Raw genomic sequence first — 72,089 nt, 5'->3', positions numbered from 1 at the left:
CACTTTATTATAATACTCACACATAATTAGTTGGGGCCTTCTCCAAGCCCTGGATCCATTCTGCTCTTTTCTTCTAGGGTCCCCTCGGCCAAATGAACTTATCCACCTCCTCATGTCCCACAACTGTGTGCCCAATTTCTTCCATAGGATGACTGGTCACAATTGAAGAACACCCTCTTTTTTTGAGGAGAATGTTATTTCAGGTTTCCTCAGATTGGAAAGAAAATAGTCCTAATAACATTACCTAACAAGTGAGGGGTTTTGCGAAAGAGGTCTGGGAAGTATTCAGGGATTATCTTTTGCCTAGTTGTTCTTCTGGGCTCTATGGGACACCGGTATACTGTGCTGAAGAGCACTAAGCAGCAATAGCAAAATGAGAAGGAAGAATTCTGGAAGGCTGAAGAGTTGGAGCAGCCAACAGAATATGGGATATAAATCCAAGTCTTTCCTTTGAAAAGCAGCACATATGGAAACTGGGGAAAGTCAGGAAATTCTAGCCCTATTTAATTTTAAATGCCACATTTAGAAATGAACTCATTTTATTTCACTGAAGGTAAAATAGACACTCACCAAGGGATAGTTGTTTACCCAGGGTATAGATTAAAACAACAAGAGAGCACCTGTTCTTTGATCCTAACAACAACAAAAAAAAGACAAGTAGGCAATAAGAAAAAATAGAATCTCAGAATTAATGAATGTTAGAGCTAACAATAACCTTTTTCATCAAATTCTTTAGCCACTTGATTTTTAAGATGAAGAAGGTCAGAAAAGGAGAGGAAATGAGACCCACTAAAGGTTACACAATAAATTAAGGAGTCCCAGAGAGGAAAAGCAACCCAACAAAGTTTACACGATAAGCAAAGGAGGCTCAAAGAAAGCAAGGTTGCATAGTGGCTAGAATTCTAAGCCTGAAGTCAGGAAAACTCATCTTTCTGAGTTCAAATATGGCCTTAGACACTTACTAGCTGTGCGACCCTCAACAAGTCACTTAATCCTATTTGCCTTAATCCAGTGGAGAAGGAAATGGAAAACCACTATAGTATTTTGCAAAAAAACAAAAAAAAACACCAACCCCCCCCCCCACCAAATGGGCAGGGCAGAGCCAATATGATAGAGGAAAGGCAGTGACTCGCATGAATTCTCTCCAAGACCCATCCCAAAACCTTCAAATAATTCCATAAGCCAATTTCTGGAGCACCTGAACCCACAAAAAGACAGGGTGAAATAATTTTCTAGCCAAAGACAACTTAGAAGGTGGTCAAGAAAGGTGTATAGTACCTGGGTGAAAGTGGAGCAAAGCTCAGTGCAGGTGACACTGGCACAGACCCAAACCTAGCACTGACCCAGCCACAGCCAGAGCAAACCAGGAACAGGGATTGGGAGCATTAGAATCATCATCAGCAACAATTGCTTCTGAATTCAGCTAACAGACAACAAGGGGGTCAAAAAATCAACCAGAAGGAGATTACAGGGATCTCTTTGCTAGCACTGAGACAGGGCTCTGTTGTTTTGCCCATACTCATATCCAGGTAACAGTGTTGGGTGGTAGTCCCAGTTGGGGAATGAGCACAAACACATTAGAGCTTGTAGCCATAGTGGAGGGGAATTCTGTTTGTAGTTCCAGGAAAGAAAAGCAGACCTGTAGTTGCTTGCAGACCAGAGCATGGGCCATGAGAGTGGTAAATATACCCTTCCTTAATTCATTCCACCTTGGAAGATTTACAAAGCTCTAGAAGTATCTCTGGGACAGCTGGATGGCGCAATGGATAGAGCACTGGCTCTAGAGTCAGGAGTACCTGAGTTCAAATCCGGCCTCAGACACATAACACTTACTAGCTGTGTGACCCTGGGCAAGTCACTTAACCCCAATTGCCTCACTAAAAAAAAAAAAAAAAGTATCTCTGAGATATTCTTCTTTGTGTGCGTGTGTGTGTGTGCGCGCGCGCACATGTGTGCTTTGTTTTGTTTTGTTTTTGTTGTTTTTGTTGGGGGTTTTTTTTGTTTCCTTGTGGGGCAATGAGGGTTAAGTGACTTGCCCAGGGTCACACAGCTAGTAATTGTCAAGTGTCTGAGGCTGGCTTTGAACTCACATACTCCTGAATCCAGGGCCGATGCTTTATCCATTCTGTCACCTCGCTGCCTTTTGGAAGTATTTCTGAAAACAGCTGCACAAACCCCCTGAAGCTTGGAGCAGTGCATCCTCCACCCTGGAAGCAGTACCCCACTTTAGCAAAAAGTTAGAAGTCAAGAAATAAGCTGGGAAAATGAGCAAAGAGAAAAAAATTCTAACCATAGAAAGTTTCTCTGGTGACAAGGAAGATCAAAATACACCATCAGAAGAAGATAACAAAGTCAAAGCTCCTATATCCAAATATTCCAAGAAAAATATGAATTGATCTTAGGCTATGAAAGGGCTCAAAAAGGACTTTGAATATAAATCAAGAGAGGTAGAGGAAAAAATGGAAAGAGAAATGAAAGTGATGCAAGAAAATCATGAAAAAAAGTCAACAGCTGTGTAAAGTAGACACACACACAAAAAATGCTGAAGAAAATAACACCTTAACAAACAGATTATGCCAAATGGTAAAAGAGGTACAAAGAGCCAGTGAAGAAAAGAATGCCTTGAAAATCTGAATTGGCCAAATGGAAAAGGAGGTGCTAAAGCTCTCTAAAGTAAATAACTCCTTAAAAATTAGGATTGAGCAAATGGAAGCTAATGACTTTATGAGAAATCAAGAAACATTAAAGCAAAGCCAAAAGAACGAAAAAATTAGAAGGTAATGTAAAATGTCTCATTGGAAAAACAACTGTCTTGGAAAATAGGTCCAGGAGAGATAATTTGAGAATTATTGAAAAATCATGTTGAAAGCCACAATCAAAAATATATCATCTTCCAAGATATTGTCAGGTAAAATTGTCCTGATATTCTACAACCAGAAGGTAAAATCAAAATTGAAAGAATCCACTGAAAGAGATCCAAAAATGAAAACTCCCAGGAATATTATAGCCAAATTCCAGAGCTACCAGGTCATGGAGAAAATATTGCATGCATCCAGAAAAAAACAATTCAAGTATTGCAGAACCACAGTCAGAATAACACAAGATTTAGCAGCTTCTATATTAAAGGATCAGAGGGCTTAGAATATGATATTTTGGAGGGAAAAGAGGTAGGATTACAACCAAAAATCACCTATTCAGAAAAACTGAGTAAAATCCTTCAGGGGGAAATGGGAATTCAATGAAAGAGAAAACTTTCAGGCATTCTTAATGAAAAGAACTGAGCTAAATAGAAAATTTGACTTACAAATACAAGACTCTACAGAAGAAATCACAGGGAAAAAGAAATCATAAGGAATATTAAAAGGTTAAACTGTTTACATTCCTACATGGGAAGATATTGTAACTCATAAGAACTTTCTCATTATTAGGGCAGGTAGAAAGAGTATATTTGGGCAGAGGGCCCAGGTGTGAGTTGAATATGAAGGGATGATATCTTTTTTTTGTTTTGTTTTTTGTTTTTTTTGTTTTGCAGGGCAATGGGGTTTAAGTGACTTGCCCAGGGTCACACAGCTCGTAAGTGTCTGAGGCTGGGTTTGAACTCAGGTCCTCCTGAATCCAAGGCTAGTGCCTTATCCATTGTGCCACCTAGCTGCCCCCGGGATGATATCTTTTAAAAAATTAAGAGGTGAGAGAGGAATGCACTGGGAGAAATGGAAAGGGAGAGATGGAATTGGGTAAAGTATCTCACATAAAAGAAGCAAGAAAAAGCTTATACTGTGGAGGGGAAGATGGGGGTGGTCCTAGAGAAGGAATGAAACTTACTCTCATCAGAATTGGCTCAAAAAGGGAATAACATACACACTCAATTGGGTATAGTAATCTATCTTAACCTGCAGGAAAGTAGGAGGGGAAGGGGATGAGGAGAGGTCATAGAAGGGAGGGCACATTGGGGGAAGAGATCAGTCATAAATAAAACACTTTTGAGGAGGGACAGGGTGAAAGGAGATAGAGAATAAAGTAAATGAAATGGGGAGGGAGTAGGAGGGAAGGAAATTAAGTTATCAATAGTAACTGAAATGATGAGCAGGATGCTCTCAGGAAAACCTGGAAAGACTTACATGAGTTGATGCAAAGTGAGATGTACTGTATACAAAGTAACAGTAATTTTGTAAGATGATGAGCTGTGAATGGACTCAGCTATTCTCAGAAATGCAATGAACCAAGACAACTCTGAAGGAAATATGAAAAATGTGATCCATATCCAGAGAAAGAACTGATGATGTCTGAATACAGATTGAAGCATATTTCTTTTTTTTGGTTTCTTTTTTCTTAAGTGTTTTTTGTCTCTTTTCTTTTTCAACCTGACCAATGTGAAAATGTTTTGTATGACTACACATGTATAACTTATATAGATTTGCTTGTGTTCTTAAGGGGGAGAGGGAGGCGGGAAGAGAATCTGGAACACAAAGTCTTAAAAATGGATGTGAAAATTGTTCTTAAATGAAATGAAATTCTAAATGAGAAAAATTTAAAAATAAAGAAATCCCCAAATGGCCAAAACAACTGAATAACAACAAAAGAAGGAGAAAAGACTCACTAAGAGCCACACGATGGGTTATGGATGCCCATATAGGAAAACAGAATCATCTATGATCTCATGATGTATTAGTAACACTGAATATGTATATGTAGCCTGGAGCTATAAAAGCAATTTTGATATAGTTGTAAAGTTCTTTCTGCACATCATTGAATCTATTAAAATGCTTAGGTGGGCAATTGTTCCTTATACTCCTTTCAGTAGCTGTCTCTAGGGGAATGTACCCACTCATTACCACATAATCTTAATAGTTCTACAGCAACCTATAAAATAAGATATCATAATTACTGTTGAGTTTTTGGATTATGAAAGTTGGAGAATGGCTAAGATTACTAAAGAAAAATGTCCTTGAGGAAGAAGGCCTGAAACTTTCTTTCAAACTACCAAACTAATGATGACAGTCTTAAGAATATGGACAAGATTTTCATATATAAGAAGTAGACAGTTTGAGCTTAATGAGTACCTTAGAGATGTTTTTTTTATGTTTTGCTTATATTTCTTTTGAATATAATATATCAAATATCAAATTTAATATTGAGTTCTGGTCTTTTTGTCACAGAAACCTGAATGTGTTTCAGTTCACTAAATGCCTTTTTTAAAATTTCAGGATTATACTCAACTTTGCTAGGCAAGTTATTCTTTTTCTTCAAAATATAATGTTTCAAGACCTATGGTCCTTTACTGTAGAAGCTACCAGGTATTGTGAAATCCTGACTATATATCCATAGTATATACCTTTTTTCCTTGTTGCTTGCAATATTTTCCTTAATATGGGAACTTTGAAACTTGGCTACAACATTCCTGCAAGTTTTCCTCCTGGTATTTCAGGTGGTCAACAATGAACTGCAGGGGAATTTTCCTTAATTATTTCTCATACTATTGTATCAAGATTCTTTTTATAAAATTGTAACTTTCAGGTAGTCCAAGAATTCTTATATGGTCTTTCCTCTATCTGTTCTTCAGATCAGTTTTATTTCTGATGAGATATTTAATATTCTCTTCTATTTTCTAATATTTTGATTTAAAAAAATATTTCTTGGTGTCTTATAACATCATTCATTCTTCTTGCCCAATTTTGGTTTCCATGTAGTTACTTTCTTCTATAAGAAGTAAAGGAAAATCAAGCTTGATAATGAGAACAAACATTTATTCAGGACCAGATCCTATATGCTTGGCACTGTGTTGGGTGTTGAATATAGACAGACAGAAATAAAACAGTTCTTGGCCTCAGAGGGTTTATAGTATAACAAGGAAAAGAACATATACATATATAAACATAATCATAAATAGATTCAAAATAAGCAGGGCAATTTTATTGGGATCAGAGAGGCAATAGCAGCTGGGAGATTTAAAAACTTCATTAAAGATTGTACTTAACCTGAGTCTTGAAGGAAACTGGGTATTATAATAAGTAGAGGTGAGGAAGGAATGCATTTTCATGCACTTGGCACAGATATTGTAAATATAGGGAGATGAGAAATGTACAGTTGTGTATAGGGAACAGTTAGAACGGTAAGGTTAGGTTTATATTAGAGTATGTGAAACAGACTAATATTTAATAAAGGTGGAATGATAGTTTGAGATTATTATGAAGGACTTCAAAAGTCAAATAGAAGAGTATATTTGGTCTTTGAACAAGGTGTCTTAACTCTGTGTGTGTGTGTTTGTGTGTGTGCTTGGCAGTCTCATCAATTCCTTTTCAGAATAATGCTTTTGAATGCGAATAAAACTAAATTGATGAGATTACTAAGGAAATTAAAGGTTAGTGAAAATAAAGATGGGGCATATAAGTGGCACAGTGTTTGGAGCACCAGTGCTAGAGTGAGGAGGACCAGAGTTCAAATTTGGCTTCTGACGCTTAAAGTTGTGTGACCCTGGGAAAGTCACTTCTTCCCATTTGTCTCAGTTTTCTTATATATGTATATTTCTTTTTTCCTTTCAAGTACACAGACTACCCAGAAATTGGAGAGTCCATGAATCCCAGATTAAGAGCTCCTGTTCTAAAGTTAATAGGGCGCTACTTGAATTTGATTTAATAGGATATGACATGATCATGTCTGTGTTTTAGGAAAATTCCTTTTTTATATGTATGGAGTAGGGAGAAAGTTGAGGTAAAGGGAAGGGAGTAGGGGTTAACTAGAATAGTTGCTATTTAAATTGAGAAAAGGGTTTAGAATCAAGAAATATTGCTGAAATTCAATGATTCAAGATAACTCTGAAGGTCTTATGAAAAAATGCAGTCCATCTAAAGAGAGAGAACTGATGGTGTCTGAATACAGATTGAAGCATATTTTTTTTGTTAGTTCCTTTATATGAAGTTTTGTTTTTGTCTGTTTTCTTTCACAACCTGGCTAATGTGGAAATGTTTTGCATGATGCTCATGTAGAGCTTCTATTTAATTGCTTGAATTCTTGGACGGAGGGAGGGAGGAAGAGAATTTGGAACACAAAGTTTAAAAAAAACTTCATGTCAAAATTTTTATTTACATGTAATTTGGGAAAATAAAATTCTTTTTTTTTTTTTTTTGCAGGGCAATGAGGGTTAAGTGACTTGCCCAGGGTCACACAGATAGTAAGTGTCAAGTGTCTGAGGCCAGATTTGAACTCAAGTACTCCTGAATCCAGGGCCGGTGCTTTACCACTGCGCCATCTAGCTGCCCCCAGGGAAAATAAAATTCTAAATAAAAAAAGAAATATTACTGAAGTATAAATGATAAGATTTGGGAAATGATTTTTTATGTGCAATGAGATAAAGAAATGAGAATGGTGCTAAGATTGTGAAGTCAGGTAAGAGTATGATATTTTTTCTTTTTTTTTTCTTTTTTTTTTTTTGTGAGGCAATTGGGGTTAAGTGACTTGACCAGGGTCACATAGCTAGGAAGTGTTAAGCGTCTGAGACCGGATTTGAACTCGGACCCTCCTGAATCCAGGGCTGGTGCTCTATCCTCTGTGCCATCCAGCTGCCCTGGATTATATTTCTTTTGATGGAAATAATGAAGTATGGAAGAATTTCAGAATGAGGGGATGACAATAAGTTCTATTCTATACATTTACTGTTCTAAAGATAACAAAGGAATGTAAATGTAATGTAAAGGATGTAACAATAACATCTCAACAATGTCCTCTGCCCAGCCAAAACACTGACCCATTCCTTAAGAATCAAACAAACTCATTTTTGGCAACTTCATAGTCTTGAAAGAAAAATGCAAACAACTCTTTTTAAAAATAGATTTTTTTTGACCTCCTAAAGTTTTCCTAAACATGTTTTCAAAAATATTTCCATTCCTTCCTGCAATCTAACTTCCTTATGTCCACACAACACTGCATAATTAAAAAGAAAGTTGTTTAGATTTTTCTTTTGAAACTATGAAGTTGCCCATATATATACACATAATTATCTATTTATATATTAATTCATTCATTTATTCACCTATTTATTTTCTCATTCATTCATTTACTTACTCATTTATTTATTTATTCATCCATTTAATTATCTATCTTTTTTTTTTGTAAAACTGATTCTTAAGTAATAAACTGACTTTTCTTGGGGAGGAAGAAATGTATCATAAAGTTCTATCAATTATGCAAATAATTATGACCTTGGTAACAGATTCAACACTGTCAAAACATGTGGTGTTCTTTATTCCCTTAAACTCAAACAACTGAGCAGCACAACCCAGATTTATACAGTACACAATAATTCCTTAGGAGAGGAGCACAGCACAATATATCCCCAGACCACCATAAAATACACACAGAATGTATTTAGCCACCTGAGACAAAGTCCTACTTGTATCTTTCTTCTCTTCCATTTTCAATGCCACAAGTTTTAAACAAGAGGTATCATAATGGCTGGTCTCAAATGCTCAGTGAAAGCTCCATTTCCCTTTTATATATGTTGGCTGAAAAGAGTCCACAGGAGAAGGGCTGGTATAGCCTTTGACTACTGTCACTTGCATTTCCTCCTACCATTTGTGTGCTCTCATTTGCTTTCATTTTTCGTTGCTTTCTTAAATTTACTATTTTCATTACCCATTGGCATTAGACATAAAGAATGAACTCATAAAAAAAGAACATGTTTCTGTCTCTTTCAGAATTATCATGGAATACTAAGTAGAAACCTAACAAGGAATATCTGATTTCAAGTTTCACTTTAAAAAATAGTTAACAGAAGAAGAAATAAATTACTTAACCTAATTTTAGAAAAAGAAATTTAACAAGCCATCAAAGAATTTCCTAAGAAAAAATCCCCAGGACCAGATGAATTCACAGGTGAATTCTATCAAAAATTAACAGAACAATTAATCCTAATACTATATAAATTATTTGAGAAAAATAAGTGAAAAAGAAATGCTACCAAATTCCTTTTATGAGACAAATATGGTGTTGATACCCAAATCAGGAAGAGCCAAAACAGAGAAAGAAAAATATAGACAATCTTGCTAATGAATATAGATGCAAAAATTTAAAATAAAATACTAGCAAAAAGATTACAGCAATACATTACAAGAATCATATACTATGACTAGGTGGAATTTATATCAGGAATGCAGGGTTGGTTCAATATTAGAAAAAACATCAGCATAATTGACAGTATCAGCAACAAGATCAACAGAAATCTTATGATTATCTCAATAGGTGCAGAAAAAGCCTTTCACACAATACAGTACCCATTCCTATTAAAAAACAATAGAGAGCATAGGGATAAGGAAGCTTTCCTTAAAATGATAAGTGACATTTATCTAAAACCATCAGCAAGCATTATCTGTAATGGTGATAAGCTAGAAGCCTTCCCAATCCAATGGGGGCAAAGCAAGTATTCCCATTACTACGTCTATTATTTAATATTATACTAAAAATGCTAGCTATAGCAATAAGCAAAGAAAAAGGAAATTAAAAGACTAGAATAGGTAAGGAGGAAACAAAACTATTACTTGTTAAATAGTAAACATCTTTATCTGTTATTTCCTTATCTGTAAAAAATATGATACCATATTGATCCAAATATAGACCGCCCCCGAATATAATCCAGACCTCTTAAATAAGGTATCCTTGAAAGGAAATTATAGACTGAAAAAGAAATTTTTAAATTGCTGCTATACTCCAATGATCTTATCAATTTTATTCTCTTAGAATTGGTATATGTTTTCCCAGTGCCTAGCCTAGAACCTTGCATGCCCTAAGACCTTACTAAGTATTCACTGATTATTGAAGGAATTAAATGGGTACTCCCTCCAGTGTAGAATACTACCCAAATTGTATTCCTCTCACCTTGCTTATAGCTAAGAGGAACAATAGAAAGGGCCTGGGGCCTGGGATGCAAAAGATGTGGGTTCAAATCTGGAGTCAGACAGTTACTAGCCATGTGATTCTGGGCAAGTCATTTAACCCCTATTTGCCTTAATTTCCTTATCTATGGAATGGGACAAATGGTTGTTGTGAGGTTCAAATGAGATAGTAATTATAAAACATACAGTGTCTGGCACATAGGAAACACCATATAAATGTTCTCTGTTATTATTATTTCCCATAAATTTACCACCAATGGTATACCAATGTGGGCTCCTTCATATTCCTCTTATGTTGTGTGGATTCAGTGATTTACTCTTTACCATCTTACATAACTAACTCTTTCTTCTACTGCCAAGACACATTGTTCTATGATGACATCCTTCACATGACTTCTTCTGAGTGCCTCCTCAATGGAGTAATATGCTGTGCCTTTCTCTGGTCCATCACTATCCAACTCCTATGTAAAAGTATACCTTTGATTTCTCAGATATTTTTTCATCCCTTTCTCTGTATAACATACTGTTTTTATTATCATCTTTCACTTGAAAAGCAGCACAGATTATAAGTCATAGATTAGGGAGCAGCTAGATGGCACAGTGGATAAAGCACAAGCCCTGGATTCAGAAGGACCTGAGTTCAAATCTGGCCTCAGACACTTGACACTTACTAGCTGTGTGACCCTGGGTAAGTCACTTAACCCTCATTGCCCCACATTAAAAAAAAAAAAGAAGTCATAGAGGTACTTGTTCTTACTCAGTTAATGAGCTTTTGTACAATAAGTTCATTGTTATCTTTTTCATTATTTTACTCAGTATTGTCACAATTTCCTCCTAACAGAAGCCAATTAGAATGGTACTTTAAGACCAGAATTTCTTAAACGTTTTCTATATCCAATAGATTGTAACCTTTTTGAGGGCAGAGACTATCTTTTTCCTCTTCTTGTATCTCTAGTGTTTAGCACAGTGCCTGGCACATAATAGTCAGAGCTTGTTAAATATTGATTGACTAAATGGCCATAGACATTTTACAGCCTGGTGAAGTCTGTTTTTAAAAAATCTTTACATAAGATGCATAGGATTATAAAGGAAAACACTTACAATTAAATAGTTACTGTTTTCTAAAAAGTTCACCTTTCTTGGTCTTTAGGAAATGGCTATGATCAGTTGGAATATAATGGTTAGAGGGAAAGTGTGAGGCAAGGATGACAGGTTAAGAACTCTTGCCTCAAAGTCTATCATCCTTAGAGGGGTTATTCCTCAAATACTTCCCGGTATGATGTGATAATAACAGAAGAACTCAACCTAACATTTTATGGGGAGTGCCTATTCTAGGGAGTAAGAATACCTGGTACAATCCAAATTGTCAGGTGTATCTAACCAGAGCTTCTCTTATTGCTTACTCATTTAATTTATGGGAAGTTCTCAAAACAAAACAAAACAAACAACATGTGACAAACCTAGACTAACAGAGACAACTGTAGACAGCACAGTGATGACACAAAGGAAGAAAGACCTCGGGATTGTGGTCGCAGATGCACTGAAGCTCACATTCCAACTTCTGCTTACTTTAACCACATGCTCAGGTCTTATGCTTTTTTGGGGGTGGGGAGAGGACCTTTGTATAATAATTTTACCAAAAATAACCACAGTGTAAAAACAACCAAATTATAACATGCAAATATACTTCTGGTATTCCCATTATTTGTGGTGGGAGAATAGATAGTTATTGAGGTTGGCATATAGATCAGTTTAAAAGTAAGCAGTAAATTGGGCAATTTTTCAGAAAACAATCACCGCCTTCAAGGGGAATCTGCTACAATAGTCATGGGAAAATAGCTTGATATTTCAATCTCTCTTTGAATATATTCCTTTCAATTCCCAACCCCAAAATAAATGAATTTTGCCTAATGAAAACTACCTTTTTGAATAAAAAGAAAGAAACTGACTCAATTAAAACCCTGAAATTAATTTCAGACAAACTGTATAGCCCTGTGTCCTACAGTTGGCTTTGATTGCTAGTTTATCAGATTTTTCCGTTGGATAAAATTTCATGGTTAAATGAACGCAGTTCAACTCCTTAATTTTACAAAAGAGGAAACTGAGGTTAGAGAAATGAAGTGACAATCCAAGATTCAGAGTCAAGTCCTCTGTCATAAATTCACTGCTTTTTGCAAAGGACTATGCTGATAGATCCCAGAGGTTGGGTAGATACCCCAGGGGATTGCACCCAATTGAGTTTCAGTAGACACTTCAGGGTTGACTATTTCAGTGGCAAGAAATAGGTACTATAGCCTAAGATGTGGGGAACTAAGCTAGGCAACAGTTCAAGGCAAAACCTTAATTCCTTAACAAGCATAAAACCATGATTTCTCAGTCTTAGAGATGAAAGAGTATTTCCAGAACTACTCGGGTCTCATGTCAGGTTAATTTACCTGAAAAAAGTGTTTTACAGTTGGTGCACACAGCACCCCTCAAGGTTTCCAAGTGCCTTTCATTGGGGGTAGGTGGAATTAGAATAAAGGAAAGCCCCCAAACAGGAAATCTCTATCAGATTGAATGTCTGGACATAGAGCTGGTAGGGTGCCTAAGAGTTTTATTTTAAAGGGAGCAAATCCAGATGAATTATCTGTTTAAAAAACACTTTTCTCACCAGTGTCAGTGTCTGGAGCTGTTCTCCAAACATAGACGGGTTTGTCAAATGAAGCTGAAATAGAAGGTGCCGTCTCTGGCTGCAGGATGTAATGCCTGGCATAGGATGGCCATCGCAGCAGCTGGTTATTAAATTAACTCAGGAGAAAAGTCTCTGTTTTGTTGACAAATGGTCTAGCTCCTTTCCCAGAGTAAGGCTGTTTGGAGGATAAGAAACATTTGGAGGCACAGTTGGTGTTTGGCCCCTCATCCTGGAGACATGTCAAGAAGTCCCGACACAGAGGTAGCACTCCTTCAAAATGAGGAAAGGTAGGATTTCAGGCTCCTTTTACTCTATTCCCCCCTCCCCCCCACACACACATGCACATTTGCTTTAGTATTGTATTTAAAAGCATAAGTAGTTCATGTATTATTCAAGAAGATCAATCCATTAATCATCACAATTTGTTAAGCAACTACTGTGTGCTATGCCCTGGGAATGCAAAAACAAATCATTGAAACATCACCTACTCTTAATAGCTTACATTCATTAGGATGAACCAACAAAATTTTATAAATATTGTGATTTCATTAAAATCATAACAGGAATCCCCATTCAAATACAGAAAATGACCCCCCCCCCCCAAAAAAATTTCTTATATATATTCACTGAGAAGTCTGAAGTAGAACTCTTAGATTTTAGCACAAAGCTAGGAGAGTTCATCTCTGAAGGAGGCTAGATAATAGGAAATAATTGAGATTCTTTCTGCACAGGTTAAAGCTCCTTTGCTTGGACAATTTATGTAGCAAAAGACTAAGACTGATGCTTAATATTTCAGGGGAAATTTGTAATTTTGACCATTTAATTTTAAGTTGAATTTTTTCTGTTGAAAAGCATTCAGATGATAAATTTTCCCTATCAATCTTTTGGAAATTTTGTTACGATTAATGAGAAAATGTTTGAAGATAGAGTGATAAGAGAGAAATTAAGCAGTGTTTTCTTGAATCCTAAGATATGAAAATACACACAGGTTTACTCTAAATATCAATTTGAAGAACATAAGACTAGAAGAGCCTAGTTTCTACTCTAGGTTCTACCACTCTAAGCAATAACTACTTCTCTGAACCTACTTTTTTGCCATATATAAAATGAAAATGTAAAACTACATGATAATTCCTGAAAAGCCCTGTTGTCTCTAAAATAGTATGATTCTGTCATTCATTCCATAAACATTTTTTTATGAGCCAGCTGTGTGTCAGGTATCATATTTCACTGCTGGAGAGACAGAACAAAAATAAAATATTAAACAATCTTTACTGAAGAAATCATTCTAAGAGGGTCTAAGTAATTATTTCATCTAATAGCTATTTTCTATAAACAAAGAAACTGAAGCACAGAAGACACAAAGGTATGCCCTCTGACTGGGGATCCAACACTTTATCCACTGCATCTTACTTATGATGATCATTTTCTGAACACTGAGAAATGTTCTGTTATTCTATCACTTCATGTTGTGGGGTTGTCTTCTGGGAAAAGTGTTTTGTTAATCTTCAATAATAGTAATAGTGTTTATATGATGTTTTAAGGTTTGCTAAGCACTTTACATATCCTAACTAATTGGATCCTCCTAACAATTCTGGGTAGTAGGTGCTATTATTACCTCCATTTTGCAGAGGAGGAAACAGAAGATGAGGATGACTTGCCCAGAGTCATATGACAAAAAAATGGCTCAGACTACACTTGAACTCAGGTTGTAATGACTCCAGGTTCAGAACTCTATTCATTACACTAATTAGCTGCCTCTAAAGAAATAAACAGATGTGATTTCCTATTGCACAAGTGGCATTATGGTCTTTGCTCCTTTCTTTTGATGAATGCATGTTGTCCTCTGTTCTTCATTCAAGCACCTCCCACAAAAATTAGGCAGTATAATATGGTGAACAGAACACTGAACTTGTCCTTAGGAAGACCTGGGATCAAATCATTCATCAGACATTTGTTAGCTATTTTGGAAAAAAAGAGTTAAGTTTTCTGTGCTTTAGTTCCTTCATTTCTAAAATGAGGGAAGAGAAATTTTATGGTGTCACAGGTTCTCTGCAGCTCTAAATCTATGATCCTATAATCCTAATCAGAATAAACCACCTGCTTTCATTACACTGACTACCACCCAAAGAATGTATTTTTCACCAACACTACCTAGAAATATAAATCAATCACTTATTCATTCATTCATTCATTTACGCATGCAGGTATTTATTTATTTATCTATTTATTTCTTGCCATCCATCCATCCATTCATTTATTTCCATTCATTTGTTCATTTGGTTATTTAGAATTTCCCCCAACCTTACAGTAAAACAAATTTTAACATAGATTTTTAAAATTTTGTGTTCCAAATTTTCATCCTTCCTCCCTATCTCTCCTTAGGAACTCAAACAATTCAATATAAGTTATCCATGTATGGCCATGCAAAACATAGCAGACAAAAAACTTTATAAAAAGGAACCAACAACAACAACAACAACAAAATATACTTCCATCTGTATTCAGGTACCATTAGTTCTTCCTCTGTAGATGGATTGCATTTTTCATAAGTCCTTTAGAGTTGTCTTGGATCATTGTATTTCTGCAAATAACTAAGCCATTCACAGTAGATCTGCTCCAGGAATTGTCTTATGGAATTATTTGGAGGTTTTTGGAGTGACCATGTGGGGATCTCCAAGAGGTTACTCAAATCAATTATTTAATCAATAAATACCTTCTATGTGCCAGGCATTGACTTTCTCTTTTGGGGATAAAAAGACAACAAAAGAAACAATCTCTCCACTCAAAGAGCTTATGTTATATGAGATGGGATCACATGTCCATATATAAACATATACAGAATAAATAGGAACAAACATATACTAATTAGATAAAAGGCAGTTAAGGAGGGAGGACATTTACAATTGGAAAGATGAAGAAATGCTTTTGTACAAGAAAGTCAAAGGAAATAATGGATTCTATGAGAAGCATGAGAAGAGGTAGGGCATTCTAGGTTCAGGGATTGGTCAGCTCAGAGTCTCAGAGATAGAAAATGAAGTGACATTTATATGAAAGTGGAAGAAGACCCGTTTGTCTGGGCCACAGAGTTTGAGAAGAGAGGATACTGTATAATGATGCTGTGAAGGAGTTTGGAGACAGGTTGTAAAAGATTTTAAAAGATGAACCAAGGAGCTTATATTTGTTCAAAGAAGCGATGGGGCATGACTGGAATTTACTAAGTTAGGCGAGTGACATGGTAAGACAAGGACTTAAGGAAAATCATTTTGGCAGTTGTTTGGAGAATAGAGTAGAGAGAGGAGAGACATGAGGAGAGGAAACCCCTTACATGTTCATGATGAGAGTCTAGATGAATGTTGAGGGTGTCTTGAACTAAAGTGGTCTTCCAGCAAGTCCAGAGAAGGAGATAGATACAAAAGGTGCTGGGTTGGTAGAAATGGTACTATTTGGTAACTAATTAGCAATGTAGGGTAAAAGGCAGTAACAAATCAAAAATAATACATTCTAATCCTGAGAGATTAGAATTATGGAGATGACTTCAGCAGAAATAGAGAAGATTATAAGAAGGATGAGTTTGTTGGGAAAAGTTATGAATTCTGTTCTGGATTTATTAAGTTGAATGTGAGTGTTTCAGGGCCCTCCAGTTTGAAATATTCAATAAGCAGGTGTTGACATGAGACTATAGATCAAGGGATAGACTGGGGTTGAATCTCAAACTCCTTCTCTCTCTCTCTCTCTCTCTCTCTCTCTCTCTCTGTCCCTCTCTCTCTCGCTCTCTCCCCCCCACCATATCATTGATAAATCTATCCATAGGCACACATATGCATGTATACTGATATCTAATCTATATCTATATCATCACATATTTCTATATCCTTTTCAATTTCTCTATCTCCTTCTCTATACACACAGAGAGATATATGAATCATCAACAAAGAGGTGATAATTAAACCCATGAGAACTGATAGAGGGTTAGAAGGGGTCACCAAGAAATAAGGTATATATAGAGAAAAGAATAAGTTTCAGGACAGATCCTTAGAAAACATCCAGAATTATGGGTGTGAAAACAGCCTTCCCATGCATAGCAATCACTTGAAACTTGTACTTTAAAATTAATTCCTAGAGGCAGCTAGGTGGCCCAGTGGATAAAGTACCAGCCCTGGATTCAGGAGGACCTAAGTTCAAATCTGGCCTCAGAAACTTGATACTTACTAGCTGTATGACCCTGGGCAAGTCACTTAACCCTCATTGCCCTGAAAAAAACAAGACAAACAAAATTAACTCCTCCCTACTTAGTAACCATTGAACATGTAATTATTTATTTATATGTGGTCTCCACCCCTCAATATGTAAATGCCTCAAGGGCAGAAACTAGGTTTTGCTGGGGTTTATTTTTTGTTGTTTTTTTTTCCTAATTTTTTTTTCTATTTTCACTTTTCCTATTATCCCTATTATGTAGAACAGTACTCAGTAATTTGGTAATCAATTTATAAATGCTTGTTCATTGATTGAATCCTATGGTAGAAAATAGATTAAAGAAGAGAGGGGAGAGGTTCCAAACACCAATGAAATATCATGAGGCACTGGGCAAAGGACCTAAAAAATCATAAGAAAAATTGGTTATAAACACTCAGCAATGAAGCCAAACTGGTCTACTCACTACTCCCTTACTTTGTCATTCAATCTCCATTCTCACTGGCTTTACAGAAGTTGTGCCTCCTGACCAAAATATTGTCCTTCCCTTCCTATTGCCTCTTAGAAGCTTTAACTCCTATAGTTTTGTGTCTTCTTCATTGAGAAGCACTTCCTGATTCAATTAATTATTAGAGGTCATTCCTTCTTCCTCAAATTATCATATTTATACTTATATTTCTATGTGATATAATCCTACAGAAGTATGTAAGTTCTTTAACTACATAAATAAAAGCTTGAGAGATGGAACAGACATTTTGAGTCTAACCTTTGTTGGGGGTAAATGAGTCCCAGAGAAATTAAATGACTTGTCCAAAGTCATGTAGGTAGTATAAGGGCAGAGCCACAATTTGAATACAGGTTCTCTGATATAAAGTCCAACCTGCTATCCGTTGTAGTGTTTTCAGTTTATTGTTGCATCCCCAACTTCTTGCAGAATGTTTCTCTCACCTTCATATCATTTTTCCTCTACTCTTTGTAACATCAATCAAATATTCTCCTTTTTTCTCCTCTGATAATGTTGCTACTCTTGTATAGACCCTCATCTCCTCACACCTGAATTATTGCAACCTGCTGTTGGCTTTGCCTACCTCTGGTCTTTTCCCACTTTACTCCACCCTCCATTTAGCCATTAAAGTGATTTTCTTAAAACACAGGTCTTACTATGTCACCACCTACTCAGTAAATGTAAGTGGCTCCCTATCATTTATAGGATCAAATATAAAACCTACTTGATATTCAAATCCCTTTATCATAACCACTTTCTATCTTTTTTAGTCCTCTTATGCCTTATTCCCCATTACATACTCTTTTATCCAGTGGCCCTGGGCTCTTTGCTGTTTCATGAACAAGACATTTATCTCTTGGTTCTGAGAAATTTCTCTATACCCATGCTTAGAATGCATTTCCTCCTCATTTTTACCTATTGAGTTCCCTGGTTTCCTTTAAGTCTCAGTTGAAATCCCATCTTCTTCAGGAAATCTTTCCTTTTCATTATAATTCCATTCCTCTGCTAATTGTTTCCTATTTTTCGTGTGTGTGTCTGTGTGTGTGTGTGTGTGTGTGTATGGAGAGGGAGAGAAAGTTATTTGTATATATATATATTTTTGTTGTTGTCTCCTCCATTAGATCCTGAGCTCCTTGAGTGCTGGGACTGTCTTTTCCCTCTTTCCATATTCCAAACAGTGCCTGGCACTCAGTAGGAGCTAAATAAATGTTTATTGATTGATGGATTGATTGATTTCCTTCCCCAAATACTAGTGTTTTCCTTCCACAAATATGTTGTATTTAATGACCTTGTACTTATTTTTATTTGTACTGATTTTATTTACTTTTTAATATGATTATATATTTACTCATTGAGGGTTAAGTGACTTGCCCAGGCCCACAGTGCTTTATCCACTGCACCACCTAGCTGCCCCCATCCTAGCACAGTTCTTAATGCCACTATAGGCACTCAATAAATGCTTGTGTCAGGATCCCCAAGACCACCCCTCTCTTTTTACTCTCCTAAGAGACACACTGTTTTTCAGCGCTAAGGCCTAGCAAGTGAGCTGTGCCATGAATTTGGCATAGCAACAGTCTTTCGTGGCTCACTCTCTTGATGATCTCAGCTACAGTAAAAATCTCAGAATTATTTCATAACAACATCAGGTGGTCCCTGAGCTTAGACAAGCACCTGTAGTACTCATGTTCTGGTCATGAAGTTCTGGTATGAATCAAACTTGTCTGATTTTTGTTGTTACCCCACCATTTTCAGGGCTATATCTCCCTGCATAGCCATCGGTTTAAGTATTGATATTTGTCCAAACTAAAGTGGTTCTATTACTGGGGTGGAGGACACATATGTGTCTAGTTCCCCAACTCCATTGGAATAAATAAAACTTTTTGCTTACTGTTTGTTTTTTGCAAACTGTTTGTTTTTCTTTTCTTTGTCTTTTTCCTTTCCTTTCCTTTCCTTTCCTTTCCTTTCCTTTCCTTTCCTTTCCTTTCCTTTCCTTTCCTTTCCTTTCCTTTCCTTTCCTTTCCTTTCCTTTCCTTTCCTTTCCTTTCCTTTCCTTTCCTTTCCTTTCCTTTCCTTTCCTTTCCTTTCCTTTCCTTTCCTTTCCTTTCCTTTCCTTTCCTCACCTCTCCTGTCCACTCCTTCTCTTCTTTTCTTTTCTTTTTGTTTCTTTTTTAATTATTTTTTTTTTTAGAATTAACAGCAGTTGCAGAACTACTGTGGCTCTTTGGTTACTTGGTCAGGGTTGACACTTGTTTGGTTAGACTACATTTAATTATATTATATGATACCATTCCCTTCTTCCCCACTGTTTGCTGCCCCAAGTTCTCACTGTAAAAAGCTCATATATATATATATATATGTGTGTGTGTGTGTGTGTGTGTTTGTGTGTGTATGTATTGTAAGTGAAAACCAGTCTCTGTGAAGCTAGCATTTATATAGCACTTTGTGGTTTGCAAAGCAAACAGAGACTGGTTTTCACTTACAATACATACACACACAAACACACACACACACACACACACACACATATATATATATATCGTTTGAGCCTTACAACAACCCTGGCTGATAAGTGCTATGATTATCCTCCTTTTACAGAAGAAAAGACTTGAGAGTTAGAGAATTTAAGTGAAATGCTCAGGGTCACACAATTGAGTTTCTGAAGCAGAATTTGAACTCATTTTCTTGACCCCCCAAGGCAGAACTCTAGCCACTGTGTCACCAAGTTGCCTATCATGCAGCAGACACACGGATACTGGAAGATTCTTGACATTGGGATAAATGGAACATGGTCTGTTTCGTGCTGTCTAGCTCTATCAACATAAAAAAAAATTCTGCTTTATGCAATAAGAAAGTACATTATATTTGAAGGGTTACAAAATGATTTCCTTATAATAACTCTCCAAGGTTGAGAGAAATTATTATTTTAATATTATATTAATAACCAATTATTAAATTAGGATGCAACCTTTACTCCTTTGTTTCTTTATTTTTTTCTTTCTTTTTTTTTTTTTTTGCGGGGCAATTGGGGTTAAGTGACTTGCCTAGGGTCACACAGCTAGTACATGTTAAGTGTCTGAGGTCGGATTTGAACTCAGGTACTCCTGAATTCAGGGCTGGTGCTCTATCCACTGCGCCATCTAGCTGCCCCTCCTTTGTTTCTTTATTAAGGCCCAGCTCCTGGAGAAGGTCAGCCTGTGAAGGACATGACTAATTGGTATTCCTCCTAGCCTCAGGAGATGTGCTCTTTGATCTTGGGCTGGACTTCACCCCATTGCACCTTATTTCCATACAGAATCCAGTCCAGGTCAGTTCTTACCCTAAAGAAAATATTCCCCTGTTCTTGTTCTCTCTGTTAGACTTTAGGGTGATCCAGCTCATGCAAGAGAAAACCAACCAGAGGGGTCTTGATGGACATAGATTCATTCCCCTGTCCAGATTTCTGAGGGCTGCTGAATCTCATGATCAAGCTATGTTCTCAGCAAAAGGAGCTGAAGACTTCTAGCCCACCTCCTCAATAAATTTCCAGGAATCAAGGTTGATTTTCAGTTGTCAAGGAAATTCCCTTTCCAGGATTATCTCCAGTTTACCATGTCTTTTGTCTTTGATTATCAAGAGAAACCAGTAACCATCAATTTATTGATTACTTGCTAGCCTAATTAATAAACTGATTATTAATTACCTGGAAACTGTCTCAAAATTTTTCACTTGTCATAAGGTAAATGATGTGAGCATTAGTATCTGCATTTTAGATGTGAGGAAACTAAGTCTATAAGAAGTTCAGTGCACTGTCTATGATCATTTCTATGGGATATAATTTAATCCAAAAGTTGGCCCTTTTCATTCCAATTGTACTTTGATTTTTCTCAATCTGGCACAGTTATTAAAAAGGTACATTTTATTAAAGCTCCCTATAAGAGCTAAGTTGGACGAGACATCCTTTGCACCTACCTAAGTGTCTGGGGCCCATGGTACATTCTTAAAGCCTCATCTGGGAGCCAAACCATAGATCAAAATGACTTGTTTAACTTCAAGTCATGAAATATAAATAATCCACCTAGACCCAGCCAAGAGTTTGTCACCATTAAGCATCAAAACTACTGGAAAACTTGGATGGGCTCTCTAAAAGAAAGTGCATGAAATTATGCCTTTCCTGTGGGAGAGTTTAATTTGAGAATCTCAGAAGCTCAAGGAAATCATTGAGGAATTATAATTGGATCTCATTAACTATTTGAAGACAAGTATTACATCTGTGCAGCTTTAATGATTGAAAAACACAAACAAAATTAGCTAATGAGTAATTAGAATCCAAGAAAACTAAAGTTATAAGTAAGAACAGATATTAAACTTGTCTTAGCAGCAGTGCCCTCAATGAGTTTGTCGCAAGATCTATATGAGCAACCTTCTAGGGTTCTGAAAGACATGTCAGATGTAATTGCTGTGCCACCACTGTCTTGAAAGTCTGTAGAAAAAAAGAAAGGGGCCACGGGACTGAAGAAGGAGAAATTATTATTATTGTTTTAAGGAAGGTGAGGTATATTCTCCCCACTAAACACCAGTGAGCTTGATTTTGATTTCTGGGAACATTTTAGAGTATATCATTTAAGGGATAGTGAACATCTAAAAAAAGAAGCAAAGGTCATAGAGGAAGAGTACAATTTCACCAATAACAATCATGTCCAAATAATCTACTTTTTTGTGTATGCAAAGTTACTGTATAAATGATGCAGATTTGGGAAAGGAAATAGATATAATCTACCTTGATTTTAGTAGAGACTTGTAATTATGCAATTTGACAAAGTTTCTCATATTATTCCCTGAGGATAAGATGGAGAGGTGTGGGCTCAGTGATGGTAGAGTTAGGTGGATTTCTAACTGGTTGCATGAAATGATGAATATTGTAGTTATTAAGAAAGCAAGGTAAGCCTGCATAGAAATCTCTAGTAAAAAGCCCCAAGTATTTGCCTTCAGTTCTACAATGGTTAATAATTTTAATAATGACTTCTGTAAAGATATAATGGGCAATATTTACTAACTCTGAAGATGACTTAAAGTTAAGAATAATAGGCAACATGTTGAATAACAGAATGAAGAGCCAAAATTAGGATAGAATAAAATATAATAAGAACATTAATAAGAATAAAAATTGTCACAAAATCATAATGAAACCCAGGCTAAAGCAAGAATCTTCTCTAAAATAATTTCAACAAGTGGTTTTGAAGCCTTTGCTTGAAGGATTCTTGTGAGAGAGGACCTAAAAATTCACAAGGCTATTTCTTCCACTTTTGGATAGCTTAGCTTTTTAGCAAACCAATCTTCAAATTGGGCCTATTTGTTTTTCTTTGTAACTCCCACCCATTGTATTCTGCCCCTAGAGCCACACATCTTTGCACAGTTAATAGTTCATGCCTTGAGAGTGACTGAGATTGCTAAAGGAGAGCCAAAGAGAAGATATGAAAGCTAATATGTAATATTATATATTAACTGGGGAGCAATTTAAAAGAGCTTGAGGAACAATGAATGGAATGGCTCCCAAACAAGTTAATGAGACCTTTGTCTGAGTATTTCGATTTGATACATAACCTCTCTCTGTGTCCAAGGGATAGCATTTAGCAGAGGAGACAGTAACTTTCATTCACTGAGAAGTGACAGCTAACCCTAAGGAGGGATGCCCCAAAAACTAGCAACAACAAGAAAATCACTGTCTGGGGCCATTTAGTATAAGGGGAAAATCTCTTTATATATCCCAACAGCACCTGAAAGCATAATTATACTGCAGTACAGTGTAATAATTAATATTAATGTTCGTTACCTTAATTCATCAATAAACAATAAATTGTTTTCAATAATATCTATTTATTATTTTATTGTCCATTTATTATTTGATCAAGGGAACACTGGTATTTTTTCAAAAGATTTCTAACATATGTAAAAAGAAAACAATAAGGCAGTAATGGCTATCATATGGCTGAGAACTCAATTATTAAGGGCACTTCATCACTGATGTCATATGAATTAAATACTACTGTTTTACAATGAGATTTAGGTAAAATATAACTGTTCTTTATTAGTTCTATCCCTTTGCTCTACATCATTTTAGATTTTACTTAAAGACCTTCAATAATAAGAGGACCCATTAGTCCCCAAAGTAGTTCAGTCTAATTTGGGATAGCTCTCTAATTGTTCAGAAGATAATTTATACTAAAAATAAAAAAGCTTTATTTGCTACTTGTAGCCATTACTCCTAGTTCAACTTTTGGGGCCAACCAGAACAGGTCTAAACTCTTGTCCATATATCACCCTTTTACACACTTGAAGATAGTTGTTACATTGTTAGCCCCACACCAGAGATAGGTACCATTAGACATAAATATATAGCATGTGTGTATATACATATATATATATATATGTTAAATTATTCTATATCTAGAATAATTAATTTATATCTATATCTAATGCAGGGGGAGGGAAGAAAAAAAGAAATTTACATGATAACTTTGTTCTTTATTTGAAATGAATAGCAGGTTGTACATAGTAGACTGGTGATTTCATGTACAATAATCTTTTTTTATTGTGCAGGTGGGTCTCATTAGCCTTAGCAGGTAACCTGCCTAGGGGAAGGAAACCTGATTTTAAACCTCTGCTGCCTTGCGGCTATACCCATATATGGGAAAGTCTTCGGGAGTTAACCCCAAGGAAAAATCAGGAGTTGGAGTTCCTTAGGCAGTTGGATGTTGGACATCACATCCCTCTTTTTTATTGTACTCTGTTATGTAAATGCTTGTCTTATTCCATAAATTAAAAATAAAATTCAAAATAAATAAAAAAGAGAACGCCTAATCTGCCTTGGTGAATTCAAGTCATATGTTTCAGATGTATTACCTTAAACCATACTGAAATACTTAGAAAAGTGGTGATGTTAAGTGAGTGTTAGTGATCTTTGAAAGGTTGAGAATGAGAGAGTTCCTATAGGACTAGAGAAGGACAATTATCCCAACATTCATAGAAAGAGAAAACAAAAGAATTTGTAAACTAAAGGTAAGTGAGCATGACTTCAATTAGTGACCAAATTAGAATATATTATTAGAAGAATGATTAGCAAACACTGAGAAAAGGAAGTACTGATCATGAAGGGCCACCATGGAATCATAAACATGTCATTATGGAAAAGGTTCCATTTCTTTTTTGACAGTTACCATATCAGGGGATGCTATAGTATTAAGATTGTAGGATCACAGATCTAGAACTGGATCATAAAACTAGTGTTATATGTGGGATTTGAAATAAGGTTTTCTGACTCAGAGCCAATTTTCATTACACTAATTTACATAGATTTTATTTGGGGGTGGTGGCGATAGCAACATATCTCCTGCTTTTACTGTGGAAAAATGGAGAGATTTAAGCAGTATAATTAGGGGAGATTTGGAACTACTTGAATGTCATTATTAAATATCCAACATCTACTTGGACGAAGATCTTAAGAGCTTCATCTGCTTATATTTTTATTAGTAACTTGGCTTATAATAACGATGGGATAGTTATCAAATTTCCTGAGGACATAAAGCAAGGAAAAATAACTGGATGATATTGGATGACAAAGTTAGGGTCTAAAACTAACCTGAAAGATGAGGATATTAGCTCAGAATGAAAAGAAAATTTAATAGGGATAAATGTTAAAGGGATCTCACTAAATGGTAATCCTGGACAGTATTTCCTTTTGGAAATCTACATCAACTTCTACTTAGCCCATGAGAGATCAATAGTTATTTATCTTTTCTCTTTCAGTTATAGCGAGGCTGAGTTGTGTACAGATCTTCTTTTATAACACAGTGGGTATCAATCAATCAATCAACCAGCATGTATTAAGGACTCAGACCCAGGAACTCTGCTAGGTGCTAGAAATGTGAAGAAAAAAATGAAATAATTCCTATATTCAAGGAGCCTATTATCTAATATATGTGTCTATTGATATATGTACATACATAAATATGTGTATATATGTAAATATGTTTTTATGGTAATTTTCAAGGGGAAAGTCTAAAGTTTTAGGGGGGATGTTAGAGTGCTGGTACAGAAAAACCTTAAGCTATGCATTGTCCTATGCTATTTAATATTTTGAACAATGACTTACCTAAAGTTAAATTGAGGTGGCATACTTGTCTAGTTTTTAGAAGAGATAAAAATAGAAAAGATAACTACCATCCTGGATGATAAGGTCAGAATTACAAAAAAACTTGGTAGGCTAGAAAGTGAGTCAATTTCATATGATATTTATTATAAGGATAAATGCAAATGCATATACTTGGGTTCAAAAATCAGTTTCATAAGTATACCATTTGAATACATGACCAGGCAGTAACTTTGAAGTATATCTACTGGGTTTTAGTGGCCTGAAGTTCATAATGAATTAACAGTGTCTGATGGCAGACCAAAAAGCTAATGTGGTCATCAAGAAATCTGTAAATGTCCAAGAACAGAGGTTATAGATCTGCTGTGTTCTGGCATGGTCAAATGGTATTTGAAGTTTTGTATTTAATTCTAGGTACCATAACCTAGGAAGGACAATGATAAGTTCTATGTCAAGAACAGGACCACTAGGGTGGTGATGAGTTTTCACATTATTCCTTATAGCTAAAGAAATTGGAGTTGTTTAGCCTGAAGAATAGAAGACATGATAGATGTTTTCAATTATTTGAAGTTCTATAAAATGAAAGATCATTTAGGCATGTTCTGTTTCCCCCCAGAGGACAGAACTAGGAGAAATCAAGTAAAAGTTGAAAAGATACATTTTTAGGTTTGATATCTGGAACAATTTCCCTTAGGGAACTGGTGACACAGTAGACAGAGCCCTGCACTTGGCATCCAGAAAACCTGAGCTCAAAACTGGCGTCACATGTTTACTAACAGCCTAACTCTGGACAAGTTATTTAAATTCTTTATGCTTTTCATTTCCTTGACTATGAAATGAGGATAATAATTACACCTACCTAACAGGGTTGTTGTGAGTATAAAATGACATTTATTTGTAAAGTGTTTAGCACAGTGCCTGGCCCATCAGAGATATTAATAAATTAATATTTTAAAATGCATTAAATAAAGTTATAACAATATGAATCAAGCTGCTTCAAAAGTTAGTGAGTTTGATCCAACCATTCTGGAGAGCAATTTGGAAATATGCCCCAAGGGCTATAAAACTGTACATACCCTTTGATCCATCAATAGCAATGCTAGGTTTTTATCCCAGAGACATCCCCAAAAAGAAAAAAAGAATATCTATTTGTACAAAAATATTTATAGCAGTTATTTTTGTGGTGGCTAAGAATTGGAAATCAAAGGAATGCCCATCAATTGGGGAATGACTAAAAAAGATTTTAATAGGATATTATTTTGCTAAAAGAAATGACAAGCAGGATGATTTCAGAAAGGACTGAAAAGACTTATATGAACTGATATATAGTGAAATGAGCAGAACCAAAGGAACGTTGTGCACAGTGACAGCTAAATTGTCAGATGAATAACTGTAAATGACTTAACTATTATCAGTAATACAATGACCCAAGACAATCCCAAAGGACTAGTGATGAAGCATACTATCCCCCTCCAAAGAGGGAACTTATACTGATTGAACACAGATTGAAGCATGCTATTTTTCACTTTCTTTCACTTTTTTTCTTTTATTCATTTTCTTATACAAAATTACTAATATGGTAATGTTTTACATAATTGCACATGTACAACTTATATCTGATTGTTTACTACCTCAGGGAGGAGGCTGGGGAGGGAGAGAAGAAGGGATAAAATTTGGAACTCAAACTACCTAACTGGAGATTTTCAGGCAAAGACTAAGTGACCCTTTGTGTTCTTAATCAGATATCGGTTAGACATTGATGGCATCTGAGGTTTTTTCCAACACTGAATTTCTATAATCCTATGAACCATGAGGTTCAATGTTACAGGCCTGCATAGAGAGCAGTGAACTTTCCCCAACCAAAATTGAAATTCTACGTGTAGCACTATATTAATGCTTATCAATGATATTGGAAGTAGGGTAAACAACAAAAGCAGGACATGTAGGACTGATATTTGCTGTGAGTATCAGAATGTCATCCCCCTGCTGAGAAAGACATTGTGAGAACCAGGGCAGCACCACCCTGAGGAGAAAGCATTTGACTAGTGTCCGTAACTTACATCTATTCATAGAACAGTTACATCTCTTCATAGAAATGCCTATAAGTCATGTCAATCAATGCTACCATCCAATTACAGTAGAATAAGCATATAATCACAACCATCTGTTTTTTAATCTATAGCTCAATAAACTTCTTGAATAAATATGAGCTTATTCTTATTATAAATTATTCTGGACCCTAGGGGCCATAATGGATAGGAATGTCTGGGAGTGACAAAAGAAAAAAAGAGGTCAGGAAGATGATGTTAGAAAAAGAATTCTGGGGGGCAGCTAGGTGGTGCAGTGGATAGAGCACTGGCCCTGGAGTCAGGAGTACCTGAGTTCAAATCCGGCCTCAGACACTTAACACTTACTAGCTGTGTGACCCTGGGCAAGTCACTTAACCCCAATTGACTCACTAAAAAAAAAAAAAAAAAGAATTCTGATGCACAGTATTCTTGATGGTGATGGCCCACTTTAAGAGAGCACTACAGTATGGATGGAGCTTTGGTTAGCCAGGAGTAGTATGAAGGCAATCGATGTCTAGGGCAGGGCTTTTTAAATTTTTTCTTCTTTCGACTCCTTTTTTTGGGAGATATTGTTATGTGACCCCATGTCTATAGGTAAATAAAATAGATATACACAACATCTTATTTTTGCAATTTTTGTGACCCCCCCACATTCATTTGTGAGACCCCATGTGGGGTCTCAACCCACAGTTTAAGAAGCTAGGGATGTGGGCAAAGCAGTAACCTCTTGGACCTCCATACACAATCACGCCAAAAATCACCAAATAATGCCATAGGATAATTCCTAGAGCAGCAGAACCCACAAAAAGGACAGGGCAAGATTATTTTGAAGCTAAACACAGCTTAGAAAGTTAGCAGGAAAGGTCTGCTCTACCTGGGTAGGAGTGGAGCCCAACCCTGTAGTCACACCAACACAAATCCAGCCCCAGGCTAACCGCAGAAGATATGAATCCAGCCCCAGGCTGACCGAACAGACCTGGGACAAGCTGACACAGACCAGCCCCAGGTAAGTCATTCCAGAGAAATTTACCCCTGTAGCCTCTAAATTGGCTTCAGCACCAGGCATCTTCTGGAATTAAGCTCAGGTCTGGTGAGAGACTCAAGTGGTTGGCTGGGGGAAGATTTCAGGGGTCGCTGCTGGAACTGAGGGAATTAAGTTGTTCGACTTGAGCTGGGAATCAAGAAGCAATCTTGAGTGGTAACCCAGGTGGGGGAGGGGCACAGGCTTGCCCGGAGCTATCAACCCAGCAAAACAAAATTTTGTTTTCTGGTTGAAGAGAAAGTAGGCTTGGGGTTATTTACAGACCAGAGCATAGGCCAAGTGAGTGAAGAACCTGCCCCTCCTTAAATTGTACCACCTTAGAACCCCTGAAGCTTGGGACAGTGCAGCCTGGAAGCAGTGCCCCGATTTAAGAAGGAGTTAAAAGTCAAGAAATAGGTGTGCAAAATTAGTAGACAGAGAAAGATGCGGACCATAGAAAGTTTCTTTGGGGACAAGGAAGATTGAAGTAAATCCTCAGAAGAGGATAGCAATGTCAGGGCTACTATATCCAAAACTTCCAAGAAAAATATGAGTTGGTCTCAGGCCAAAGAAGTGCTCAAAAAGGACTTTGAAGGCAAAGTAAGAGAGGTACAGAAAAATATGAGAGTGATGCAGGAAAATCATGAACAAAAAAGTCAACAGCTTGAAAAGCCAAATGGAAAAGCTCTCTGAAGAAAATAATTGCTTACGAATTAGGATTGAATAAATGGAAGCTAATGACTTTATGAGAAACCAAAACAAAATAAACCAAATTCAAATGAATGAAAAAATAGAGAGCAATGTGAAATATTTTCTTGGAAAGAAGATCCATGGAAAATAGATCCATGAAAGATAATTTGAAAATGGATTAAACTATCTGAAAACCATGAGCAAAAAAAGAGCTTAGACATCATCTTCCAAGAGATTGTCAGGGAAAATTGTTCTGATATTCTAGAAGCAGAAGGTAAACTAGAATTGGAAAGAATCCACTGATCACCTCCTAAAAATGATCCCAAAATGAAAACCTCCAGGAATATTATAGTCAAATTTCAGAGCTCCCAGTTCAAGGAGAAAGCAGCCAGAAAGAAACAATTCAAGTACTTTGGAGCCACAGTCAGGATAGCAAAAGATCTATCAGCTTCTACATTAAAGGAACAGAGGGCATGGAATATGATATTTGGGAGGACAAAGGAATTGGGATTATAACCAAGAATCACCCACCCCACAAAACAGTGTATAATCGTTCAAAGGAAAAAAAATGGGACTTCAGTGAAAAAGAGGACTTTCAGGCATTTGTGATGAAAACCTGAACTGAATAGGAAATTTCACTTTCAAATACAATATCCTAGAGAAGCATAAAAAGATAAACAGGAAAAAGAAATCATGAAGGATGTTAAAATGTTAAACGTTTTACATTCTTACATGGGAAGATGATATATCTAACTCATAAGAACTTTCTCAATATTAGGGCACATAATAGGAGTAAATTGAGACAGAGGCTACAGGTGAGAATTCATTAAGAAAGGATGATATCTGTAAATAATTTATTTTTTGTTTATAATTTTTTTTAATTTTGTGGGGCAGTCAGAGGTAGGTGGTATGCCCAGGGTTGAGCAGCTGGTGAGTATCTTATGTGAGAGGCCAGATTTGGGATTGAGTCCTCCTGATTCCAGGGTGGGTGCTTTGTCCACTGTATCACCTAGCTGTCCCATGATGACATATTTAAAATAAAATTAAGGAGTGAGAGGATTTCACTGTGAGAAAGGGAAAGGGAGAGGTGAAATGGGTTAAACTATCTCACATAAAAGAAACAAGAAAAAGCTTATGGAGTGGATGGAAAGTTGGGGTAGGAGTGGGGGACTGAATGAGGGTTACATTCATCAGAATTGGCTCAAAGAGGGAATAAAATAAACACACGAGTGGGTATAATAATGCATCTTGCTCGGTGGGAAAGTGGGAGGGGAAGGAGATGAGGGGGAGTGGTGAAGCGAGGGAAGTAAGATTGTAGGAGGGACAATTGGAAGCAAAACACTTTTGAGGAGGGATAGGGTAAAAGAAGACAGAAAATGGAGTGAATATCATGGGGAGAGAATAGGATGGAGGGAACTACATTTAGCAATGGTAACTGGAAAAAATTTGAACCAGATGCAAGAACAATATAAAATGATGATCATTATGATGGTGATGATAATGGTGGTACTTTGCTAGGCTATTGTGAAGAAAATTATTTGTCAGGTATAAGGTACTATGTAGATGTTAGCTATTATTATTGTTGCAAAAATCAACCTCATGGATGTTTTGTAAGGAAATCCCCCTTTAAATTACTATATAAATGTAGTTTTCTATTAAAAAAAAAAGATGAGCAGGATGCAATCAGAAAAACCTGGAAAGACTTACATGAGCTGAAGCAAAATGAAATATACTATATATAAATTAACAGCAATATTATGGGATAGTCTGCTGTAAATGACTTATTTTCAGTGGTGCAGTGATATAAGACAACTCTGAAGGACTTATGAAAAAATGCAATTCATCTAGAGAGGAAGTACTAATTGTATCTGAATACAGATGGAAGTATATTTTGTTGTTGTTAGTTCTTATTTCTAAAGTTTTATTGTCTGACATGTTTTGCACAACTGCACATGTATAGCTTATGTGGAATTGCTTGAGTTCTTGGGGGGTAGAGAGGAGGAAGAGAATTTGGAACACAAAGTTATAAAAATCTATGCTGCAAATTGTTTTTACATGTAAGGTGGGGAAAATTCTAAACAAACAAACAAATAAACAAAGGGAGGAATGAACAAATAAACAAACAAATAAATAAATAGATAAATAAATGAATGGATGGATGGATGGATGGATGAGTGAATGAATGAATGAATGAATGAATGAATAAAATTTTTTAAATGAACCTAGGGACTGGGGAGCATGGAGATAGGGTATGTTTAAGAAAAGAACATCACTAAAGAAAGGGGATAAATTGTCAAGACAAATTCTTTCTATTGAGAGAGTATAATGACTATGACTAACAGAATATTTAAATGTTAGCGGTGAATAAATTAATAAACCAAGCAAAATACTAAGTATATAATTATTCTGCCTGAGAAGTTCTAATTGTTTCCTTTTTCCCTTAGGTTCACAGGACTCAGCAAGCTATGATCCAAGAACTATAGTTTGCCAATCTCAGGTTCTTCTGAGTCCAGTGCAGGGCTGGTGCTTTATTCACTGTACCACCTAACTGCCCCAAACTTTTAGAATTTGGATCCAGCCCATCTTTTCTGACATTTAATATTAATTTTATTCATGTATTCTGACCATTTAGCTTATTTTACACTCCTCAAAAATGACATAGCATTTACAGAATCATAGATTCAGAGCATCAAGACTAACCCCCAAATTGTATAGATGAAGAAACTGGGGCTCTGAGAGGTTAAGATTAAATGGCTTTCTAAAGCTCATGCTTTAGAAAAAAAAAAGTCTTCCTGATTCTAAGTTCATAGCTATATCCTCTACAGCATCCCATTTCCCAGCTCTATGATTTTATATGGATGTTCTTAATGATTAGAATACTGCTCACTTCTGTCTTTTGGAATTTGTTACTTCTGTCAGGGCCAGCTAATGTTTTACCTTCAACATAAGGCCTGGACCCCCACCACTACCCGAGTTGTCATTGCTCCCACTGCCAAATTACTTCATATTTAATGAATTTATTTATCTGTTTACATGTATTAGTTTAAAAGGCCAAGGTCTCCCATTGCATCTAGAGCCAGGTCCAGTTGTCCTGATATATATCTTGCTACTGGACCCAGGTGGCTCTGGAAGAGAGGATGAGACTGGTCACTTTACACAAAATTAAATCCTAACAAATCTAATTCATTGAAAGTCATATCATCTACCTGTCCTCAAAGTCCTCTTTGACAACAAACAACAAACAATAAGAACATGTTGCATACCATTTTGCCACTTCTTGGGGACAGGACAGTCATATATTTGACTTTCTTGCCCCAGGGTCTAGCATAGTCCATTACACATAGTAAGTGCTTAAGGAAGGAAGGAAGAAAGTAATCGTGTATAGTACTTACTATATTGCAAGCACTGTATCAAGCACTGGGGAGACACATAATAGCAAAATTGAAACAAGTTCCTTCCCTAAAGGAGTTTGCATTCTGGTGAGAGAAGACTACATTCAAAAGGGAGAAGAAAAGAAAATAGGGGAGGGGGAGAGTTAGCATGGTTTTGAAGTCCAGAGAAAGTCAGGAAGAGGCCTGAGAGTAAAAGTGTTTCTTGAATTGAACTGAATTGAATTCAAGGGTCTATAAAGATTTTCCAATCCAACTTCCTTATTTTAAAGATGTGGAAACCAATTTCTACAAATGTGAAAACTAATTTTTTTCTATATATGTGAAGAGTCTTGTGCAAGTTGAGAAAGCAAGCTATCCACACTCTGTGGACTGAAATCCTTGACCCCTGTCTAGGCCCAGCATTTTTTCAGTTATCCTACACTATAAATCCATTTAGTTCTTTCACTTGCCAAGTAACCACCCACTCTGTGACCCAGAGTATATATCAGAGGGGAAGGAGTTCTTCCTTTGTCCAACTGCTAGCCCTAGCAACTTTTTTTTTATTATTATTAAAATTCTTTCCTCTCTGATTTCTATGACAGTGTCATTAATTTTAAGTCATGGACTGTGCTAATTTGCATGGCTGACAGGGGGTGATTCATCAGGGAAGTAGCATCTAATATGTGGAGGTCATCATTATTTCACAGCCAGGCCATTAAACACAAATTTCAACTCAAGAATTCGAGATTTTCTATTAAGTGACTTCTTTTGAAAGGTTCCATATGCAATAATGCTCTTTCATCAGGTAATTGAGAAGTTTAGAACAAGCAAATTGCATCATCTCTGACAATCAGTGGACAATTGACATGAATGTGTCTGTCTCTAATTTGACTATCTAGGGTATTAGGTCTTTGAGGTCTTAGAATGAACTTCAGGAAAGGGCAATGTTGTTTGGGAAGTTAGATAAACATCATTCATTTTCACTCTTAAAGAGATAAAGATGTCCTTTGAACAAGAGAAAGGAAGCTAATTTAGTAATATTTTGATCACAGGGCCATGCACAAATTTACTATGGTTGCCATATGAGGTGTCTCTATTTTCTAAATTGTGGTGGTATATGGTACTACTATTCATTCAATCAAAATTAATGCACATTTCCTATGTACATAGCAAGACTTTCTACACAAAGCTTTTCCTAGTCACTGAATTGGTAGAACCTTATCCCCCAAACAACTTTAAATTAATTTTACATTGAATATCTTTATATTTATTGCTGGTAGTCAGTTTTACTTGTTTTCTCCCTCTTTTGAATGTAAACACCCCAGGGATAGTTTCATTTTTTTGTTGCATGTATTTGCTTGTATCTTTAGCATCTAGCATAGCATTTAATTACAGAATAGACCCTTAAAAATGCTTTTTAATTGAAAGAAAGCATTGTGCTTGAGCACTTTGGGGCAAAAAACATATAGGAGACCTTTCCTCTCCTCCAGGAACTTGCAATTTATTTTAGGACATAACATAATAATAAATCCTATAATTACAAAAGAAATATTTGAAAGAGATCTTAAAGATCATATAATCTATCCTTTTTATTTTACACATGAAGAAATGGAGACACAATAGCAATTTGGAATTATTTTTCATATAAAGAGTACCATCATTAGGTGTCATAGGAATTGGTTTAGTTGGTAGAGTGAGTATATGACCTAGAGTCAGAAAGAACAGAGTTCAGATTTTGCCTCAGACACTAGCTGGTGATTCTGGGTAAGTTACTTAACCTCTCCATGCCTTAGTTTCCTTATCTGAAAAATGGGAATAATAATAGTACTTACTTCACAGGAGTGTTGTGAGTTCAAATGAATTAACATAAGCAAAGTACTTTGCAAATTTTAAAGCACTACATAAATGCTAGTTGATATTGTTATTTCTTCTTCTTGTTCTTGTTCTTCTTCTAGTTCTTCTTCTTGTTGTTGTTCTTCTTCTTCTTCTTATCAGATCATTCTATACTGGAGAACATTGTTCTAGACTTAAGTAGCAATGTTCTAACTGAAATAAGGCATACTAACACTTTGCCAGAGGGCATTGAATTTGAGTGATCCTTCACCCTGTGAGCACATAAGGAATTGATAATTCTTTAGTAGGTAGAAGCGACTAGATTTATCATCAAGTTAGGAGAAGTAATTGAATAAGATAGAAAGCGACAAGATGGTCCACTTTTTTCATTTGTCACAACCTTATGGCCTTCTTGGTCACTGTTCACATATCTTGGCATTTTCTACTTGTCCCATGTCACATGACCCTTAATTTGATCAGGGCAAAACTTTGCTATGTTAATGCCCCTTTATATATATTTGGGTTAAAAAACCCTGAAACAGATAATTCTCAACTTAGCCTTTAATTTTTGGGGTGGATGGGGGCATTTTCTATTTTAGGATGGACATCTGTCCCCATTTCTCCATCACTGAGATGACAGGAAGAAGAAAATTATATTATTAAAAAGCTCTTAGCTTCTTGGAGGAAGCATTCAGTTTTAATTCAGTTTTCTAAATTTCCCACCTTCATCCCTAAATTGTTATGATTTATGCATATAGGGGAGAGAAATCCTCCTTGCATGGTGGCAAAGATTTGTTCTATGAATCAGCAATTTTTTTGGCTCCAGCAGAAGATGAGCCTTATGGCTTTCTGTGACACTTATACATAATTACCATATAAGAAATGAGAGGGAAAAATAAATATGGTGCTGTGTATCTTTAAGGGACTGAGAAGGCTCTCTAAACATTCATTAGAGGTAGAAAAGCCTCAGGCAGTTGGATACAAGAAGATATTGTTGGAAGAATTTGACTTTTTTGGAAACATCCATAATATTTTCACTTTGAGTAAATAGTTGGAAAAGTTTCCCCTCCACCCTACTCCCCCCCTGTAAAACTGTGGTCCTTTCCTGCTTCCCAATCTGTCATCCAAGCAAATGGAAGAACGGTCTTTTAAAACACCCCCATTCAATCAATGTAGGAAAAGTGTGAATTCTGTGCACAACACCAAAGGACAGTCCAGAGAATGGATACCATGCAAAAATGGAAGCCAGAGATTTCAAAGAAAAGCCTGACCTGGACTAGGAGAGGAGATTGCAGTCAGCAAAACATAGTCAGCAAATTGTTTATTTTTACTGGAGGAAGCTGCCAGGGTCTGCTGGCTATGGTCTTAAGAAGCAGTTGTATGAAGTTTTTAACTTGCACTGTTCTTGGTAAATGAAGATCCTATTAAAAGCAGGTGATGATTCATGAAGAGTTTTCACATTTCTTTAGAAAAAAAAGAAACTTCCTATCTCATTTTTGGCCATTTGTATGTCTCTGGCTTGGAAAACTCTTCATTTGCATGGAAACAGTTTACTTCTCTTCACCTTCTTTGGAATCCTTTGTTTCCCACCTGAAATTGCAATTTTGGGCTGAGGGAGGAAAATTGATTTTTTCACCCTCTTCCCACCAAATCTTTTTAAAAAGTACCTCCACTCCCCCCAACACAGAAAATTCAACATAAGCATATATATTATTATAGGGATATGTGAGTATATATGAAAAAACTATTTGCAAACCCAAAATAATTTCTAGATTGAATGCTTACTTGTATTTTTAGAAAAGCATATTATTCCTTTATAAATTACAGTTAAATTTTTAAGGGAGAAGGAAATTGTCTTAATGGCCTGGAATTACCCTTTAACTCAAAAACCTCTGACAATTTTTATCAAAATAGCTTTGTCTTTTGTGGTTAACAAATCTTCAGTAAATGAGAACTTGAGGAGACCTATTCACTTTCATGATTTCCATTTTCTTCATGTGTGATTCACAAAACTGAATAGTTCATTCCTTCCTAAATCAGTGTATTTTAACAGGAAAAAGAATATTGAATTCTATGCTAATAATAATCATTTGCATTTATATAACACTTTAAGGAATGAAGAATACTTCCCTTTTGGTAGCTCATTTGATTTTTACAACATCCTGTGAAGTGCAGGCTATTATTATCTTCATTTTGCATATGAAGAAACTGAGTTTGATATTTTAATATCTATTCCTATTCTCCTCTCCATAGTTAGTACTCTACACCAGAGGTGTCAAATAAATAAAAATAGGAACCACTAAATTAGATAGATAGATAGATAGATAGATAGATAAATGATAGAGAGATATCTGTAGATCCAGATCTATAGATATCTATAGATATCAGTAGAGATAGATAGGTAGAGATAGGTCACAATCTTTCTCAACCTCATTTTCCTCATCCTCATACCTATCTTTATAATATAATAGTAAAGAAAGTCTATTGAAGAGGTGGAGTAATATGGCATAGAAGATAGAATGCTGGAAAGGGCTTGAAAAAGACTGGAGTTGGTATCCTGCCTCATATACTTGCTAGCTCTGTGTATATCAATAAGTTGATTAATCTTGCACATAGATTAAATGATGAAGAGGACTTGGAAATCTGGCAGCTCAATCTCTTCATTCAAAGATAAAGAAGTTGGGGCCTAGAAATCTAAAAAGAATTACAAAATCACACAGATGGCAAAGCAGCAGAGCATCTGAGCCTCATTTGGTATTCTGTGAAATGGAGATTGACCTTTTAGGCATGGCATGAAGGTCAAATGAAATGATATTTATAAAGTTCTTTGTGAAGCAGAAAATGACAAGTCAATTTTACTTGCTGTTAATTGGGAATCACTATGAAGAAAAGGAAAAGAAAAGCAAAGTAAAGTGAAGGTAAGGTTAAGAAAAAAGTGACTTGCCCAGGATAACACATCTGGTAAGTGCAAGGTGGTAGGATTTGAACGCAGGTTCAACTACCCTTTGAAGTAGGTTCCATCACAATTTGTAGTTCTTTGGTCCTCACTGCCTTTCCCTCCCACATTCCTTCCTTTAAAGAAACATTGCTGTCCATGACCTGTCAGTTTCTTTTTATGTAATGCTTTATCACAACTGACTATAAAGAACCGCTTGCCAAAGCAAGAATTTGGCTGCCAAAAGAGACCATTTTTGTATCAGAAAATTTGTACATGCTGTAACACACTTGCCATTCAGGAATTTCACAGGTTCCCTGGAAGGAAGCAAGTTTTGAAAAGTAGTCCCCTTCACTGAGGCTTAATTTCTCCATATCCGGAATCCAAATTTTTAGGCTGTGCACTAAAGACCAAAGTTAAAAGGGGGAAATCAGGCATATGCATGAGCAAGGGACAATGAGGCTGTTCCAGAGACCTGTTTGGAAAAGTTGCTGTCCTGGACAGTTTGTAGACTGTAGCCACATGCATGGCTAATGACCCATGAAGGCATAGACCTTGACAAAATAAACAATCCCTGAACAATCTCACTGAACTAGACTAGCTAGCCTCACGTCTATGAACTCTAGATGAAAGCAGGATTTGTGGTTGGATAGCAGTGTCTGAATAGGATGAATTAAGACCTGATTTGAGATCAGCATGCTATGAGAAAGAGAGGTATTATAGAATACCATGGGAGAGACATTACCTTTTAAACCAGTTAATTGTTAAAATATGAGGAAAAGGAACCCCAAAGCTTAAACGGTATGTTACAATTATTAGAATTCAGTACTAGAAATGTTGTAGAAATGAGAAATAAACCTGGATGTGCTTTTTGAATTCATAGAATCATAGTTTGTTAGATATGAAAGTAGCATGGGCACTAAACTTGGAGCAAGGAGAACTTATGTTCCAATTACCCCTCATGGAATTATTAGTTGTATAATACTGGGCAATTTTCTGTGCCTCATCTGTAATTGAGTGCTAGGAGGCAGGGAATTTGGCTTGTAAGGCCTTCTTTCCAGCTCTAAATCTATGGTCCTATGAAGGGGACTCAGAGACTAGTTAGTTCAATAGTTTCTATTTTATAGAGGAAAAAACCAAGGCCAAAGGAATTTCAATGACTCAGTTTGAGTTTAAAAAAAGATATTAATGACTAGTATTAGAACCCTTCATCCAAGTACCCATTTTATATATATATATATATATATATATATATATATATATATATATATATATATATATACACGGGGCCAAGGCCATACAACTACTAAATTCAGGCCCTTTTTCATAGTATGCTTCATGTTTTGGATTCAAGTCCAATTCCCCAATACTACGCAGAACAAAAAAAGTCTGAGGGAGCTTCAATTGTCATCTAATCCAAACTATCTCAAACAAGAATTCATTTTATAACATTTTATAATATTGCTGATAAAGGCTGATTTGTCCCCTGCTGCAAGATTTCTATTGATAGTGAGCATTGCACCTGCCAAGGTAGCCCATCCCACTTTCAGAGAACTCTAATTGCTATGACCTTTTCCCTTTTATCACGCCCAAATATGAGTTTCTGTGACTTTATCACGTTGCTTCCAGCTTTTCCAATGTAGAAAAAAATCCTAATCCTTTTCCCACATGAATGCTCTATAGAGTCTTGAATAAGGATAGATCTTCTCTTCTCCAGCTCAAACTTCCCAAGTTCCATAAACAGCTCCTCAGATATCGTGGTCTCCAGTCTCCGTGCTACTTGGTGACTCTTTTGGGAATGTTCTTCAGCTTATTTATGTTCTCTCTAAAATATAGTTCCCAGAACTGAAGACATTATTCCAAATATTGTCTGAATGGAAAAGAACAGAGAACGATCACTTTGATCATTTGTTAAACATGCCTCTTTTTTTGTCTCTTAGGTGAGTTTGTCTGTCTATCTAACTCTATTTATTTATACATTCTTCCATTTATTTGTTTATCCATGCATTCATCAATTTGTCCATCATTTATCTATCATCTATCTTCTGTATATCCATCTATCCATCCATCCACCCACCCATTTAGTTATTTATTTATGTATTTTTTGTTTGTGTTTAGTGAGGCAATCTCTGCACCAATAGTTAAAAAAAAATGACAGGGAAGTGCTACAGGAAGATATAAGACTGCTTTATTGTTTGTCATTAAAGCTTTGATAACTGATTTTGTGCCCTTCAAGAGGGAGTCATCAATCACTGTTATTCATCTTTACTTCCTTGAGCGATTGGGATAGAGACTGGACCTGTTATTTCATTTTGATCAGTAAGTCCCAGATGAGGAAACAACTTCCACCAATTCAGAGTGACATGTCTCTGAGACATAGGATTAGACGATATTTGCATAGGCCACTGAAGTTAAGTACCTTGCTCAGGGTAGAACATAGGCATATGTCAGGTGTGTCGTTTGAAAATATATGGTGGTGGGGCAGCTAGGTGGCACAGTGGATAAAGCACTGGCCCTGGATTCAGGAAGATCTGAGTTCAAATCCAGCCTCAGACACTTGACACTTACTAGCTGTGTGACCCTGGGAAAGTCACTTAATCCTCATTGCCCTGAAAAAAAAATAAAGAAAGAAAATATATGGGGGGGGTGTGCCTGTCTCTGTTCTAGGTTTTAAGGGATTTAGCTCTGGTTTCTAATATATTGCTATTTATAAATTAGAGGTTATAGCACAATTCTTTGGCATTAAGCATTTATTAAAGTATATTACATGTTAGTAAAGAAAGAGAGAGCACATTGCTCAGAATTAGAATTCAGAAGCCCTACATACCCAGATAGAAGAGAGAGAGAGAGAGTGGGGACCACTTGGCTGCCTCTTCCAGTGTCCCAGGCAAAGAGAGAGAGAGGGAGCAAAGGAGAGAAGAGAGCATGACCCCCCCCTCCCAAGTATTTTTTATCCTATCTCAGGTAGAGGTGGGTCACTGCACATTGATCCAAGCTAAGTGGCCAGTCCATTGATTGACATGACTTGTGGGTAGCCTAGGTGAGTTAACTTCCTTTAGGTAGTTAAGAAGGTCAATCTACATTTCTCTTACAATTCTACTGACTCTGGGCTGGCCTTAAAAGAAGTCAGGCAAGGCTGCCTTGAGTGGGGCACCTTTTGGGTTCCCCAGAACTCCATTATTTTCTCACACAGGGTTGGAACTTGAATTCTGTTCTTCCTGATTTCAAGGCCAATCTTTTATCTCTTCTTCCTCTGATCATTTTTAAATGAGTTCTCAACTCTTGGCATCTACAGATCCTTGGAATCATTTTTTCCTGGTTGATTAAAAGCTGTTCCATCTCTATGCCCGATAAGAAGTGTTTCCTTATTAATTATCTTGAAATACTGTATTCTTTTTTTCCCCTTCCTTCTCTGGTGCCATGGTCTTCTACCATTTTCCTTCCTCATAATAGTTATTTATCCTCTGATTCTTCATATTTTTTAAAATTTATTTCATTTTCCCCCTTAATTCAAGGAACATTTTATCCTCTCTCACAACCTAGAAAGCATTGATCTTTTTCTCCAGATTTCTTATCTCCTCTAGGGCAGTAACTAACATACTTTGTGGGTATATAACTATAACTGTATATGTATGTATGTATATGTATGAATGTGCATATATGTACACATATACATTTTGTATATTTGCATACATATTATATATAGTTTTACATTTATATAAAAACCTCTTTTCCTATATCATTTTATTTTCACAATGGCCCTTTTGTATACGATAAATACAGCATGTGTTATTGTCTGATTTTTTTGGTTCAGAAAATTAAGCTCACAAAATTCTATAATTTGGAAGAGACTATCTTCTTATCATCTGTAATATTACTATTCATATGATGCTGAAGTATGTTGCTATTCTAAATTTGAAATTTAGCTGCAAGCAAAAGGAAATTTTATTTCCCGAGATGTTTAAAAAATATATTTGGGGCCAGAACCACAAAAATCTCCATGTTCACAGTGGAACAGGCTGGATTCTTCACTATTTCTTGGATGTATTTCTTTTCTGGAAAATGAAAAAGAGACCTTGTAGTTTGAATGATTAAAGGCAACCATATCTTTCCTGGTTCAGGGAATGTCAGGACCAAATTATGACTGAAAAAATCTCCCTGAGAAGACTTTTTATTTTCTCTTCCTTCTCTGGCAACTAGAAGTGCTTAAAGAGAAGCAAGTACCTTACCTTAGTTAATTATGATAAATGGGAGTGGAGGCAGGGTCAACTGGACATGGTTTTTGTCTGAGTTGACATCTTTCCCATATGAATGTTACAAGTCATAAGGGTTTTCTACTCTGATCATAGTCTTTCTGACCTCACTTACCCCTTGTTTTGCAGCTTTCTAAAGTGTTTATTATGTATATATGTCCAATATAGCTGTATCTGTTGGTGTTCAGTATGGTAATCTTCATCCCAGCAGGAATTCAGACATATCTAAATTTCATATATCCTCTGGCTCCTAGTACAATGCTCTCACTACAGAAGATAGATAATAAAAGTTTGCTTAGTTGAATTAAATTGAAACTCCCTAAAGGAATACTAAAAAACAAAACAAAACAAAACACATGCAAAAAAACCACATTACAATTTGAAAAGATTCCTGTGAAATATCCATGGCTCAGGTAGTTTGTTCTGGCTCTGGCCATGTTCCTCAATCTCTACCTATTTTTTTTTCTTTTTAAGTTAAGAAAAAAACATTGTTGAAATAACTCATATCTTTGTAAATGGATAGCCCTTCTTGAATGAGTAAAAAAAAATGGGATAAAATTTCTGCTCTATCAGTTAATAGCTTAGTGTTCCTGGACAAGAAGTTTCCACTTTCTGGGCCTCAGTTTACTTAGTTAGGAAATAGGAAGGTAGCACTAGACAGGTTTAACAATAACTTCTAAGTCATAAGAGCGGAGAAATGTAGGAGTTAAATTCTACTTCTTTTACCCATAAAGACATGTCCCAAAGTATTCCCACAAACATATACAAAAATAGAGAAAATGTATAGACCTATCTATAAAACCCTGTTTTGGGGGGAATTTTTGGAGACAATAACATAGACAATTTGATATTATATAACAGACAAAGAAACCTCATTTTCACTGAATTTTTCACCTTTCTGGTAGTAATGCAAATGTTGGGTTAACATAGTCAAATATATTTAAGCTTTTATCATCAATACTAATCCATTTTTTCTTTATATTAACAGTGATAATCCCAGGGCTTGACACACATGAGACATTTAGCACATGCTTCTTGATTTCTTAATATTCACTTATCGCTTCCTCCTGCTGTTTGGGAGTACTTGCAACATGTATTGGAAGGAAGGCTAGATCCTCCAAAGAATTGGGTGCTCATCACAAATCTTGTAAAATAAAAAGATATTTTTTAGGAGACAGAAATGTGGCCTGGGGAACAGATCACCTTGGTGACTATCCAACTGGAGTAAGAGAAGACTGGTCTTTTGTAGCTTTACAAAACAAAAGGGCAGTAAAGGAATCACAAAGAACTGAAAGGGAGACAACAGGGAGGAGATTTTGGAGTAATTCAACTTCAGTTAGATATGCAGCACCCATCTGTATCTTGTATATCATCTTGAAGAACTTGATATTGCTTATCAGTATACCAGGGTCTACTCAGGCCACACCTTATTCCTGAGGAGCTTTTCCCTTGGAAAAATTTTAAGGACTCTTGAGGGTTGGGATTTTTAGGTTTTTTGGGGTCCCACTGCATCCCATTAATGTTGAGGGCAAAAAAAGGGTTAATAGAAAAACCCAAGACCCAAGCTCTAATTTAAATATGAGCTCTAAAAGGCATTCAGACCCCAGTTAATGAATAACTTAAGACTTGAGTCTTCATTAATACAAGTCAAGGCCAATTTTCTTCCTACACAAGTTAATCAGTACCCATAACAAGAACATAAAGAGGTTGGTCATAGAGACCTTAACTATAACAATGATACACTGACAAGGCATAAAAATTCAAATTGGAAACAAATAATGAATGAAGGTATTTTGAAAAGTGGATACGGGAATCAAAAAGTGACATATGTAGAAAAGACTAAATTTGTCCCCAGATTCACCTTAACATGGATAAACCCCCAAAACACATCTCCATGGAAAAAGGTACCTTCCTCAGGGGTTTGCTCAATCCCCCAGGAACTCCAAATTAGGACAAAACATCCCCTTTACCTCCCTAAGGTGGAGGTAATTACAATGAGACTAATAATCAATTTATCTATACTATAAATATAACTATCTTTTCTTTCCCTATTTAAGCAATACCTTTCTATTTTTTTGGTTCTCTCCTTGTGTTCACTCATAGTATTGCAATAAAACTTGGGAAACTAAGTCACTGAGTCTTGTAATTCTTTTAGGACGGCTCACAATCAATTTGACCCTAATTCCATCCCACATCACCATAACACTGCCACATACACACTTGGCCTATAGAAGACTCTTCCTTCTGTATGATTTGGTAAGGTATTTAAAAAAATATTTAATCCTACTGTCATGGGGTGCAGAGCACCCCAGAAGTTCTCTGGGGCACACTAAGGAATCTTGTCCTTGAGAGGCTAAACCAGAGGCTAAACTAGAGAGATAAGAGGAACCAAATCAGACTGAGTTAGCTTTGGATTCCCACCCTTCATTCTGGTCTCCCTTATCCCAGGGGAGATAAATTTGGATGTGGCTGTGGCCTTTGTGTCCTGAAGAGAGATCCATAGCCACCCCTCACCCAATTCCTCCAGTCACTGCCAGTGGGGGATGGTCCTCCCTCACTAAAGAAACTTTCCACAGGCAGATGGTCCACCCCTATCAGTCCTCTATAAAACTACCTGCTGGTCTTCTGCTCGGGGAGATTGGTACCTCCGAGCCACGTGCTTTGTGCCCATCTCCCCATGAGAAGTCCAAGGATTTCTTTCATGGTTTCCCTTCCCTCCCCCCTTCCCTTCCCTTGCCCCTAAATAAACTACCACCTTATTCTAACTACTTTTGTGTGCAAGAGGGTATAATTCTTTAAAGAGGAATTCCTAAGAACCCCTAACCCAACCTGGACCCCATTTCCCCCACAACACTACCAATATGCTATTAAAAGAGCCCTCAGATCATTCTATTTATAATGATGAATTATACCTGAATAAAAGGGAATTCTTCAAAAATAAAACTGATTCACATTGTATGTTCTAGTTTAAGAAACAGCCCACATTAAGGGAGCTGGTAATGATAGTGGGCATTAGTGAAAGGTTAGCTCTGGTTATTACAGTAAGAAGTATGGTGAATTTTACTAAAGACTTTAAACTGGTAAAGATATGATTTTCCAATCAAAAGTATACCAATTGCATGAAAGCAAAGGAAATAGATTTTCAAATGTTTCACACAGGATAATTAAGGGTAAAAAAAAAAAGGAAAAGAAAAATAGACGCTATGGTGATAGTGTTCCAATTTATTTATAAGATTATATTTTACATTTTTTAAAATAAATAAATAATCTAGTAAAATATGGCTCATGGGCAACTTTATTTAATAACAAATGTTGGGGAGCTTATTTAAGGTCACAAAGAAGCATGATTTGGCAGTCCACTGGTGCTATTTGGTGTGCTTTTAAAATTTTATTTTCCATGAGAACATCTTGTGATGATGGATGCCAAAAAAATCTATGAAAGAAAAATTTTCTGGCATCAATTTCTGATTTTTACACTACAATATATTTTTATTAACATAGGAAGAAATAAATATTCTCCTAGTTGTGTACTGTGACAAATTTGGTGATTGCTGTGTAGTTTGGTCTAATCCTTATTGATTTAAGACAGATATTATGGTGTATCATGGGTAGATTTCCAGGCTGATATCAAATAAGGAAACTTCTTTTAGTAACTTCTGAGAAGATACTTCTTATTTTCTATGTCAAATAATGAATCTCTACTGTGGACAAAGATCTTTAATTTTTAAAGTAAATATTAGATTAAGCAGAACATCAATGTTTAATTCTGCTTGTCTGTGTGTCCCTATTAATTCATTTCTCTCTTTTGTGTATTTTTAAATGTCTCATTTGTAATATTAATTACTCTGACTATCTCTTCAGGGCTACATTGACCCTGAGGGCCAGAAGGAGAACCCTGAGGGTTTGGGGTGATTTTTTCTGAATACCACTAAATTGAATATCCACTAGCTGTGTTATCCTCATTGTTAAGAGCCAGTGGCTACCATCCCATTCCCATTTAACCATTTAAAATCAATTGAGGTATTTACTTCAAAGATATAGCAAGAACAAATGAACAGATATTTCCATCAATAAGTTTGGGGCATACTTGCCCCTCTCTGATTTTGTTTTCTAGGGGAGTAAGATAAAATCTTAATTTATTTTCCCTCATACATACCATTGGTTCCAACAAGTTCATATCCAAAGGCAGCCTTGATGGCACATAAGTTCTCATTTCAACTTTTATTGGTTTTGTTCCAGAATGTAGCTCCTAAAGATTGTTCCTTGGTACTTAGGACATCAGTGTTGGGCTACCTAGAACATCTGGCCTGTATTACAACTCTTGGAGTCCTGTGTCTTACTCCAACAAGATTGGAGACCCCACTCCTTTCAGCTGGAATGGAGTAAGCAAAAAAAGGCTAAGGTTAGAGACCCATTTCTTGGGTGCTATATGGCCTGAGAGGGAAAAAAAAAAGGCCCTAAAATCACCCTTGCCTTTACCACATGGTCTCTCACCAAATACATTCAAGCTAAAGAGTGACAGTTACACAGGCTAGAATATAATTATGAGAAATATAACTCCAATAACTTCTGGAACTCAGTGTTGGTGATATGTCAAAGGCTCATTTATTTTCATTCTTGCAAGAATGGACCACCCCTTGTCTATCTGGTGAGTGACCACCAAAATGGAAGCTTTCAGGCCTTTTATTTCCTAGTCTCCTCCCCTTTTTCACCATTATTTCAATTACTCAAGGGCTACAATCTATGCAAAAACTAGCTAATCGGGATGCAGTATTTCTTAGCCAATGGGGTAGGTGATACAGGGACAATTCTTCAGGTCCTCTCTTATATGGACACAGCTCAGGAGCAGATCTAATTGGGACCAGCCCAGGGTTTCAGTGAATTATGTGATTTTGTTTGGAGGAGAGGGGAGGAGAAGCAGACCTTTTTCCTCAAACAAGTCTGGATTAAGGAGACCAATACCCATTTCCTCACAATAATAGTAAGGAAGATATTGCTGATTCAGGGCTTTCTAAGAAGGCAATGATTCTGGCCACACAGCCAATCAAAATTTTTTTTCTTGCCAATCATGCAGTTAAACAGTTGACTCTAGCTATAAAATAATCTATTTATGGTAAAAAAAAAATTTCTCCATGGAACTTTTCCTATATGTTGTCATGATTCTCATGGAAGTTATTTTCCCAGCATCTTCTAGAGAGGCACATCATGTTCCTATCCAGATCCCATTGATGCACTTTCCTTTTTTCCTTTTTTTTATTGTCCCTCCTTGTCCCTCCTTCCCTCTCTAAAAAGAAAAACAAAAACTGTCCTTTGAAAAAGCAAAGCAAAACAAAACAAAACAAAACAAAAAAAACCTCTGCCTTGCAATAATAGACAGTGCATAGCATAGTTGATAGGGAACCAGCTTGATTCAAGGAAGACAAGAATTAAACTTCTAACTATCACATCTACTAATTTTGTGACCTTGGGCAAGTGACTTAATCTTTCAGTGTTCTAGGCAACTCTAAGATGATATGTTTCAGAAAAGGTGCTGAACTGCTTTTGTCAGAGGGAATTTGCTTACCTAGGAATTAACTACACCAATAAAATTGCAAGTTGTTTCTATCCTCATCTATTATAGCAAATAATTACAGTCAAGAAGAAAATGAAGTGTCATTGATCATGTATAAAAATATGTGAGAAGATATTTTTAAGAAGTATGATGGACAGTTAGGTGGTACAGAGGATAGAGCACTGGCCCTGGATTCAGGAGGACCTGAGTTCAAATCCGACCTCAGACACTTAACCTTACTGGCTGTGTGACCCTGGGCAAGTCACTTAACCCCCAATTGACTTACACACAAAAAAAGTATGAACTAATTGCATACACAAAAAAGTGACCTGGGCAGAAACTGCAGAACATGGGAGGACTAAGCTTATAAACTCAGTACTCGGGCTCCTAACAAGGACATAATGCTGTTGCTTTGACCCCAAAGCAGATCACAGTCTAAACCCCCAAGGTTCAAAATGGATAGCCGGGCAGTGGCTGTGATGTTTCTCAAACACCAGTGTGGATTGTAGATTGGGTGTCAGGGATGAGCACCATGGTTAGTAGGCAGACCTATTGTTATGAACCCACTGAGTTTTCCAGCTAGTTACAGGGATTGGGACCAGTGAATGATTATTGAATCTCTACCTACAGGCAAGCTAGAAGATGTGTTGTTGAGACCCAAATTGGAGTCTAAATTATAGAAAGTCCAGGAAGGCGATAATCAAAGATGCCTTTGATGAGACCATATAGAGCTTGATGAAAGAGTTCAAGATCTTGGATTGAGATGCACCTGTGGCCTTGGAAGCTCTCAATATCAAAATAACATAGTAGCAAAGCCCCAGATAAAATGGTCCAGGATCATATATGGCCATGACAATCCTACCCAAAAAAATGTACAGAATCCCAAAATGAAACAGAATCCTAATCCAGGAAGTAAGGCTGGAAGATACAGTAAACAACAACAACAAAAAATAAAGTTAATAAAATCCCAGGGATGCCCAAGATAGAAACCCAGAAGAGGAGAATAACTCCATGATAACTCCAAGCTTCAAAGAAAATCACAGCCTGAAGAAGAGTTCTACTATAATTCATGAAATAAATAAAGCAAGAGATAAAAATGATATTGAAAATGAAATGAGGGTGCTAGAAAATGGAATTAGGAAACAAATGAGAGTTTTGGAGAAAAGTCTTAGAAAGATAATTAACAGCTCAGCACAGGAGATATGAAGCCTTATCTAAGTAAGAATTCTGGAACATTAGAGAAAATTATATATCTTTGAACGATTCTATGAGACAACACAAAAATCTTTAAAGTCAAAAGATTTTATAAAAAGAAAAAATATAAGATATGTATGTGCATATATATGTACATATGATATATATGCATATAACATAATTGAATTTATATACATATATAAATATGTGTATATTATACACATACACATACACACACACACACACACACACACACACACACACACACACACATAGACAGAGCAAGGAGAGATAATTTGATAGGAGAGATAATTTGACCACAAGAAAATATAAACAAAAAGAACTAGAAAACATTTGTGGAAGAAGAAAAGGTCAAGAATCTCAAGGGCAAAAAAATGGAAATGAAAGAGGCATAATACTATCACAACTCAAACTATACTACAATGCAGTATTTATTAGTATGATTTGGAATCAGTTAAAAAACAGCAACAGATCAATGGAACAGATCAGGACTACAACATACAGAATCAAGCAAAATTAGCAGCAGAGTGTTCAAAAAACACAAAGACCCACAACTCCTAAGTTAAAGATCCACTATTTGATAAATTCTGGGAAAACTAGATAATTATTTGGTGGAAATAAGGTTTAGATCAACATCTGACATCATATGATACATTCTACATGGAAACATTTTATGTATATACATATACATATACATACATATACATATATATATATATACATATATATATACATATATATATATATATATATATATATATATATATATATATATATATATATATATATATATATATATATATATATATATATATGATCCCATCATAGCTGTATTACTGGAGTACGGGGAAAAAATCACAGTTTTGAACTATGGATTAGAGAAGCATTTATGACCAAAGGATAGAGAGGATCACCAAAGATAAAATGGACAATTTTGATTATACAAAATTAAGAAAAAGATACTTTCCCTGAACAAATGCAATTAATATAAGATTAGAAAGGAAATGCTTAATTGGGAAAAATGTCCCAAGTTTCTCAGATAAAGGTTTGATTTTTCTAGACATATACATACACATTTATAAGACAAAATCCATTTTCTAATAGATAAATCCTAAGGGATATAAAAAGATAATTTTAAGGGAAGAAATATCAACTATATATAATCATATAAAACTCTCCAAATCAGTAAAATTAGAGAAATATAAATGAACATAAATCTGGGGTTTCTTTTCACATATATCAGATTGGCAAAGGTGACAAAAAATGTAAAAGATAAGTGTTAGAAGGTCTGCAGAAAAAAGGCACATCGATGTTCTGCTATGAGAGCTGTAAATTCACCCATCCATTTTGGAAAGCAATTTGGAACCATGACCCAAAATTTATTAACTGTGCATATAATTTGATCCAGTGATACCACTACTAACCCTGTGTCCCAAAGAGATTGAAAGAGGAAAATATCCAATATGTATAAACATATTTGTAATCATTCTTTTTGTCTTTGAAAAGAACTAAAAATTAAGGAAGTTCCTTATCAATTTTGGAATGGCTAAACAAATTATAGCATATGAATGTAAAGACTATTGTGCTACTCTTGGCATAGTCAATGTAGAAAATTATTTTGCTTTTCTGTGCATAGTTTTTTGCATTTTATTTGTTAAATGTTGAAGAGATGAGAAGAAAAATTATATGAAAAAGAGCTGTGAAAGTAGTTTTTTTCTTCTATAGAGTGGAAATGATAAATATTCACATACCATTAGTGTTATCATGACCATTTTCATTTCACAGAAAGAATCTTTGATGAACATTTCTATTTATATATTGGAAATTCCAAAGCTCAGGCACCACCCGTAACAGAGATCTCTTTAGAAGGAAGACATTAAAAATTAAATAATTTTATTCTTATTAAATTTTCATATGTTATACAATCTACTTTTAGTGCTCTGGAATGTCCAGTGATATATGGTATATGTCTGCATGAATCTGCTATTTAAAAATTGTTTCTATTTTTTGTGGGGGAGGTTGGTGAAAGTCTGCATATTAAACAAAACTTTGGCAGAACTTTTGCAATATCATCCTTTGAATTATTTTAAATGTTTATGGTTATATTTATTTACAACAGTTATTTCATAAGCATCAATAAAATGTATTTTCTTTGAGGTCAGGAACTATTTTTGGTCTTTCTATCATTAATGAATAACACTGTGTCTGGCACCTAGTAAACATTTAAATATTTCCTGAGTAATTAGTCAATGCCTAAATCTGCTAACTAAAAACCAACTGACTGTCAGTACTAGAATTCTAGTAAGTATATATAGCTTAATACAAGGTGAGAAATTTGACCTTGAAGAATCACTGAAATGTGAATCACATGACTATGAAAAGCTTCTAAAACATTCATTCAAAAGAAAAAGTATAGATAATAGATTTAGCAAAGGGGATAGATGGGTGGCAGAATAAAAGTCTAAATAAAGCATGAGAGAATTCAGGAATCAAAGTATGGCAGAAGAGTAGAAAAATATCATTTGAATGAAAATCAATGGAAGTAAAAATTTGAAGTGATGTCATCATCAGAATATATTATAAACCACCTGGGTAGAAATAAGGAATTCAGTTGATGGGGGATTATGGAAACACATTGTGAGTGTGACATAACAGTATTGTATTATTGATGAGAAATTCAGCTACATGTTTATCTGCTGGAACATTCCCTCTGTTAAATGCAGATCAGATAATAATGTCTTGGCTTGCTTTAACAATAATTCCATCCTTCAAAAAGGTGAAGGAATGAAAACAATATAGGAACATTCCATTATAGGCCTGATTCTTATCATTTAAACTAACTGGTGACTGAGATGAAAATGATGATGTTGGGGAAATGTGAACTAATTAAACCCTTCTAGGATTTGTGATAGCAAAGGAATCGAGAACTTGGTATGTTTTTACATGTACTCAGGATTTGGGGGGAGTAGATTTCAAAGGATTCAAAATAATTTTGGTAAGATCCCATGGACTAAAATGGCATAAGAGAAGATAGCGAGGAAAAAAAGAGATCTTCAAAGAATGAAATTTTGGAAAAATGAAGAAAAATAATATTACATAGGAGATGTGATGTACAAAGAACTAGTAAAACAAACTAATTTATTCAAAGATTTATACACAAGATGGAAATAATGACAGGTATTGGAGAATGGATACAACAGCATGGGATAATTCTACAGATTTTGTAGTGGGAATAGTAAAACACAGAATGAACTCAGGTTGATAATAAAAATAATTTTAAAAATAAAGTAAATAATAAGTAAATAAAATAATAAATAAAAAAATAAGTAAAAAATAATAAAAAGCAGGGTGGATGAGTTAATGATAATGGACAATTGAGAGAAGATAGAAATGTAAAACTCTTAGTTTTTGTTTTCTCTGCCAAGGAGAATGCTCTTTAGACTGGAAATGAAAGAACACAAAGACCCACACATACATATATGTTGAATTTTTTCCCAAGATAAGTCAGGAGATATCAAGAGAGTAACTATCTATCTTTGATGAGACTTTTGGAACAATTAGGTAGATGGTAAGGCAGCTAGGTGGCTCAGTGTATAGAGTTCTGGAGCTAGTGTCAGGAAGCCACCAGAAAATAGGTCCGACCCTGGACACTTAACCTCTGTTTGCTTTAATCCACTGGAGAAGGAAATGGCAAATCATTCCAGTATCTTTGTCAAGACAATTCCATGGACAGTATTGACATGATATGGTCCATTGGGTCATGAATAGTCAGACATGACTGAACAAGTGAACTACAACAAAGATAGATCATAGTCTCCCTTTACACTGCCATAGTGAGACTCTATTTGGATTATTTTATTTAGTTCTGGGCACCACATTTTAGGAAATTAATTGATAAACTGGAGAATATACAAAGGAAAGAAATAAGAATTAATCAAGAAACATTTATTAAGTGCCTACAATGTATCAGAAGATATACTGGGGATACAAAAATAGGCAAAAGATGGTCCCTGCCCTCAAGAAGCTCACAATCTAGAAGAATATCAAGCTCATAATATTTATGAATCAGTTGAAGAAACTGGTTGTTAATATCCCCCTTTACTTTGTAATTACTTTGCATATGCATGTATACACAAATATATAAATATATATGTAATATACATATAATTTCCTTATGTGTATATGTCTCCTTAAAAGAGAATATGAGCACCTTGAGGGAAAGGAAGATTTCTTGTTTGGCTTTCCATCTCCAGAGCTTAAAACAGTGCCTAGTTTATTTTGTTTAGACTAAACCATTGGTCTAAGAAATTCCCTGTTATGAGTTTTTTTTCTCTAACAATTGAAATCATCTTCTTTGTAGTTAATAATCTGAGAAAATTTTCTTGAGTGCATTATACTATTAGATTCCTCTCCTGGAGTGACAAAAGCAGTGAGCTACAGAGGAAAAACGTGAAACTAGGTCTTTCTAAAATTAGGGTAAATCCTCTACCTTGATCTATCAAGGAAGTATGGTTTGCCATATAGTAGACACACAATAAATAATTGTCATCTCAAATGAATGAATTATCAATGAGCAAATAGTGATTAGCCTAGAGAGGAGAACTTATATGGAACATGCCAGCTATCTTATGTATGAAATATAATTACCACTTTTAGCTTTTATAGTCCTTCATAACCTGGCCCTGACTCAGACATTACTCATTTTCCCATAATATGAAAATCCAGCCAAACTAGCCTTCTTTCTGTTCTTAACATATAACATCCTCTCCTATCTCAATGTCTTTGTTCTGGATCTTCCACATTTTTACAATGCACCTTATCTGTTCCTTATAGTCACTATGCCTAGAATATAACAAACACCCTAATGTCACTTGCTGCTGGTGATAACCCCAATCTCTCTCTCTCTCCCTCCTTCTCTCTATTAATTTTTCTCTTTCTTCCTATGTACATGCATGCATGTGTATATATGCATATATATATACACACAAATGTATTATATTTATGCTACATGTATTTGTATATGCACCTATTTTCCCCACTAGAATGCAAGGTCCTTGTGACTAGGAATTGTTTCCTTTCTTGGAATTTGTACCCTGAGGGGCTAGACCATCCTGAGTGCATGTTATATACTAGATGCTTTCAAAAATGCTTGTTGAGGGATAGCTAGATGGTTCCGTAGATAAGCACTGACACTAGAATCAGAAGGACTTGTGTTCAAATCTGGCCTCTGACATTTATTAGCTGTGTGACCCTGGCCAAATCATTTAACCCCAATTGCCTCCCCTCCAAATATTTTTTTTTAAATTCCTGTTGATTATTTGCTCAATTATAGTATTTGAAAGGTAGTCAACTTGATGAGGGAATAATATTCATTTTGTCTGGGCCTTAACTAGCAATAATGGATAGAAGTTCCAAGAAAATAAATTTAGGCTTGCCATAAAAAACAAAACAGCATAAACAAACAAACAACAACACCAAACTTTGCTAACAATTTAAGCAATCCAAAGCTGGGAAGACCTTCCAAAGGACTTGGTAGTTATTCCCTCAGTAGTTCTTTTCAAAGAATGAGTGGATGACTCTCATGTAATTATCTTGTATAGGGAAGAGGTTGAAGTAGATCACCTTGAAGATCCCTTGACATGCTAAGATTCTGAGAGTCATATATCATGCATTATTAGGCATGTTCAGTTAATGCCTCTAGACACATAAGAAATCAAATTTTTGATCACCTACTCAAGTTTTTTGGTGGGGCAATGGGAGTTAAGTGACTTGCCCAGGGTCACACAGCTAGCAAGTGTGTGTTAAGTGTCTGAGGCTGGATTTGAACTCAGGTACTCCTGAATCTAAGGCCGGTGCTTTTTCCACTGTGCCACCTAGCTGCCCCACCCACTCAATTTTAATCAATAACCCATTGCTCTCAGCTTCACTTGATTAAACATATAGCATGCATGATTGAAACAATTTTAAAAAATAGTTTATTTTTAATCTTTTATAAATGGTATTTTATTTTTCTAATTACATGTAAAATAGTTTTCAATATTCATATTTATAGGATTTTTAGTTCCAAATTTTTCTCCCTTCTTACCTCTCACCCCCCTTCCCAAGACAGCAAGCAATCTGATATAGGTTATACATGGGCAATCATATAAAAATATTTCCACATGAGTCATGTTGTGAACGAAGAAACAGAACAAAAGGGAAAAACCATCAAAAACAAAAGGAATAAAAGCATTATGATTTTATTTTCATTCAGATGTTCTTTTCTTGGATATAGATAGTCTTTTCCATCATGAGTCTTTTGGAACATTCTTGGATCACTGTATTGCTGAGCAGAGCTAAATGTATCATGGTTGATAACACAATGTTGTTATTACTAAGTATAATGTTCTTGTTCTGCTTACTTCACTTAGCATCAATTCATGTAACACTGTTGTTAAAAATAATAATGAAAGTAATAAATAATAATATCTACGTTTGTAGTGCTTAAATTGTGCCAGGTACTTTGGTAAATGCTTTACAATTATTGTTTCATTTAAATCATCATAAAATTGTGGGACATAGGTGCTGTTATTATCTACACTTTACAGATGAGGGAACTGAGGGGAAAAATTGACTTCCAGAGTCATACAGCTAGATTTGTCAGGCCTGAAACTCTATGCCACCTAACTGCCCCCTGTTATAGCAAATAGATCTATTGCTTAATGTTTGGGATACAAGTAATTTAAAATAATTCTAATACAAGCCATAGAAGGTACAGATCAGGTGGCCTACAAAGAAAGTCTTAATTTGTCAACTGAGCTCTAAATAGAAATCATTTCCCCACCAATATATGCATATGGAAATAAGTATGTATATATCTTTTTATATATATGCACATATGTGTGTATATGTATGCATTTGTATACTGAGTAAATACTTTTTATGGGGTTTTGCAAAAATCACACTTTTGATCACTTTACTAAGAACATTAGTGATCCTCTAAGCATCATGAAAGACCTTGAGAACTGAACTGCTAGAAGAGGAAGAATACAAGGAGGACAGGAGATGTGATTGCTCAATTTACACCAAAATGGAGGCTAATTCTAAAATAGAGTTATTCTTGTCAAAAGTAGGAAGATATAAGGCCACTCTCTCTTTGTGTGCACAATAGGTAAACATATAGATTGGAGTGTCATGTGTACCATGTATATTTGTCCTTTATTGAAACCATTTCTCTTCTGAAACCCAATGCACTGTATTAAATGAACCCTGATATTCTGTGGAACACAAAAAATTGCTGAATTAAAAACACAAAATCACCACAATTTCTGGTAGCAGCTATATAAGTATAATGTTCTTGAAGTAAAATTTGAAAATGTCAACTTTTTCTCTACAGTGGTTTTGTATTCATAATTCTGCTTATTGTGCAATTAGAAATAGAATTTTCATCATTCATAAGGCTATCTTCTGAGTGCAAGAGAACAAGATAAATATTTGTCTTCTGCTCATTTATAGACACAGGAGAATGAAACTGTGGAAAGTAAGCCAGTATTGAAATGAATTATAAAGCAGCTTCCTTCATTCTGGGATGAGTGGGGTTTAGTTTTGTAGCTCTGGCCAATTGTTTAAAAAAATAGGGTGTTATCTGCCAGGTTCTATTGTAGATTCAGCTGAACATTTGTGTTTAAAATAATTAGCTTAGCTGGTATTTTGTTTCCAGGGCCTTCATCCCCTTTGCCAAAGATCAGATTTGTAGGGCCATTCTGTCCAATTCTTTCATAGCTCAAATGAGTGAGACCTGCAAAAGTACAATGTGTCAGGGAATTGTAAGGTAGAGTGGGGGAGGGAGTAATCAACTGCATTCAATCTGACAAACTTTATAAGCACCTTCTTTTGCAAAAATAAAAAAAATTAGTATGCCTCTGGTTGTACATTAAAAAAAAAAAGTGAAGTCAAATGATGCCTGTACCTAAGGTTCTTAAATCCTATTGAGGAGATAGAAATGTATCTAGATAAATAAATGCACAGACAGCTAGGTAGTGTAGTAGATAGAACACAGAACCTGGAATCAGGAAAATTCATCTTCCTGAGTTCAAATCTGGTCTACTAGCTCTGTGGTCTTTGGTCATAAATTCTTCCCTTCTCTATAGATCTAACAAGTAACTAACTTTTCCTTGCTCTCCTAATTTGCTGATGGTATCTTCATTATGCTTAAATCATATACCTATTTAGACCTTATCTTGGGAAATGGTGGAAGATGTTGGTGCATACCTAGTTTTTTCCATGTTAGTTTCTAGTTTTCCCAGAAGATTTTGTCAAGTATTAAGGTTGTATCCCACAAACTGGGGTCTTTCACTTTATCAGACACTAGGTTACTATGGGCATATACAACTGCATCTTATGTACCTAATATATTCAACTGACCCACCACTTTATTTCTTAGCCAGTTTTGATGATTATCACTTTATGATATAGTTTGATATCTGGGTAACTGGTTACCTTCTTTTGGATTTTTAAATTAATTCTCTTGATATTCTTTTTGTTCTTCCTGATGAATTTTGTTGTTGTAATTATTTTTAGTTGTATAAAATATTTTTTGGTATTTTTATTGTCATGGCACTGAATAAGTAAATCAATTTAGGCAGAATTGTCATTTTTATAATATTGGCTGAGCCTACTCATGAGCAAGTGATATTTTCCATTGTTTAGATCTGACTTTATATACATGAAAATTGTTTTATAATTTTGTTTATATAGTTCCTGAGTTTGTCTTGGCAAGAAGACGCCCACGTATTTTATTTTGTCCACAGTAATTTTAAGTATAATTTAACTTTCTTTTCTGCTAGGTTTTGCTGCTTACATATAGAAATGCTTATGATTTTTGTGAGTTTATTTTATATCCTGCAATTTTCCAAAAGTTGTTAATTATTCCAAGTAGTATTTAAGTTGATTCTCTATGAATCCCTAAGTATAACTTCACATCATCTGCAAAGAGTGATAGTTTTGTTTCCTCATTGCCTATTTTAAATCCTTCAATTTCTTTTTCTTCTCTTATTGCTATAGCTAATATTTTTAGTACATTATTGAATAATAGTTGTGATAATGAGCTTCTTTGCTTCACCCATGATCTATTAGTTTATCTCCATTACAGATAATGCTTGCTGAAAGCTACTTATCATCTTAAGAAAAGCTTTATGCTCAATAGAGTTTATATTAGGAATTGGTGCTATAGTTTGTAAAAACAAAAAAAACAAAAACAAAAACAAACCCAATAACAATAAAAATCCAACTTTATGTGCATCTTAATAGATAATTATGTTATTTCTGTTGTTTCTGTTTTGGGTAAGGTCAATGATGCTGATAGTTTTCCTATTATTGGACCAGTCCTGCTTTCCTGGCATAAATCCTTCTTGGTCATAGTGAATGATGCTGGTGATATAGTGTTGTAATCTCAGCATTCTTTTCTTTTGTTTTCTTTTTTGTTTATTTATTTATTTATTTTTGTTTGTTTTATTTGGTGGGGCAATGAGGGTTAAGTGACTTGCCCAGGGTCACACAGCTAGTAAGTGTCAAGGGTCTGAGGGCAGATTTGAACCCAGGTCCTCCTGAATACAGGGCCGGTGCTCTATCCACTGCACCACCTAGCAGCCCTCACCAGTATTTTATTTGTTAAAAAATTACATTAGGGCAGCCAGGTGGCACAGTGGATAGAGCACCAGCCCTGGATTCAGGAGGACCTGGGTTCAAATCTGCCCTCTGACCCTTGACACTTACTAGCTGTGTGACCCTGGGCAAGTCACTCAACCCCAATTGCCTCACCAAAAAATACCCCAAAAAACAAAAAACAAAAAACAAACAGAGTAAAAAAAATTGCATTGATATTCATTAGAGAAATTAGGGAAGTAATAGTTTTCTTTCTGTTTTAGCTCTTCATAGATTAGCAATCAGCACTATATTTGCCACATAAAAGGAATTTGATAGGATCCTTCATCCATTTTTCCAAATATTTTAGACAGTATAGAATTAATTGGTCTTTATAGGTTTAGTGTAATTCACTTGTGAAAACTTGGGACCTGGGGATTTTTTCTTAGGGTGTTCATTGATGCCTTGTTCAATTTCTTTTTCTAAACTGGGATTATTTAACTATTCTATTTCCTCATGTCTTAATCTAGGCAATTTATATTTTCAGAAATATTCATTGATTTTGCTTAGATTGTCAGATTTGTTGGCATACAATTGGACAAAATATATCTAAACGATTGCTTTAATTTACTCTTCATTGGTGAACTTGCCTTTTTCATTTTGATTTGGAAATCTGGTTTTCTTCCTTTTTTAAAAATCAAATTAATAAATGGTTTATCTATAATTGATTATTACATAAAATCAGCCCCTTATTTCATTTACTGGTTTAATAGTTTCCTTACTTAATTGCCTATTAATGTTACCTTTGCTTTTTAGGATACCCAATTTGGTGCTTAATGGGAGATTTAAAAAAAATAATAAATAATTGGAGATTTTTAATATGCTCTTTTTTTAAAGTTTTTTTTAGTTTCACGCCCAGTTCATTGATCTGTTATTTATCTCTTTATTAATGTGAGAATTTAGATATGTAAATTTTCCCCTAAATAGAGTTTTGGCTATGTCTTATAAATTTTTTGTTTTAATCCTCTTTAATGAAATTATTGATTGTTTTTATGATTTGTTCTTTGACCCACTCATCCTTTAGGATTAGATTGTTAAATTTCTAATTAATTTTTAATCTCTTTCAATGTCTATTATTGAATGAATTGCATTAGGATTTGAAATGGATGCATTTGATATTTCTGCTTTTCTGTACTTGATTTTGAGGTTTTTAATGCCCTAATGATCTGGTCAATTTTTTTTGTGGATGTCATGTGCCATTGAGAAAAATGCATATTCTTTTCTATTTCCATTCACTTTTCTCCATAGAAATGTGGTATCTAACTTTACTAAAAAATTTGTACCTCTTTAACTTCTTTATTGTTTATTTTTCTAGTTAGATTCATCTAGTTCTGAGAATGGAAAGTTGAGGTCTCCCACTATTATAGTTTTATTGTCTATTTCCTACTTTAAATCATTCACTTAACTTCTTTAAGAAGTTGGATCCTGGGGCAGCTAGGTGGTGCAGTGGCTAAAGCACTGGCTCTGGATTCAGGAGTTGCTGAGTTCAAATCTGGCCTCAGACACTTGACACTTACTAGCTGTGTGACCCTGGGCAAGTCACTTAACCCTCATTGCCCCGCCAACAACAACAAAAAAAAAAGTAGAAGAAGAAGTTGGATCCTATACTACTTCATACATACATGTTTTGTATTGACATTGCTTCATTGTGTATGGTACTTTTTATCAAGATGTAATTTCCTTCCTTATCTTTTAAAATAAGGTCTATTTTTGTTTTTTTCTTTGTCTAACATCATAATTTCTATCCCTGCTTTGTTGTGGTTTTTCTTTTAACTTTAGATGAACCATAATAGGTTCTGCTCCAGCTCCTTATCTTTACTTTGTGTGTGTCTTTCTATTTCAAGTGTGTTTCTATTAAACAATGTAGTTTAGATTCTCATTTTAATCCACTCTGCTATCCACTTCTCTTTTATAGGATCATTCATCTCATTAACATTCATTTATGATTTTAAACTGTGTATAAACCTCCATTCTATTTTTCATCCTGTTTATCCCTTTTCTTTCTCCTTTCACCCTTTACGGTCTCACCAGTTTTGCTTCTGACCACAGCCTCCCCACATCTGCCCTCCCTACTGTCAGTTTCCTCCCCCACCCCTTTGCTTAATCAGCCCATAGGGAGAAGGAGAAAGGGAAACTAAAGGAGTGAAGGACATCCTAGTGTAGGCACTTCTGTGTGTGTGTGTATGTAAAATATCATATTGTGGCTTGTTCAAATAGCAGTTTCTAATAATAGGTTTTTTTTTCTTCTTTAAGGCTCTTTACATTTAAGAATTCAGTGTAGAAAATTTCCAGGAAATAGTATAACTGTTATTGCTCTGATTTTCAGAATTCATTAGTTTTCCTATTTAATTATTTCAATTTTAATCATTATTAATGATTAAACTTTTAAGAAAAATTTAGAATCAACTATTCCTTTCTTCATATGCATATATTTTGACATATATGTATATTTTTGACCTAAGATAAATTGAAGGGCTTGGTATAAGAAATATGTAAGGAAAATATGAAAGAAGTTCAGAGACAGAAATAATTTTTTTCTTAGAGGACGATGGAAGGAATAATAGGGAAGTATTCATAACAAAGATGGCAATTAATGTAGAGGACCTGAAAAAATAGGGAAAGTTTTGATAGGCTAGAAGATTGAAAGAAATTGTTCCAGGGTTAAAAAGTAACACTAACAGTTGCTCTGAAGTAGAGAAGCAAAATATATATTTTTTTGTTTTTGTTTGTTTTTATTTTGCCCAGGGAAGTGAGGGTTAAGTGACTTGCCCAGGGTCACACAGCTAGTAAGCGTCAAGTGTATGAGGCCAGACCTGAACTCAGGTCCTCCTGAATGCAGGGCCAGGGTTTTATCCACTGTGTCACCTAGCTGCCCCCAGCAAAATATATGTTTGAGAATGGTAAATATATCTATCTTACTTGAGCATTATAGAAACTTAGGGAATAGTAGGAGATAAAGTTAGAGCCAAGCGATAGAGGGTCTTGAATTCCAGGCAACAGTTTATAACAATAAATATAATCAACCTTTATTGAGGACCTAATTTTTGAGTAAGGAGAGTAGAGCAGTTTCTCACTCGTACCCTCCCCAGGTCAGCTTCTATAATCATAGTAATCATAAGATGTATTAAAAATTTAACTCAGACTGTCTACCAATAATTCCTTTTTATATTACCCCATGATCCATCTATTACTTTTTCCTGATGACTCCTATTATTTGAAATGCTTCACTGGTTATAAGTTATGGCCTGCTTATGCCCACAGTGCCTCCATTGCCCTCTAGGTGACATTACTTTTCAATTTTCTTAGATACTATGGTGTCCCATATTTAATAGCCATACAATAATTTTCATATGACACAAGGCAAAAAAAAAAAAAAAGATACAAGGCATATCTTCATTAAGTTGTTGTTGTTGTTTTTTTTTTTGGGGGGGGGGGTGAGGCAATTGGCTTTAAGTGTCTTGCCCAGGGTCACACAGCTACTAAGTGTTAAGTGTCTGAGGCCGGATTTGAACTCAGGTCATCCTTACTGCAGGGCCGATGCTCTATTCGCTGCGCCACCTAGCTGCTCTTCATTAAGTTTTAAGCTTTACTAACTTCAGAAATATGAATGCCAAAGCTTTAAAAGACATTTGAAAGGTTGATTATTTAAATTTGAAAAGTATCAATATCACTGATCTTTGAACTTTGTTAAAACATTCAAGAGTTGTTGCCTAGTGACTGAAAGGCTGGCATTTGTAATTCCAGTCTTCAGTTCCTGCAAAGAACAAAGTTGTATTTCTCATATGACAGTTTTGATAATACATCATAAGAAAAAGTATAATAGAAAAATTGATTGCGTGACCAAGGTGGCCAAGCAATCGGACCTCCTCTATTCATTCACTAGACAGAGAAAGAGTTGTCCAGATGCTGTTGCATACAAAATGCATAATGACAGAGTGCCCAGTCCTACTAACGTTTTGGGAGGGGGGGCAATGAGGGTTAAATGACTTGCCCAGGGTCACACTGGTAGTAACTGTTAAGTGCCTGAGGCTAGATTTTAACTAAGGTCCTCCTGAATCCAGGGAAGTATGCCGCCCTGCCCCCCCCCAAGGCAATTGGAGCTAAGTAACTTGACCGGGGTTACAAGGCTAGTAAGTATCAACTGTCTGAGGCTGGATTTGAACTTACTAACATTTAGAATACTATTTATTATACAAAGCTCTCAAAAAAGGTAAAAGATTTCCTTTATAAGTAAACCTTAAAGTGTTGTCTTGTAATATTATGGCATTTGTACTTCTAAAATGATTCAGGTTTAAACCTGCAATAACATCTTTGGGATAATTTTTCCCCATATTAAATGATGAAACTGTTTGCAAGGGAAGTTTGGTCAACGAAATTGGATTTAAAACTTCTGAAGAGAATCTAGCCCACTCTCCTTTTCCTGATTATATCTGGACACGATCCATCCATCTGTATTGTCTGTACTAGATAAACATATTGTTGAGAAAGCTCTATAAGTTCTCCATTCAACTGCCTGGGCCATAGATTTACTTCATCCATTTTTTTCCTATGTGGATGGAAGATCAAGACAAATATTTTTCAGTGATTATAGACTCTTTCTTATAGTCTCTGGCGTATTCTGGAGTTTGAGATAGCTAGTATGATGATACTTGCAAACAGTAACATCTGTGAGGGCCTCACCAGTATCAAGAAATCCTTCTATTTTGACTTTATTTGGAATTTCCCTGCTCTGGGTAGTGAATATTTTTGGTGACTATATATTGCTTTGTTTTATGCCTAACCCGATTCTCATGGTTCAATACGGTTATTGCCACAGAAGAGTACATAGAAGGGTACACTATGAGAATGTGATAATTTGAGAGATATATATGATAGAGCCAGGTTTGAATTTAGCCGAGGAGACTAGCAGGAATGGCTGATGACAGTTGAGCCGATTTCTGGCAATAATATGAAGAATAGCATTACATAAGGGGAAAGAGATTGGAGCTATGAAGACCTACTAAAACACTACCAAGTTACTTTACATGGGTAGTAGATAAATAAGGCTCATAACAGACCAGTGGCAATGAGGTTTGAATGTTTTGAGCATGGGAGTAATGTGATACATACTAACTGTACCTCTTTATGGTTATTCAGTTGTTGTAGTCTTCTCCAGTTCTTTGTGAGTCCTTTTGGAGTTTTCTTAGCAGAGATATTGGAGTGGTTTGTTATTTCCTTCTCTCGCTCATTTTACAGATGAGAAACTAAGGCAAACAGGGTTGTGACTTGCTCAGGGACACAGAACTGGTGTCTGAGGTCAGATTTAAAATCAGGAAGATGAGTTTTTCTGACTTCAGGCCTGGCACTCTATCCACTCACTGCACCACAAAGCTGCCTTTAATTGGAATTTTCATTCATGAAGTGTTATGACTTTCTGATTTACAAATTGTAGAATTTTGGAGTAATATCCTACATATTTCATTCTTTTGCCTCACATAATTTTAACATGCAGGTTTACTGTCATTTGATAAAAAGAAAAAAAGAGAAAAGAAAGGGAACACATATGTATTAACCATATACTTTGTGCTGGTACTCTACTAAGCACTTTACACATGTTTCAGTTGTTCCTGACAACAACATTTTAAAGTCTGTTTTATTATTATCCCTATTTTACAACCGAGGAAACTGATCTAGGCAGAGTTTAAATTTCTCCAGGATCATACAGCTAGTAAGGGTCTGAGTCCAGATTTGAACTCAGGTCTTTCTGACACTAGGCTCAGAATTCTATTCACTGAGTTGCATAGATGCCTCTGGTTGGAATTCTCATTAAAGAAGTGTTATGAATTCTTGATTTTCAAATAGTACAACTTTAAGAATAATTTCCTACATAATTGGGCAGGGGAAATAATCTTCATTTATATTCCTTCAGATTGGAATTTTGAATTTATACCTTTGAAGGTATAAACTCAAAAGATGAAAAGATTCTTTCTTTCCCTAATATTCATGTGGCATAACAAAGTCAGTGTAGTTATTGACATCCCATGGAGTCTGGCTAATTAAGAATTGTGGATACTCTTAGAGAAAGATTTAAAGCATCACAGGCCATTTTGGCTACTATTATAAAAACTGTTCAAGTCTCATATTTTTTCCTGGCATCTTAAGGAACTCTGGCATATCTATTGGTTCATATTCTAGCCATGAAATAAAATTTTGACATGGCTCCCATTTGACTTGCTTAAAACTAATGTCCTTTCCAATATTTCAGCATTTTTAAAAGAGCATGAGTGAGTAAAGCACTGAATAGATGTGTTCTTGGTTCTATGCTTTCCATGTGTACCCTTAAAGCTACTACTCTACTTATTTCTTGCTTCCTATATCTGAGAAACACAAATACATATTCAAGTTTGTACAACTCATTGAAGCTATTCCAGGCCTGAAAAGACTTAAGATAATACTTCTGTGTATTTTATACAGCATTACCGTGATAATATTCATAAAATGCCATTTTAAATATGTGCAATAAACATACTAGTACATTGTTGGTGAAGCTATTAGTTGGTACAAATATTTTAGAAAACCATTTGAAATGACAAGAAGAACAACTATAGTGTACCTACCCTTTGGTTACATTGAGTAATTCATACCACTACTGTCCATATTACCTTTAGGAGGCTGAATACAGAAACATCTTATATTTGCCCAGATATTCATAGCAAAACATTTTATGGTAGCAAAGAACTGGACACAAAATGAGTCTCATTGATTTCTAGATCTGATATCTATCATATGAATGTGATATCATTGGTATCCCATCATATGAGTGAATGAATCATTTGTTAAGTGCTTACCTTGTGCAAAGCACTACACTAAGCCTTGATAATATAAACAGAAAGGTAAGACAGTGCCTGTTATCAAGGAGCTCACATTCTAATAAGGGAGACAACACACGTAGAAAGTTTTATCTACAAGTCATGTAGGAATGTCCCATTATCTTTAGGATGTAGTGACAAAGCAGATAGCAATGCCTCTTCTTTAATGTAATTTCCACTGGTACAATTTATGTCATTTTTCTGTCGCGGAAAGATTTGATAGTTCCAAGGATTTTTCTTTTCTGAATCTTCAGTAGATGTAGCTTATGAGGAAACTTATAAGAATGGATATATATTTAAGTTGAAAAAAAGGACAGCATCATATAATGATCATATTGATAAAAACAAAAGAACAAGAAAAGAAAGACTAACTTTATAATGATAAGTTTCAGTCTTGGTCCTAGGAAAAATGATTCTGTGATTTCACTGGACAGATGTGGACATGAAATGTTGCTGTTGCCTATACCATCAAAAGGGTGATTGCAGTAGTCACTTTTTTTCCTAATTATTTTTCCTTGTGCAAGAGAAAAAGCATGGAGAGTGTCCATTAGGAAATTACTGTGATATAAAAACAAAAGTCATTAAAAACTTCGATGGCACCCTATTTCATCCAGAATCAACTAGAAAATCTCGTAAGTTTCAAAACCCTTCATCACCTAGCCCCTTCCTACCTTTCCTGTTTTCTTATGCTCTACTCTCCTATACATAATCTAGGAAACGGTGACTCCAGGCCTGTCTTCCATCCTGGAAAGTTCTTCCTCTTTACTTTTGTCTCCTGCTTCCTTCAAGAATCCTATGGGGGGCGGGGCGGGGAGCAGCTAGGTGATGCAGTGGATAAAGCACTGGCCCTGGATTCAGGAGGACCTGAGTTCACATCCGGTCTCAGACACTTGACACTTACTAACTGTGTGACCCTGGGCAAGTCACCTAACCCTCATTGCCCAGAAAAAAAAAAATCCTATAAGGAGCCTTTCCTAGTCTTTTTTTCTCCCTACATCAACTCTACTATAAAAGTACCTTCCAATTATACTGTAGATATTGTGTATGCACAGGGGTTTTTTTGTATGTTGTTTTCTCCATTTGAATATAAATTCATTGAAGTATGGGCCATATTTGGGTTTTTTTTCCCCTTCTTTGTAGCCTCAGGGCTTAGCATAGTGCCAGGAATATAATAAGTGGTCAATAAATATTTGACTGACTCATGAATATCAGTAAAATAAAATCAATCACATTATCCTCAAATTTTTATTCCTTTCAAAAGAAAAAAATATCATAAATGGTGGAATTTTTCAGAAAGGGTTTCAAAGAAGAAGGTGAGTCATATGGTTTGAAGGAAGTTCATGATTAAGATTAGCAGAGAGGAAGAAGTATTCCAGGTAAGGGAGATAAAAGTGATTGGAAACATGAAGGTATAAACAAAGTATTTATACCAGGAGGTAGACTAGGTAGATTAGCATGTTTGAAGCAAATCATTCACATTGATGAAAAGTGAGATGAAGGTGGATAGTCAGGCAAAATGTAACACAACCCAGTGAAAAAAGCACTGGACTTCATCAGAAGACATGAGTTCAGATTCTGAATTTGTCACTTACAAGCTGTAGAACCTTGGGCCAGTTGCTTCTTTTACTTAAGCTGGAGGTAGCTAGGTAGTACAATGGTTAAAGCACTGGGCTTTGAACCAGGAAGACTCATTTTCCTGATTTCAAATCTGGCCTCAGACACTTAGTAGCTGTGTGATCCAGGGCAAGTCACTTTGTTTGCCTCAGTTTTCTCATCTGCAAAAGAGTTAGAAAAGGAAATGACAAACTACTCCAAAATCTTTGTTAATAAAAAACTCAGATGGGATCAGAAAGAATCAGACACAACTGAAACGACACAACTTAAGCTGAAGAGCATCCAGAATAGGTCAGCCAGGATGACAAAGGACCCATGCAGTCATAGGATATGAGGTTTGATTGAGAGAACTGGGAATGTTTAGCCTGAAGAAGAAGATATTTGAGAAAATTATGATAGTTGTCTTCAAATATTTAAAGGACTGTTGTATAGAAGAGAAATTAGACTTTTTCACCCAGTTGGCCCAAGAGGGCAGAACTAGGAATGACTGAGAGTTAGAGGTTGCAAATAGATGAATTTAAGTTTGATGTAAGGAAACAAAAAAAAAATGCCATATCAATTAGACCAGATAAATGTTAAGTATCTCTCTAGAGGTAATAGGTACAAAATGAGTTGCTGTTCTTCAAGCAGAAGGCTAGAGTGTTCTAATGAGGATAACTTTCAGGTATGCTTTTAACTAGTTGGTTGCTAAGGTCTTTTATGTTCCTCAAATTCTGTTATTTCAGGAATTGGGTCTGAATTTTCTCATCTGTAAATTACAAATATTAGACTATATCATTTTTAAGTTCTCTTTTAACATGGACATTTTTTCGAGATGGTAGCGAGCTCTGAATAATGTCAAAATCAGCTGACCTTAACTTACCTATCAACCTTCTTGTTTGCCATGAATGTTTGGACTTCCCTTCTTTTCTCTTTTACCTCCATCTTCACATTTTTGTTCTATATTCCACCCTTATCACTTGCATGCTTGGCCTGCTTATTCTTTTCTCTGTCTCTTCATTCCTATTATTTCTCACACCTAGAATTCTCCTTCTTTTCTACCATTTCGATTTCTATATTTACGTCCTAAACTTATCTCATGAATAGAAGTTATTTGAGAGAAAGTAAAGACTTTCCCAAATGTGTTAGAAAGTAGTTCAGATAGGAGGATCTAAACCCCATTTAAATATGAAGCCAATCTATGACCTCAGCAGCCCATACAGCTTTAGGATATACCATGGAGGAATCTAAAGAGATTTGATTCTCCCTCTTTTGTAATTATGTTAGTCAGATAATTGAGTCTTTAGCCTCCAAATATTCCAATGTATTCTTCAAGCCTTTGTCTGATAAAATTCAACATCACAGTTTATGACACATTTCTCAGAAGGAAAATGTGATTATCTGTAATGAGTGACTATTGCAGCTTGTGTAAGTATCAGAAGGAGACATACAAGAGCCATTACATTTCTTCAAAGTGCCACTCAATTGACTAGTGGTCCCTAAAGAAATAATTAATTCTATATTCTCCACTTACCAGAATGACTTGTTTGAAAAACAGGAATATATATATATACATACACACATATATCCATCCATCCATCCATCCATACACACATACACACACAAACACACACACACACACACATATATGTTGATTAGTTAGTAGATTAGGGGCATGCAGCAATTCAGCTTATAAACTGACTTCATGAGGTAGTGGAAAATCTAGTTTACCTCAATGATAAATAGAACGCCTTGTTACAGAAACTTAAAGAAGTAGATGAGTTCCCATCTCATGGTGCTTATGAACATTTGGAGTTAATCACTTTCTTTGCTACAGAGATATAACAGTTGATTCATTATTTATCAATTAAAGAATTGCACCTGGAATCATGAAATCACCTTTAACCTACTATCCTACCAATTGATTTTCAAACCAAATGTAAAATAATACTGTTTAAAACCATACATGAGGGGCGGCTAGGTGGCGCAGTGGATAAAGCACCAGCCCTGGATTCAGGAGTACCTGAGTTCAAATCCGGCCTCAGACATTTGACACTTACTAGCTGTGTGACCCTGGGCAAGTCACTTAACCCCCATTGCCCTGCAAAAAAAAAAACAAAAACAAACAAACAAACAAAAAACCATACATGAGATAGATTGTGAGCTCCTTGAGAGCAGGGGCTGCCTTTGGCCTCTCTGTGTCCCTAGTGTTTAGCACAGTGCCTGGAACATTCTAAGCACTTAATAAATATTTATTAATAATGATAAAGATGAGGATGAGGTAGTTGTTTAGAAATGCAAATGTTTCCTGTCACTTAGACAATTTCATTATGACAAAATCATATTTGATTCTCAAAAATATATGTAATCCCCCTGAAATCTAATCACACTTTGTAGCTCTCATGTAAAATTTATCATCTTTGTCATATAAAATGTATTTATATATGTTATCTAAAATTTATAGCATTTATCATATTCCTCTTTGTATCATATTTATTTGTTATGCCCATTTTGTCCCCTCTACTTCCATAGGCTTCTGAAAGAGCTGTTTCTGTCATAGTCAAAGGATCTTAAGTTTAGAGCTTGAATGAACCTTAAAAGCCATCTAGTCTAAACCCTTAAGTAATAAGACTAATATCACACTTTTATTTATCATCATTTCCCCCAACTCTTAGCATTGTATTGGCAGAGGCTCCTCTTCTTTTCTCCTCTGATAGATGTTCGTTTGTTCGTTTACCCTAAGAGGGAAAAAGTGGTCCCTGTTATCTGATTGGCCATGACTTCCCAAACCTAGCTTCCTCCCTTTCCCACTATGGGAAATAAATGTTATCGTTTGGTGAACTGCTCAGTGGTTTTTGAGTACCTCCTTTCTTCCTAACATTGAAACTGAACTGAGTGTGCAATAACACCAGCACTCCTCAACATACTAATTTTTCAGATGAGGAATTGAGGTCCAGGGAGACCCTTGATGAAGGTCAAGACAAATAGCAAATAATAGAGTTAGGAGTAAAAATCTAGAATCCCAGGGCTTAGTACAGTGTTTGACATATAATAGGCCCTATAGGTACTTAATGTTTGTTGACTCGTTGATACTGAGAAGAAAACCTTGTGCATAGTAGATTTTCAATTAAATGTTGCTGTTCCAACTTCCAATGTAATTAAAGTCCAAAGTTCTTTCTATTGGACCATGGTATCGAAAATTTACAGGTAAATTCATTGTTATATACATTATAAATGCACAATGATTTGTCAGGAGAGGTACTGACAATTGGGAAACATGAAGGCCTCTTGAAGAATGTGGCATATGAGCAGAGCCATGAAAGAGACAGGTTTCCAAGAACCAGAAGTGAGAATGGAATACCCTTCTGGAATGGGGCATAGCCTCTTCAAAGGCAGTAGATTAAGAGATGGAGCATTGCATGTTGGGTGTAGGGAATAGTAGATGAACCAGGCTGGCTGAACTTTAGAGTTTGTGAGGAGGAATGATGTATAATAAGCCTAGAAAGATAAACAGGAGATTGTTAAAGACCTCCAATGCCAAACAGAGGAGTTTGTATTTAATCCTACATGTAAGAGGAAAACCACTGGAATTTTTTGACCATCAGAATTATGCTTTAGGAATATATCTGTATGAAATCTGTGTGGGGAATAGACTGGAAGAAGGGGAGAATAGAGGAAAGAGAACCAACTAGAAGGCTATTGCAACAGTTGAGAGGAGAGATGATGATAATATGGGCTATATTAATTGTGGTATGAGTAGATAGAAGGAAACAGATTAGAAATATACTGTGGCCAGGGCAGCTAGGTGGCACAGTGGATAAAGCACTGGCCCTGGATTCAGGAGGACATGAGTTCAAATCTGGCCTCAGATACTTAACACTTATTAGCTGTGTGACCCTGGGGAAGTCACTTAACCACAATTGCCTCACCAAAAAAAAAAAAAAAAAAAAGAAAGAAAAAGAAAATAATTATACTGTGGAGATGGAATAAACTAAATTGAGCAACTAAGTAGATATGAGATGGTGAAAAAGAATAAAGAGGAAAGGATGACTCCTAAATTAAGAAGCTGGAGATAAGAAAAATAGTGGGGCCATGGACAGAAATGGAGAAGGTATGAAGGAGGGGAAAGTTTTGAGATAAAGACAAATGAGTTATGTTTTAGATATGATGATAGTGACTGAGATGCCTACTGGACATATTCTTAAGGCATTTTTTTCTAATAGAATGATCCTTGAACATGAAATTCTATGACCCAGGTTTGAATCCTGCTTTTAATACTAGCCATATAACCTTGGATAAATCACATTTTTCTCTGAGTGTCAATTTCTTAATCTGTCAAATGGGAATGATAATTCTTGTTGAATTGAATCAAACTATTGCCTTGATCAGGGACATCGGTCAATTTTAGTAAGTTTTTATTCTTTTTCTTTTATAACAGCAACAGCAAAAAATTATGTGTTTCTTCCCAATTGATCTTAAGAATAACCCATTGTGGAAAGTACTTCTGTTATCTAATGATCACCATTTCACTTATGAAGAAAATGAGGAAAGGAGTAATTAATTACTTGCACAAAATCAAATAGTCATTAGGTTTCACAGGCAAGATTTGTCCCTATGTGTCTATCTACATTGAACCCAGGGCTCTTAGCACTCTGCAACACTTGATACACGTATTTTGGACTAATAATTTCAATGGCAAAGTGTTTAGAGATGAACAAGTCTTTTATAACTCAGAAATTTAGTGAGTTGCCTAAGGCACTGATAGATTAAATGATATGCTGGTAGTTATGTGTCAGAGGCAGGTCTTGAATTCAGGTTTTCCAGAAGCCAAGGACAATCCTCTATGTACTATATCACACTGAATCTCAATGCTTTGCAGAATGGCTGGCACCTAGAAAATATTTAATAAGTGTTTACTGGTTTATTTGATTCTGTCTCAAAGTACCCTCCTCCAATTCACATCAGAGCTTCCTCCTCTTTACCCAATCACAAAAAGTGTCACTTCAGTGCCAGAGAACAAAGAGAGACCAGCTTTGATTAAATACTTCAGTGATTCTCGTAGTAGCTCTGAAAAGTTTCACTGCTCTTTATAAAGTGAGAGCTGCAGTCACTTATACTTCAATAGTCACCACATCAATTTTTTTCTATCACATAGTATCACAGTGAGCTCAAAGAAGGGAAGGAAAAAGGACAAAGTGAGGATGAAATAATATCCCTTAGGACTTCCCTTGGGTAGTAGATGGAAGTGGACTTCCATGTATGGTAGCACTTTGCTCATGCATTAGAAAAATTCATAAATAAAGACAGAATAATAGGAAATACCGTCTGAAATCTTATAGATCCATTACTGAAATCCCAGTCCAAATAAAATGTAGGCAGGCAGGATTTTAAGTTCAACTCAACTCCCACCTTAGCAGTCCTGCATTATAATTTCTCCCTGTAGTGATGGTGCTGCACAGAATCTCTGGTCCAATTTTCACCATAATAAGTTGCATTCTATTATAACTATATTATGATTTTTTTTCAGAGGGGAATGTAGCACTATTGCATGATCAAAAGAGAAATTATTTCCAGTAACCACTTCTTTTTTTTTTTTTTAGAGAGGCAATTAGGGTTAAGTGACTTGCCCAGAGTCACACAGCTAGTA

The sequence above is a fragment of the Dromiciops gliroides genome, chromosome 4 (assembly GCF_019393635.1).
Source record: "Dromiciops gliroides isolate mDroGli1 chromosome 4, mDroGli1.pri, whole genome shotgun sequence".
NCBI classification, from domain to species: Eukaryota; Metazoa; Chordata; class Mammalia; order Microbiotheria; family Microbiotheriidae; genus Dromiciops; species Dromiciops gliroides.
Note: the sequence above shows the minus strand (reverse complement) of the source record.